Consider the following 70756-nt stretch of genomic DNA (forward strand, 5'->3'; position numbering starts at 1 on the left):
TTTTCTCTTTATGGGTCACCACAACGAATCAGCTTTCACTGATTTGCACAGGCAGAGAGTTTTAGGCCAGATGCCCCTCATGACACAACCCTGTATTTTGGAGGCGCATGGAGACCCAGATAGGCAGTACGAAGGGTCTCACACTGGATTTTTGGCTCATTGCACACTCTGGATATCAAAGGTTTCCTGCACGAGCCCATCAGTCCTACAGTCAGACAACTGAGCTATTACCTCTCTAAACATTGCATTTCTTGATATTTTCATTGTTTTTTTTTATTATTTATGAATTTCCTTTCTGGGCAATAACAACATGTTTGCACTTTTGCAATAAAGTGAAGTTCATCAAGGATTGCAGCATGAACACAGAAGGAGATGCATGAGCTGAATGTGTTAGACAGCAGTAATCGGAGACACCTAGTGGTTTGCTGAGTGCTGAGACAGTGATGTTAACATTTAAAGAGATCCTGTATTTCTCCTTTTTTTCCTCCAAGTTTATTTTGACAGATTTTTGTTCATATTAGCCCATAAGATCATCATTAGAATTGACAATTGGTTAATTATAAAAATTCAGGTTTAATTGTTCTCCTGGCAACCCTTTCTTCTTCTCCAGTCAGACACAAAAATGGCATCAGTCATCAAATGCTTCCATGCATCAGTGTTAGGTCTATTTCTGAGGATGCCAATAGTCCAGCAGCACAAATCCAGAAAGAATTTACTGAAGAAACTGAGCTGGGTGAATGTGGCTTCTTCTTCTCTCTGACTGAGGTCTGTTTGCTGCTTGGCGTCTGCCCTCAGCGGGAGCCCCGCCAGTGTGCTGGATGCTGGAAGTGGTTTCGGTGCTCAGTCACACAGTGGCTTGGACATCACTTGTGCACCTGTACAAACATGCAGGCGGGGAGAACACAACTTTCCAAATCTACAGTCATTCTTTATTTAACTGGAAAGCACAGAAGTGCTGTGCAGCATGGACGTGTGTTTGGACAAAACACTAGACTCATTACAGCAGCTATAGGAGAAGTAATTAGCTTCTGCTTTACTGATTTAAAGCTTTGCTCTACATCAAAGATGAAACCGCTGTGACAATATATTCTACTGCCTTGTTTGCATCCAACAGATTTTGCTGCCAGCTATAGCTCATAGCAGCTCCTTCTATACTTTCCTGGGATTCAGCTGTGTGAGGACTCGTTCAGATGAATGCAGGCAGGCCTGCCAAATGGCTGCTGCGGTTTCAGGAGTGTGTGTTTAGCTGTGCTTGGTGGGACCGGGCTGTAGTTTTATGTCAAAGGTCTCACAGAAGCAAAAAAAGAAAATCTGTTCAGTGCCAGGGGTTGAGCGTTTTATTTCTGCTGCTTGACCAATAAGAAGAAAAAAAGGAAAGTTGTGGGAAAAATGTGACATTTGCAAGAAATCTCAAACATGTGTGAGGGAGTTACCTACGAGGCTGTGTGCCATGTTTGTAAAATCTTACCAACATTTGTTCACGTCACAGTGAACTCCTAAAGAAAGTGTGGTCCATGAGGGACCGGGACAACGTTTGATGGCTTCCAGACTTCTGAAGGAAATATAGCTAATGGTGCACAGCAGTGTGGGTGTCACTGTCAAGTCTGTGCGCCTGGAATGGATCAAAAGAAGGTCACCTCCATATCTCAGGTCAGGAGGATGGATGCGGCAAGCTTTGATCAATGCTGTTGATTATCTGTGAATCAGAAGTTTAGGACTATAAACAACCACAAACCTTCAGTCAATCAAAAATGAAGTTAAATTTCTTCCACCTTATCCCGTTTACCTGAAAATGGATAAAGCAAAATCCAGAAATGAATATACCAAACCATACAACGGAGCAAGTCTGCTTCTCTCTTCAACATTAAAGTCTAATTCCTGAGTTTGTTCGTTGGACTTCCAGCATCTGTCCATTTTTTTTTCTTCTGGACAAATGTTTTTTAATCTTATAAATTCTTGGAAGCTGATTTCTTTTACATAACCGCAACAGTGATTTCATATTTTAAAACCGCAAAAATGTCTCAATCAGCATAGCTGAGAAATAATTCTCAAATATTTGAAGAACCTCTCTCATGCTTTAAGTTTAACATTTTCCTGGGACATTTCATATATTAAGAAAACTAAGCTTAAAATTCAATTTAGAGTATTTATTTATTTAAATTATTGGGAATCAGGAGCGAATAAAAAAATGCTGTCTGAAAAGGCCTGTAGCTGTGACGTAGAAGCTACAATCAGCAGGTGACGAGCTCGGGCCTCCACTCTATTCTGATGAATCCACTTGTAGACTAAATAGATCCACGTGTGTCTTTGTTTTACTGATTTAAGCTGGCATCTGGATCAAAACTGGATGGCCCAATAGCTCCAAAATTGTTGGCTATTTTGATTCATGTTGCATGTTGGGTTGGGAGTTTGTGGTGGGAGATAAACAGATGGATGATGGGATGTGGGGAAGGGTTACCCTGCGCCAACAGTCAACTCAGAGGCAAATTCCAAATGAACTCCTGCCGCTTTACAGAAACTATGACCTATAAAACTGCAGTTTTTTTTTTTTTTACTTTTGGCTAAAAACAGCATCATCATAATAATAAGATCAGTGGGAATGCTTTTAATATAGATCAAAAGATAATTCGAGTGGGTCTTTAACCCCAGAACACTTTTGCTGTAACGGGTTACACAATCACTTTTGCTGGGTAATTTATAGAATATACCCAATAAAAAATATTGGTCATAAAAAATACATCAAAATACGAGAACGCATGATAAATTAGAGCAGTTTTATTTTATTTTCTACTGTGTTTTATGTAACAAATTTTAAAATAAAAACATAAGAAGATCTTAAAAACATGCTTGAAAATTATTACAATATTAAGAATAGCAATATTTGGTCATCTTTTGATGGGAGTTGCTACTGAATTTGTTATACTGTACGTACTGACTAAAACAAAAGTCTAATTTTCACATCTTCTCCTTCTTCAAACATTTTTGCTAAAAACTCTTAATGTAATTTCACTCCTTATTTCACAACTAAAGAACTAGCATTTTAATTTGCTTAAACTCGTGGACAAATACAGATTCATGAGATTTTCAAGTCCGTAGAGTCACAAGCACATAGCAGACTTTTCAAGACACACAAATTCCAACATTATTTATGAGGAATCTTGATAGAAGTCCAAATTTGTCCAAAGTTTTAACTCTTTGGTGCCTGACTTTATTAACAGCCATGAAAAACAAATTCATTGATGCTTGTGAAATTAAGATAATTTTAAGGCTAAAGTCATTTATTTAATATTTGCATAAATAGGAATGAAGGGGTTAAGAACATTTCTATAAATTTTCTTTTTTAGAGTTGACTCTATTCTAAGAAGTCAACTTGTACCGGGGTAAAATTACACCAGTGTCTTTGGGAAAATAATGTGAATTTATCTTAGTCCATGAATGTTTTTACAAGTATGCCCAAACTTCTTTGATCTGAATATGACAAGGTGGCCCTCCCTCCCCCATGTCTGTCTCTTTCCCCCCAGTTTGCCCCAAATGTCCTGCATGACCTCCAGTTAGCAGCCTCTTGAAAGTTTTTCTCTTCAATACATGAATAAATTGCTGCAGGCCTGTAAACTTTACCAGCTGTTTTGTTGCTCATTGTAGCTTCCTGTGTGTGGCTGGTGTGTAGGGTGGAAAATGTCCCTGACAGCTTGTCTGTTACAGCTTTTTCTCGTTAAATAATGCTTTATTTTTTTTATTTTTTTTCTTCCAGAGCGTAGACGAATAGGCCTGTCCCGACATTTCTTCTTGTGGAGGGAAGCTTGTAAAGTGAAACTCCTGTAAAGTGGTTAGTTAAAAGTGTTTATAACTGCTGGTTGATTAATTCAGAAATACAGTAAACGATGCAGCATGGAGAAATGACTGAAGAAACAATCTATAATGGTAAAAAATACACACATTTCTATTTTGATTAGAAGCGAAATGAATGTACCTGCAGCACAGACTGTAATTTTCTACATAAAGCTTGTTTTGTTTGTGCAGTTAATGGCAGCTTTTAAAGGCTTATAGCACCATGATAGTACAAATGGTCTACTGAGTGCACAGAAAAAAAGTTGATTAGAGCTTTTTCACCTGACTAAACAGCCACTGAACAAATAGGCTGGTGCTGGATTTCAGCTTTTCTTGCCCTGGTTGCAGAGTAAAGGTAAACACCCCACTTCATGCTGTTGGCAGCTTTGAGGCACTGCAGAACAGATACTCTTAAGTTTAGGACCTGTTCACAGCCATGTGAAATTTGCCAGAACTATAGACCAAAATACTCAAACTTTTTTTTTTTTTTGTGCACTCAAATCCTGATGCCTTCAAGCTGACAGTTGATCGATTTGCTTCGTGTGAGCGTTGCTGAAGCGTTTCCATTATGTTAATCGAAGATGGCTATAAAATGTGTGGGAACATTGTGCCCTGGTGAAACGTTGTTGTGCCTGCTGGCATTTGCAGCCCGTCATTTTGAGCGCAGTAATAAGCGCGTTTACCTGCAGTAATCATCAGCTGTGCTTCTGCATGGCTGCAGCAGATGTGCCTCCTCCGCCTCTGCTGCTTCAAAGGAGGAACGCTTTGAAAGAGGAAACATTTGTAAAGTCAAGAAATATCAACTGTAATTTTAAGACCAGCACAACTTATAGTAATAATTCGTTAGGTTTTAGTGATATGTCTTTGTCTGATGACTGGGATCAATTCCAAATGGTCTTTCTGACCCAACTCGGGGCGAAGTGGGTTTAGGTGATGGGTTTTACGGTATATTTTAGGATATATTATATCTTTAGATTGCTTTATGCTTTTAAGAATTCTTCTTTCCATAAAGTTTTTAACAAAATAAATATAAACAATAACTTTGACTTTTAAGTAAACCAAAGATGCCTCAATGTAGTGTGTTAACAGCCTATTTAAAGCTAAATTACTGCTGTTTTACTGTTGTCATCAGTGCCTTTCTTAAGCAATTTGAAGTGACTCTGCTGGACAGAAAAGTGTTTTTTGGCGAGCCAACTTTAGGCAAATGCTGCAACATTCTGTGAATAAAATCAAGGTGAGGAACAATTTTATTTTTGAATGATCATGGATACACTATTATGAATAAGAGCTCAATTTTATTTATATATTAAAAAACAATTGTCTCACTGGGCTTCATGCCGGTAAATGTACAAAAACAGAAAGCCGGTCATAAAGTATAAATGAAGCTGGTTAATTATCCATCCATCCATCCATTTTCTTGACTGCTTCTTCCCTTTCGGGGTCGCGGGAGCCTATCCCGGCTACTGATGGTCGAGGGCAGGGTACACCCTGGACAGGTCGCCAGTCTGTCGCAGGGCCTCAATCACACACACATTCACACCTAGGGGCAATTTAGAGTCACCAATTGACCTATGAAGCATGTTTTTGGACGGTGGGAGGAAGCCGGAGTCCCCGGTGAAAACCCACGCATGCACGGGGAGAGCATGCAGGCTCCGCACAGGAGGGTCCCAGCCCGGATTTGAGCCGGGGCCTTCTTGCTGTGAGGTGAGAGCGCTAACCACTGCGCCACCGTGCAGCCCCGCTGGTTAATTAACTAAGAAAAAACAGACTAAGCCAAGGAGAAACTCCTAAAAAAAACGGATTCCAAAAAAGAAGAAACCTTATGGATGCCCACATGAGGGAGGCATCTTCCCAGAATGGACCGACGATGTACCAGGACTGTTAAGGAAGAATCAGTTAATCTTACTCTACAACTAAATATCTGAATAGTTTTTATCCAGATAGAATTGGGGGACAGGTTGAGACGAGGTCCACAGTCAAGACGAGCCAGAGGTGAGGTCCACAGCCAAGAACAAGAGCACAGACGATCCACTTCTCCTTTCCTTCTCTCTTCTACTCTTTATTATTATGAATGCATGAGTATGCCATCATTCACAATTATCATTGTCAATCTCTAATGTCGAGGTGTACCTATTTGTTCTCTAATGTTTCAGAATATTCAACAAAATTTCACATTTTTTGTAAAAAAAAACTATAAAATGACTCCCAATTGATATGGAAAAAGGTTGCGCTTCTTGTTTCTTGCTACTTGTATTTTTTTAATGCATGCTTATTCCAGGCTTGTGAGTTGTTTGTAAGTTTGCATTATGAGGACAACAAGCCTTATGGGCTTCTTTTGCTGAAAGTATTTATATAAAATTGATAAAATTTTAAAGTGACTGAATTTATGGAGAATTGAGGCATCTCCATTGGGATCACAAACCTGTGCAAGGCTTTTAAAAAAAATGTTCATTTTACTGCTCGAGTCAAGTCAAACTGTTAAGTTTCTGCAAATTTAAGCATAAATGAAATGTTTTAGTGGCTCACAGTTTAATAAAAAAGTAACTAAACTGCTCATCACAAAGACTAATTGGTAAAATTAGAATTGAGTGCAGCTTTTTTTTAGCTGAAAAGGGAGAAAAAAACAAACAAACCATTTTTCTCACTAATTGACTGCTGCTCGAAAAACATTAGAAAATTCTTCAGTGGCCTCAGAAAATATTTGGACAAGGAGGAAGAAAGAGAGAACCCTAACGCATGAGCACGCTGGAATGGGAGGGCCGAAGGAAGAACAGTGTGCCAACAGGAGCTGTGGCTTCCAGGAATGTGCACAAACACACTAAACCGCTCCCTGCTGCCCTCAGTTTCATCTGCGCTCCAATTTTCTGTTTCGCTCTGTCTGCGCTTAAACCTTCAGACAAGAGGGAACAAAAATTCTGCAGAAAAAACAGGCTTTTTACTATAATTATGGCTTTTTACTGTATCTCACAGGACTCTCTTTTAGAGCAGACATTCCCTTTCGGTGCTGGTACAAAATAAGTCATAAAGTGAAAGATTTGGCATGGTTTCTTGACATGCTTTTGCATAAAATTTTGACTGAACGAAATGCTCATGTGGGAATTTTTCCTGAGCGCTTAATTGTTGCATGCTCAATCAGATTTGAATCTATGAAATAAATGTAATGGGATATCAGAAGGGGAATTGATCACATTAGTCCAGCAGGTGGACACACAACCCTTCAGCGTGCTTGAGGGGTTTTTTGTGGTTCTGTGCAGTAATGAATCAGAGCCAGTGGTAGAAAAAGACTCTTTTCATGGCTCTCTGTGAGGCACTGCTGCAGGGCTGTGAGTGTTTCAAGGCCATGTCCCAGTCTGAATGAAAATACAGCATGGAAAGAATTTCCTGAAATGAAACCAAATCACATTTGCCACTAAACAGCAGAATATGCTCTGAAGGAGAGTGCTTTAAAAAAATCACCCAATTAGAGTTTTTAGATAGAGTTTACAATTGGCTCAAAATCAAAACTAGACCAAAACAATGGAAACGATTTTAGCTATAATCAGCAATAACCTAAGGATAGAATCAGGAACATTTGAAAATCCTTCAATCTCAACATTTGATGACCTAGAAGAGGAGCTTGTTACTGAAGTGATGAAGTCTATAATCCATGGTTTTCTGTCTCTACTGACCTGTCACTTCCCTTCCAGCTGGTGTTGGGTTTCTGTTCACTGGTTGGGTAACGTATTCAAATATGTTAATTCCTTCTTTAAAAACAATAAGGAGTGTTGTCCCTCCTTTAAGAGCTAAAGGATCATCAGTCAGTTTTGCGTTCACACCTCCCTCAGCAACGACCGTTCAAGCGACCACTTCTAATGTAAATCCACATAAATGGGTGTTTCTGAAATTCCCGTGTTCACACATAACTAAGCTAGCTTTTTCGGGCTCTATGTAGAAAACATGCAGCCAGTGAACTTTGACCAATCAGAGACTCGGATTTGAGAGCAACGTATGGATGGCGCCCAACCATTTGAACATGGATGATGAAGAAGAAATTACTGGTAAGTCTTTAATATATCAGAAAAGAGCTGTTTTTCCAACTGTAGTTGGTGGACATGAACTAGTTAACTGTAGCAAAAGAAAAAGAAGCCCCTCCCTGCCTGTCCAGTGTGAACACCATGGGTTAAAAGCATGTTAATGAACCCTCACTTAGTGCTTTCCAGACTGCCTGTGTGCATAAGAGTCAGTGATATTCCAGGAAGAGTTTCAAATCAGCATAGAACCTGAAGAAAACATCCCTGCATGAGATTTGGACAGACATGAACCCAAGCAGTAAAACCGGATGTTATCCGTCTGAAGGAAATGTGTCTGACTGACATGGTGGGAAGAAATAAATGCCAGAAGTTTTTCTTCCATACTCGCTATATCCTGAACCAGCCTTGCTGCTCAGAGGAAGTTGGGATGAGGGGAAGTTTTTCATTTTCTTTCACAGAGAAAGTCTTCTCGCAGAGGGCTAATTAGGCCTTTCATCAGTTTGACTTATCTGGTGTTTACTGAAAGACCCGGGTAAATGGCTTCCTTGGCCACACAGAGTGTGGAAAAAAAGGCTCTGCAGTGGGCTTTGCTTGGCAAAGCAGCTCTGTTTTATTTGGAGTCTCACACAAAAGGATGAGTAGCCCAGCAGGACTGCAGTGGAGCTGAGGCGTTTGGAGTTCACCCAGACTCTGAGATCCACATGTGAGAGGAGGAAACAGCAGCATGTGTTTATTTGCAGCATTTATCTCATGCTTCACCACACATTCTGGAAAGATGAGCAAAAATAGAATTGATGTTTACCTGCTGAAAGCAGAAAACCAGATATTTGACCCCTAATGGTCACATTCTAATAAAAAAGTGATGTTGATCCATGGGGTTCAGCTGAGATTTCCAAAAGAAAATTACAATAAAGATTTTCATGTTAGTGAACACAAGACACCAACAATTTCTCCCCACATTTTCTCAATAATGACTGTTTTTGTCTTTCGGAGCTTTTACAGATTCAGCAAACTGGCTGGAATATGAAAGATACTGGTGGACTAGTTTTCCCTCGTGTCCATTTTTTTCACGTTTTGAGACTTGTTTACAGGTCAAAAAGCCCCGATATTTGTGTAAAGTTATTTTTACGCCTTTGTTCTCTTCTTTTTCTCAGGGGTAAGGCAGACTATAAGACTCACACATCAAAGATGGAGTGTGACCAAAACATTTACTCTCATTTCTGGACTTCTTAATTATGTGGGGACTAACAACTACCCTGTTTCCCCACGAATTGCTGTAATTTTGAACTTCCTCTTTTTAGGTAGACATGTACTGCTACTCAAACCATCTTCTTGAGCCAAACAAGCATTAAACATGCTTCGTTGTGTGTTGCTAAAATGTAACTTTTTACACTAGAACGAGTTCATAAACAATATCTAAATGGGCGACTTGTAGGAAACCTCACCAAAACAACCACTTTTGTCAACCTCAGAAAAAATACAAATGGTTTGAATGTTTTCTTTACATTTTTACACTCATCTATCTTTGATATTTTTTACAACTCAAATTCCATAAAAGTTAAAATCTATTCATCTGCTAAACCCACTGGGTTGATGGGATTTATTCCAGCTATCATTAATCAAAAACACCCCATTAAAAATGAACATTTATAGTGCTGGATTTTCCTCTAACTGAACTTTTTTAAAGTAATGCCACTTTTAACTAACATTTTTCTCCACTACCAACTGTCTTCCTAACCTGTTGCAGCAATCACCATTGAAACTGTCTTTTTAAGATGAATTATGTGTCAAACCCTCTCAGCTAAAACACTATAACATATTAAATATTTGCTTTCATGATTTGAAAGGTTCTTTTTTTATTCAAATACAAAATAATTCAGGATTTGGCTTATTCAAACACTTCCGAAATTTACTAGATACCGTCATTCTGGATTTTAGAAGCATCTGAAGTTTAGAAAAGTTACATTGCTAATCATTCACTTTTCTCAGATCCTTCCTTTGTTGTCTTACTTTGGTTTCAGAAGGAATAAAAATGGTTCAAGGAAATAAAGCAAGCAGAATATTCCTTTTTTGGGGGATCTTGACAACCAAATAAATGATTCCAGCTAAAAACAAGAAAAATCTGAGCAACGGTTTGTTGTGTGTCAGAAAAACTGTGGGGCTGTGAATTTAGCACTGCAGAGTCAGACTGACTGCTGAGGAGGTCGACTTCAGAGATCAGAGGACTTGGGATTTTCCACAAATCCAGAAAGTGCGCATGTGCTTGTCCTCTGCTGTTGGTTGAAGACTAAATCGTTATCATGTGAGCAAAGTCTAGTCAGCAAAAAAAAAAACAAAGGTTAGCACACGATCTTAGCAGTAAAGCTCGGATTTGTTCCTTTAGAGGTGCATGAGGATACAAATAAACCACTAACATTTGACGTTTTATTTTGTAAAAAAAAAAAAAAAGATAATGTTTTAAAATGTCTATTTATATCAACATTTTTAGCACATCGCTGTAATTTGACATTATTTCAGTTAACAGAAAATGCATTTCACCATGTTTTGTGAGTTAAAAAAGCAAACTAAAGTTAAATCTTACAAACGTTTTGACCAAATGTCACCTGATAAATGATGTTGGCATTAATGCTTTTGCAAGTATTAACAGATCGATTATTTCAAAGCTGTATTTAACACTTAACCCCTTCTGTCAATACAGATCAAAATATTCAAGTTCAATACAAAATCTCTGGTATTTTTTAGATAACAGGCACATTATTTGGCCATGTTTCATTAAATGAATTCCCTTCAATGCAAAGGCCTTTGAAAGAAAACAGCCAAAGCTAAAAGCAAGAACTCCCTTCCAGTGAGGCCTCAAGAATCTGATGCACTGAGCTGCAGCCACTTCAAAGTTCAGTTTCAGTGCTTCATTAGTTACTTGTAATTAAAGTGTCATTTTGGAACTGTAACAAGTGTCTGCTCTCCCTGGACTGTGTTTAAATAAATGTGTAAAATTCTGCAGAGAAAGCATGGTTTCCTGCAGCACAGCCTCATTACAGAATAAACAGAGACATCTTGGCAGAGGCTGTGTTAAACTCTGCAGGGCTGTCCATCAGAGCCTAAATGTAGCATTCTGGCTTCAACATGTGTTAGCTTTCTGTGGGTCAGGTAATATTGCCTCAAAATTTTTAAATAACTGTGTCAGTTTGGCTGATTGTTAATGTAATTGTATTTAATTAAAGTCATCGTTTAGTGTATAGAGCCCCTACATTTTTCAGTGACCCCTCTTAATGTTTGCCTGCTACCGGAAACTATACTGTACATTTTCTGTGAAAGACTGACAGCTAAATACTTCTAAGTCACTCAAGCAAGAGTTTCATTTTCCACCAAACAGAATGAGGATTTAATAATGTGATGTATGCTGAGAATCAAGTCTAATTATAATGAGCTGTCCAAAAAGGTACTGAGAAAACAGTTTTCCCTACGGACAAATGCTATTACAGTTTAAACGGTGCTGGAAACTAAAATAAAATAGTATAGACAGCGTTCATTCACAAAAAACAAAAAACTTTAAGTTGTTTAGAAAATTTACATTTCTAAGAGAATCAATGATATGAAGCACATTGAGAAAAATTAAGCTTCATAACCGGAGTCTAAAGTTTAATTGAGCATCTCCACAACACTATGAGAAGCAAAAAGAAATAAAAAAAAAGAATTTGTTAATGCCCCATTATAGCCTAAAAAAACTTCCTTTAGGTTTAAAAAAACATGTTTTTACTGGAGCTTAATTTAAAAAATAAAACATCCCTGCATAGTAATGTCAAAAAATGGTGATTAAGTAATAGAGAAATGGATATGACCAAGAAAAAAAAGAAAGATTTTACAGGCATGAGGTTGCAGAATGTCATTTATAGAACTTGTCCAGCATGGGGCGGGAGCATCATGTTTTGGGCAATTACCTATCAAATAGTTAAATGTTGGAAAAAATATATTTATTGTTAAAGTAAGCACCACAACATCTCTAAAAAAGCTGAAGATGAAAAGAAGAATTCAAAATAGGAGGAAACAAACGTTTAAACAAATAAAATTGTTAGCAGATTTCCTGATTTCAATGATCAATAAAAGTCTCATCTAGTATCTACTGACTAGCTCTATTGTTCACAGTAGCAGAAAGTTGGAGTCGGCTCCACGCTGTAATTGATACAACGACGAATGCTTTTCTGTAGGCAGACCACTAATAAAGAAGGTGGTGGAAAATTAAATGAGCTTTTTCTAAGTTTTAGAGGCATTTTTCTTGCCAACATCAGTATAATAACAGTATAAATATTACAACCTGAGAAGTGTTTGTGCTGGCCTCCAGTCAGAGCAGGGGCAGTGAAACAGCTCCATTTAAGACAGCGCCTACATAGCATGTGTGAGTCTACGACGTGGACCACTATCTGTTTGTAGTCCAGCAACGACACCATTGAGGCCCATTTCAGAATGGTATAAATTCATTTTTTAAAGTCTGTTATGTCTGCTAGGTGCCAGGAATTTGCAAGAAACGCTTAATGGGTCACTCTTATTGCTTTTCCACCATGGTGAAGTGTTTTATCTGTTTCCAACACTCTTACCACCGTCTGAATTCAATCACTCAGTGGTGAATTCATTCCTTTGTTCACATTATTTTATATATATATATACATAGAAACTTATATTTTGATCTAAAGAAAATATTGGGGGTGATTTCAGATTGTGAGAGTGTCTTTGGTTAATTGCTTTTTTCCCCTCCGATTTCTTTCTGGCTGTCCAAAAGTGAATCAAAATCACTAAAACTGAAGAAATGAAGAGAATTCAGTCCTTATATTCAAATCTTGGAAGGGAAATTCTGTGTCGCTTCAGAAAAAAAGAAGCTAAAGTAGTGCAGAATGATTCCATTTATCTTAAAAAATATTTTCCTCTTCTACATGGTAGACTTATTCTCAGGCCAGGAAAGGAAATGGGGTGTTTTTTTTGTTTTGAGTTTGTATCAGTTTACACAGTAGCTGTATCAGGAGTTACTCAAGCCAAGCTTCAGTTATTTTTTTTATGTCAGAAATAAAAAGGGCCTCTAATGTCCAGCCTCAGGAAGCTCCAAATGCATAAACTTAAAGTATAAACAATTTAAAAAAAGTTAAACTGTGTTTTTTTTTCTGGAACACGTAAATCGGGAAAGGCCCCGTCACTACTAGAGGTAGGTTAAGTATGAGAACAAAATGTTCACCTAAAGAAGATTTCCTTTTAAATGATGGTTAAAGTCATCAAACTAGACAAACAAATGACAAAACTCAAAAAAGTTACATTAACCTGCCCACCTCCAACCACTACAAACACATTTTTCTTGTACTTTGACATATCATTGCAATAAACTGAGTATGGTAAAAAAAAAAATTAAATTAACACGATTATTTAAAATACATGAACGTGTTTGCATTGAAAACTCACAGTGGCTACATACTATCAAACATGTAGCTAATGTTAACTTGGCTTTTTAATTTATTTTTTATTTCATCATTGAATATGTTGATAGATTTTCTATTCCTTTTTGTTCTTTAAATAAATATCACTCTAATTCTTTGCCGAATTCTAATTCCAACATGTAATGAGTGAATTAATATATGAGACTTTTTTGAAACATAGATTTAAAAGATGTATTGACCCTGGTTTTCACTTATTGTATAATGGAAAAAATACATTAAAAAAGAAGGCAATTTGTAGTGTAAAAATGTGCAAAAAGGGGTTCCTAACTCATTATGTCAAAGTAAAGTTTAACACTGCCATCTAGTGTCTGTCAGTGGTAAGCCTTCCCTTTATAATTTTTCCTTCAAAACTCTAACTTTTGCTTTGTTTTCTCTTTTTAAAACTTTCATTTTTTTCTTCTTTTTTTAAAGCTTAAGCTTATGAATATAAGGCCTACAAGTATTGCAATAATTATCTATAACCACTAGAGGGCAGAAATGCGTTATTGATAAGCACAGACGGCTTCTGTTGCCATGGTAATGACGCCGAACACAGCAAAAAAAAGGGCCGCACGCCCTTGTCAACTATTTCCACCCATTCCGGTCAGTAAAACTTTATTTGATCTAATTATTTTGTGATATCTAAGCTAAATGTGTGATTTTAATCCTGATCAAAAGCTATAACTCCAAATGTATAGCTGTTTTACAGTATATTGCATTCCTCTGATTTCCCAAGATGCATCGCTTTATTTTGTCTCGTAGCTCAGGGAGATGATAGCGAACTGACACCGCCACCCTCCGCTCTCAGCCATCCGAAGCGAACCCCTCTCAGCATCACCGATATGTCTCGACAGGTCTAGCTGGACTGGACCGAGCCGGTGGAGCTTCTTTATGAAGCAAAAATTGACAGCGCCCATTGTTTGCTAAGCCACGACCGTGAGTCATTAGCTTAAAAGGTAGGCATTCCTTTAAATACGGGTAAGGTGCAGCGCCGGTGGCTATTGAGCTATGCTACATCAATAAATAGCGTCGCAGAGTGCGCAGTCTACTACTAGCAACAGTCAGTATTTAAAATATTAAAAAATACATTTTTAGTAACATATTTCATTATCAAAATCAATGACCAGTCGAGCAAGTGGATTTCATTTATTTTAACTCGGTTATTTTGCTCTAAAAATAAAAATAAAAAAACCTGATGACAATATTGCGGTTCGATTTTGCGCATTTCTGCGAGATTTAATCTTGAAAACCAGGCTAAGCCTCGTTTGCGCGTCTATAATACTTACAACGTGTATATATTTTTGTCTTTATTTGTTGGAGGAATAATGTGTGTGAACCTTTAAGGAAGCGTCAGTGTCTGTGAGGATGAGCCTGTTTTTGTGAAATAAAAGCCCAACTGACTACAAGGACGCCCATTCTGTTGACCCCAAACAATGCAGGGACAGCATCCTTGAAGTCATCCACAGTGCAGTATTTGACATGATTTTATTTAACAAGGATGGAAAACAGAAGTCTGACTGTCTCATCTGAGGCTGTGGTTTATATCCGTATGGGGAGTTGAACCTCGCTTCCTGTCAGGACCCGCTTGGTTTTTATTTATGGATGCTGTCCGCAATGCAGGTGCTGAAGTTGGGGGTCTGTGCTGCCTTCCTGTCCTGTTTGGATGTCTTAAGTGAGGGGCTTGCCTCTCAGTATCATGTTGCTGCTGGTTCCTGAAAACCTTCTGTTGTGGTTTCTGGGTTGCAGACTTATTTTTTTATTTGCACATTTGATATTTTGGAGGGGACCTGTGGGGCTTGCATGCAAAAGGGGAGCTTCATTGCAGAAATTGCTGGTTGGGAGCTTCATTTCAAGCTTTTGTGCTGCTGCAGCTCATTGATTATTTATATTCTCTGAGCGTGTATGTTGTATTGGCATAAGGGGAATAATCAAAGGACCCCCCTCAGATGACAGCAGACTGACTGTCACTGTGGACCTTCACTTCCCTGAACTCCTCCCTTCCTCCTGTCCCTCATGAGTTGGTCCGAGCTGCGCTGCAGGAGCCAGGCTGATATGAAAGTTGGCTGAGGTCATCTCTTTGTAAGTGCAAAAGCTTCCTGAGCTATTCCAGGAAAGCGCTGGGATGGGAGATGTGCTCAGCGAGCAGGGTTTACCGGAAGGACTCCATGTTGCTCATCAAAAATAGATTATCTCCTTAGCCTTTATGACACACACAGTATGGATGATTACGTCTGTGTTTTGGTGGTGGAGGGTTTTACCTTTGCCCCTTTATGCAAACATTCAGAGATCTGCTGAAACTGGTTGGCGTGTCCAGTCAGGTGTCAGGTGATTTAATTATTCATGTTGGAGAGGTGATGATGTAAGAATGAGAAGCTGTGAGATGTTTTATTGAAGCACATTAGCATTAGCTCTGGCAAGTGTTCTCTGGAATCGATGCTCTGCCTCATGCTGCCGCGTGACAGGAAATAAATGTATTTATTTTCTAGCTTGTTAAAGAGGCTGGAAAACTGACTGAAGACGAGGAAGAGAGAGGAAAGCAAGAGCTTCTCTTGACTTGCCACACCCAATGTCAGAATATATTAACCTTTTAGGACTTAGCAAAATTATGTTTTTGACTTTTCGACATAGCATGACACTTCCATATTACTGAAATTTTCAAGATAAACAAAGTAATCTTTGTCAATGATAAATATCAGGAATCAGAATTGTTAAGGTTTGCAAAATCTGTGTATTTAGTTCGTTTTTAATGTTCTATCAAACATAAAACTGCAGTTATCAGGCTCATAGTTTCTGCTTGAATTCCCTCAGTATTTCCTTCACATCTAAATGAATGGTTTGCTGTTAGTAGCATTTCAGAACTCCTTGCAGGATATTGTGAACCCTCACGCAGAAGGATCTTTTCTGATTTGTTCATGACTGTGGCACATCAGTCAATGAATCTCAGGAGGTTAAAGAGTGTGAGTCTTCTTGGCAAATGAAGGATGTTGGTGTGAAGCAGGAGAAGGCATTCTATAACCCAGACGAATGTTTAATCACAAATGTGTATTTAAAAAAGCATTTATTTTTGACATGATAATTCAATTAAAAGTAGCATTTTTCTCATATTTTAAATTAAAACATTTTTATTTAGATTTACATCAGCCCCCTTATTCTTTCAACGGTTTTGATTTATTGTGGCATTTTTTTGTATTGCTTAGATTTAGTCACTACATTTTAGCTTCTTTAAAATGTTTCCTTTAGCATTCCAGTATTTTTATTATGGCTCATTTTCTTTTTAGATCATCCTTTGCACTAAAAGAGACATTTGTACTCGTTTCTCACTGACCAAAACCCAGCAAGAGTCGCCAAGTCCCACCTCACTGTCTAGAAAAACACACTTAAGCTATTCACGTATAAAATGTAGCTTTTAAACATTTATAATAATTGAATTATAACTTATCAGCATCGATTAGCTCTGCTTCAAGCAGAGGAACTTTAAAACTTTTCTCCAACTGAATGTTGTGAATGAAAGGTTGCTTTTATTTCATTGTCCTCTTCTTTGTCTGTCCTCTGTGTGAAGGTTGCTGTTGTGGCTTCACCTCTAAATCACCATGGCATCTGCAAATGTCACACTGGAAAACCAGCTGCAGAGTGCACAGAAAAACCTGCTCTTCCTCCAGCAGGACCATGCTAACACGCTGAAGGGGCTGCACGCAGAGATCCGGAGGCTCCAGCAGCAGTGCACAGGTGAGCGGCTGTACACCCTCGCTTCACAGTAACAGGAACTCTGCACTGAGAAACAGGAACAAATGGAAGACTAAAGTATGTGCTACGATCTTTAAGTTACGTTTAAGACCAAAAAAATGACAAAAAAAAGATCTAAGGTGAAAGCCTGTAGTGATACTAAAACTGTTAATTAGCTGTTTTATTTATTCTGAATAATAAAGAGCTCTCACTAACACGCTTCTGTTTGTTGTTTTATCTGTTTCTTCAGACCTGACCTACGAACTAACTGTGAGAAGCTCTGATCCCTCAAGTAAGTAATGGCCATGTTGTGGCACACCTGTCTGCCTGCTTTTATGTGCATATCTGAATCATTTTTGCTGTGAATTAGTGAGAGGCTAAGAACCTCATAATATTTCTGGATGTAAAAGCAGGGAAAACAGGAAAGTGGCCCTCATTACCTCCTTCTGCACCGAGAGGTTTCTTTTGTTTGAATGCTGTATTTTCAGCTGCAGTTATTCCTCCTGCAGTTGAGACTCCTCGAATGTTTTTACCCTAAGATTGTAACATATGTATATTTATGTAAGTTTCAGTTGTATTTGATGTTGAACAGAGCGTGTTTTCCTGGATTGACTTGGTTAAAGCCTCATATCTCATGTCTGAGGCTCTTTCACGTTAGCGTGGGATGGGACATCTCAGAGATTGGAGTGCAGGAAATGAGATTAGCAGTCACAGCACTAATGCACGGCCTCCAACCTGCTCGGTGCAGCTGCTCTGACTGCACTGGAAATGCACCAGCCCTGCCCTGTGGAAATAAATGAAGTGACACCCATCTTTCCAATCATCCATACGCTCCAATAATAATAATAATAATAATAATAATATTACATGCTTTGGGGCTGAAGGCTGCATTGGGGTGTGGCTCTGGTGGAGGAGGGGATAGCAGTGATGAGAGCTGGGCTCTTGTTGTCTTCTGGAGCTGTAATTTGAGTCTGGAGCTATCTGAGCTGCAGATGAGTCTCTAAAGGTTCATGTTGTCTGTGCCAGCTGTCTGCGGCTAACGTACTAATGGTGTTTTATTTAAAGACCCACTCCAAAGAAAACTGTGTTTTTTAGTGTTTTTAACATGTTCTTGTGATATTTTCGTCATAATGGAGGACACAGATAAAGCAAATTAAATCTAAAATGGAATTTCTGAGTATTTCTTTATTTAAATAATTGTGAATAAAGAGCATATGAAAAAAATGCAGTTGGAAAAAGCGTGTAGCAGTATCGCGGATGCTACACTCGGCGGGCGACAATCTTCCTCTCTGCTCTATTCCGATGCATCCACTTATACGCATATAGATCCATTAAGGTCTTTGTTTTCGTTTTAAGTGTCTCAAAACTGTGCAGCTGGATAACTGTGATATTGCTCGCTATTTTTGTCGCACCTGTAATGTTAGGTTAAGGGTTGTGAGGGGCTGTAAGCTAGCAGGAGAGTGTAAACAAAGACTATGGAAAATGAAGGCAGGCCACAACTCAGAGCTGGATTTCTAATGAACTCTTGCCGCTCTGCAGGAACTATGTTTGAGAAAACAACACAGTTTCGTCATAATCATAGCTGAAAGACCACTGAGAATGATTTTACAATAGATCAACAAATGATCAGAGTGGGACTTAAAGTGTTTTTTTTGCAGTAAACATTCTTTTCATCTTAACTGTTTTTTTGCATTTTGTTTTTCTGTGAACAGACGACAGTGAGATCAGATGCCTTGAACTCCAAAGGAGATGTGAGGAGCTCGAGGCGCAGCTCAAGAAGAAAGAGGAGGAGAACACGGAGCTACTCAGGGACCTTGAGCAAAAGAACGCCATGATTTCCGTCCTGGAAAACACCATCAAGGAGAGGGAGAAGAAATACTTGGAAGAGCTGAAGATGAAGAGTCACAAGCTAGCCGTTCTGTCTGGAGAGCTGGAGCAGAGAGCGAGCACCATCGCTTACCTCACCTCGCAGCTCCACGCCACCAAGAAAAAGCTTTTAGCAGGTAGCTCCTCTGAGGCCAGTCCTAATGTGAGTCCTGTGTCCTCGTACAAGCCCACCCCTCCTCCTTCCAAAGACAGGCAGCCTGAAACCCCCCGTCGGCGCATGAAGAAGAGCCTCTCCCAACCCCTCCACCCAGAGCTGACTGAAGTGTACCGCCTCGGCTCGGACGGCCGGCGAGTGGTTCTTCGGGAGACGGTCGACGCCATGCCCGACCCCACGCCCTTCCTTCAGGCGGGGAGGGACTCTCCCGAACCGCAGGTGGTGCGCGAGCGGCCGGCTGTCATCCCGCCCATCGCCTCTGACCGCTCCCCCGTCCCCCCACTCGGTGCCTCAGCCAGTCCCCGCCACAGCCCGGCTCGGGACCGTCAGCACAGGGCTCATGTGGGCGTGGCTCACCGCATCCCACACGGCACTCCTCCCTTGGCCCCGATGCACACAGAGCTGGAGACCCTGGCCGTGGACCAGGTCAGCGAGGAAAAGGTCGTGCGGAAGCGCTCCGGAGCCGACAGGACAGTCTGACACTGCAGAGCTGAAGTGCACACTGGAGGTGTGCTAACACAGTCCACGTCCAAACAGGGAGGAGCCTGACCCACTGTGTAGCCCGCTTTTCACTGCAATATAATCAAATGCAAAATTATTATTTTGATGTATTCCATAAGGAATTTTTGTCTTTTTACATTTGCAGTAAAAAAAGAGTTTCTGTAAAGCATGCCAAATCTTTCCTATTTATCGCCCACTGAGACTTATCAAAAATATCCTTATTTTTCTTTCTTACACCTTCTTTTGATCATTCTTATATAGTTAACACAACAGATTATCAGCCAAATACCTGCATCAGTGCCTGCTTAGCCAGTTCTGTCACAGAAGCTGTGAAACGTAGTCACGGTTAGTGTTTATCTACACACTTTGATCCATCTTCTTCAATCACAGGCTGGGCTTATCGACAAGCTATATAACAATCTGCATAGAATAGTACTACTCCCCAAATGTCGTACTCTGTGATACCTGTATAATCTCGCCCCTGTAGGTAAGAGCATCATGACGTACGTGCAGCAGAAATTTGCCGGTTTGCAAAGGATTTTTATTTCTTTGTCGACCAAAAGAGCAAAGCAGCAGAGTGGACATATTTCCATGTAAAGCACGACAGGACACACACGGAATCATTTTCAGTTTACACAATGTTTCATCGATGCTATTTGTGATACAAGGGCATTTCTAAAGCACTGCTGTGATAGGACTTTGTGATATTAACTGTACTTTATAAATGCTATCGATTTATATGATTTTATTTCTTTTTTTTCATTTATGGTTGAATATCAAGCAAGAACAGGTAATCACTGTAGTTTCTGCACCACCGATTTCCAATTTCTTAGTAGCCTGCTTTTCACAATAAGAGCACTTGTCATTAAAATATAAAAATTAATATAATAAAGCATTGCTATTTGGGTTTGGTTATTTGTTTATATGTGAGAGAAACCACAGAACAATTCCAGATTGTTTTAACATAAACACTAAATCATACATTTCTTGACAGCATCTTAAAATATTAAAATTGTGCAGCGAGCAAATTTTGTAAATTATATTTAGCAGTTTGTACCATTCATTATCAGTTTCCTGATTCTTTAAAATCACCAGCACTTTTGTTTTCTTTATAGATGATTTAACAGTAGATACCAGGTGATCAATAACCTAATAATACCTTTCTGCAAATACCGAATGACCTCAGCTGCCTCAAAGTCTCCACTGTTTCTCTTTCTGAACAGCCTCAGAGCTGCAGTTGAGTTTACTGTGCAGCTGGACGCCCACACCTGCACTTCTCCACCTCTTCTTCAGGATAAATCAATACCTGCTGCTGCTAAAAATAGGGAAGACCAGCACGTGGCACAGCCTGAACACATGCAGTACCACCAAGCGGACACTAGGTGTCCTCAGAGCACGCATTGTTTGGCATAAAAAAAATATATATATATATATATATATATATATATATTAGCTTCACTGCCCATTTGAATCAACCAAAATAACGTTTTCTTCTAACAATAAAATAAATCAATTTTTTTTAGAAACTTTTCATTTCAGAATAGTGTGCTCCAATCATTTTTTGACATGTTTTTTAACCATCAATTACATAAAAATTGATTTAGTAAAACTTCGAAGAGTTTATTGTTATAATTAGAATTCTCAAGTGTGTCTCATACAAATACCACACACAAAAAAAAAAAAAATCATGAAAATAAATTTTATTTGACAAACACACTGTGTTGAAAGTAAACTTGAGATGGTTCCGATTCTGATTACTCATGTTTACGGTTAAGAAGGACACTTAAACACACTTTACAGAACACGCACGTCACTCAAACCAACAATGCAATATTTGGTGAATTTAAAAACAACCTTAAGTAATGAAGGGCTGAAATCAAAAGAAAAAAATGACCACAGAGCCTTTAGATTTTCAGGGAAGAACTGAGTTCACTCGTTTTAAAGGCCTCAAACTATATATAGATCCGTTTTTTTACAATAAAGATTGAGATTTTATTTTGGCGTTTAAGTCAAACCCTGACGTTATTAAGAGATTAAGTGCATTTTTAAACTTTTCACAATGAACAGCTTCGATGAGAGCTCTGATCCGATGAAGACAGGCAGAAGTCTCACTGCGCTGGCTCTGATGTTTTGCCTTCTGATGCTGATTTCTTCTGTCGAGAGTCTGAACACAGTAGAAGCTTGCGTTATTCCCAAAAAATTCAATTTGCTCCTAAAAAGGATAACTCTAAAGCTGCAAACCTTTATCTGACAGCGTTAACTGCTCCAGCTTTGCCTCCAACACATCAGGGACGACGTTCAGGGGACCGCGAGGAACATCCGGTAGAGAGCTGAAGATCTGCTCGCTGGGGGCTCTAACACCGCCTGCTGGAACTGGGGCGGTGTCTGGATTTGCCTCATCCATCAAAGACTTCAGTTCTTCCTCCAAAGCATCCATGTCTTCATCTGCAGAAGAAAAAGAAATGCTGTGGTTTCTGCAGAACGTTAAAGATCAGAGGGGTGGAGGGATGCCTTACCTGCAGCAGTCACACCACTGGAGATGGTTCGATTGACTTCATCTTGTGTGTCACACAGCTGTTTTCGGGACAAAAAAAATAAAACAGGAACAGGATGAGAAATAAATTAATAACACAACTAACTGCCTACAAAAGAACTAAGTACCTCCTGGATTTGATCCACCAGACTCTCGGCACGCTCCACAGAAACATCCTTTAGAGACAGCCTTAAGGCAGCCACTCCCGTCTGATAGGCCTGCATCACCTAAAGACCAGCGTGTTTAACGTGGAGGTTTGAACACAACACTGTAAACGCAGCTCTTACCATCTTATCTGTCTGTGACATAGCTATTCGGTCCAGGATTCCCCTGATGCTCTCCATTTTGGCAAACAAGTTGTCTGCCCTCTTTTCGACCCTTTTCCGGCTTCTCAAACACCTGAGAGCCTAAAACACAGAGAGTAAAGCTAAGAGAACTTAATGCAAATAAACCTGAGGGTCCACACGGGAGCATGATGACTACCTGGGACTTTTTTCCTTCTCGAAGCAGATTTCTTGCTTCTTCCTTGCACCTGTGAGCAGACAGTAATTTGATTCCAAACACAACCACAACAATCCCACAATATGAACAATCTAGTGAGGCTCTGGAGCCACATGAGCTATCTGGCTGAAGCAGAAGCCTGAAGCCTGATTTAGGCTCTGTTTCAAGAAGATCTACACAACTTATTACCTGGCAGCTTCCTGGCCCAGCTTTTCCACTCGCTCTCCCAGCAGCTTCTCACTGCGCTGCAGCTGGTAGATCCCAATGTCGACGTCATTCAGGGGAGACACGCGCTCCTGTCCAGCCTGACAAAACTTCACAATCTTTGAAGATGATAAAATACATTAGCTGGACAAGAAAGCTTCTAAACACAACTATGAGTTGTATTTAACATTATGAATTACCTTCTCTCCCTCATGCAAACAAACTATCACTTGCTTATCCTTCTGCAGCTGTAAGAGAGCCATGCACAGGGTGCTCTCATCTGCACAGATGTCAGAGGAGAGCCCACAGAGCTCCTGAAAAGAGACAATGGAGCAGTTGGATAAATCACTGCTCCGATACAGCTGAAGGAGTTCTGCTGCTTTCTCCTAAAAGAGGAAAAAAAAACAGAATATTAGACTGCATCTGATTGAAAACTTTCTCCACTGAAGGACAATCAGAGCTGCACAAACCTTCACTATTTCAATCACAACAAACGAGTCCTCCAGAGGAACCCCTCCACCTCCCAGCAGGGTGGAGAAGGTCCACTTCAGGGGCTTCACCAGCAGGAGGCCGACGCTCCAGGACACCCAGCCACAGTCCACGCTGGCGGCGAACTCCGACTCCCTCTGGATCTTACCGCCTCTGCCGGAGGGGAAAGCAACACACGGTGAGGCGGGGTGACAGCGGACAGTGCCGGGGCTCGATCCACCGCCGTTACCTGGCCATGGACTGAATGACGGTCGGCAGCCCCAGCGGGGACCTGTCTTCCCTCCTGAAGGTCTCGTTCAGGTCCTTCAGGTTGATGCACACCGACCCCCGCTGCCTGCAGCTCCTCATGATCAGAGACGTCCAGAAGTCCATCTTGCTGTCCCAGTCCGTTACGTTCACATCTCGGTTCTCCTTAAATTCGGAGAACATAAAATTCATGCGCTCGTCGTCCTTCCATTCTGGGGGTAGAGTCATTTTAGACCGCGGAGGAGTTTGTTGTAGCTGATGAGAAGAGAAATCCGTTTTTGTTGGTCAGTTAGCTAAACAAGCAGTCGGCTAAAGTGGGCTAAACAATCACCTCCAACTATCGAAAAGTCTCAAATGTCAAGTTAAAGAGTCCAGACGTTCAGACTTGGTCTCCAGGCGGAAAATCATCGACTGTCGCTCTCATTTTTGCTGTTAAAAAACAGATTTCAGCCAACAACAACACTGCTAACAGAAGCTAATACATCAACAGCAGGGGTTGGTTTGGGTATATTTTCACGCCCGCGCAGAGAGGCGGAGCTAAATTTCCTACCGCTTTGTTTCTATGTATCATTTCCGCCCACACGGGAACTTTGAAAATGGAAATCAAGCACCTTCTTAGTCTCAAGAATATTGTTTGCGTCAATAATGCGCATTAAAAAATATAGAAATGTTTTACTTATGTAGACATTTTTTTTAACCACAAGTTAATTTTTTTTGTTTTCTTTTGGCTTTGTCTAAATACAATTTAAAGTAAATAATTTGAAAACAATTTAACTTAAAATGTTTTAATACGTTTTAAAACGTATAAATAAAATAATAATAATTTTTTACCTTTTTTGTAAAATTCCCCCATCCTTTTTTTTCTTAATTATTTTGGGGCTCAGAATAACTTGTTTCAATGGTTTAGCCTAAGTGAAAAATAAAATAAATAAATAAAATAAAAAGTTTATTGACCCGTATAAAGATATACACTAAGCAGTATTCCTCCTTTTTTATTTGGTGGATTCACGTTTATTTCTTCTCATGCCATCTTTGATTTTTTTTGCTGAATAAATATAACAATCCAAAACAAATCCAAAACTCATAGAACTCATAACATATTTAAAGAAAAATAAATATTAAAGCATGTGAGCTTGTTACAATTATCATGCAACAAAATTCCCTGTTCACTGAATAACAGAAACATTTAGACTGTTTTACTCTGATGATTCATCATTTTGTTATTGTACATGCTCCTCACTCACATGTCAGTTCTGTACAAAAAACAATAACCAAAGATTCCCTTTCTGTGGCTGAGCAAAAACAGTGATGCGACATCTGTTAAAATGGGATTTTTTTTTCCAGAAGTTAACGGACAGTGCAATATTTAGTCACATGGCTTAAACACTTTGCAGTCTTATTTGGCACATTTAATATCTGTAATGACACACTTCCGGTTCTCATTTGGCACTGAGATCCACCACCAGGTGCTGGTAAGCCAGAGTATTTCCTTTGAAGCTGGCAGACAGAAGGAAGTCCTTGTCGTCCACGGATACCAGGTTGAACCCTCTGGGCGCTCTCATGTTGAGCTCCTGGAAGGGCTGAAAGCGCTGGGTGAGATCATCCCACAAGTACACCCTGGAGAAGGAGAAATCACTCCCCAGGATGAGGTACTGGCGGAGGCCCACAGTGAAGGGATAGACTGCCATGGAACCTCGAGACGGGAGAGTCTGGATCTCCACAAACCGCTGGCCTTCCCAGCGGAGGATCTTGGAGTCACCGATGAAGCGGGTGAGGCAAAGGTAGAGAGCTCTCCTCACCCAGAAGTGCTTGACCATCTGCACGTCAGCCACCTCTGTGATTTGGGAATGGAGGGCAAACTGCTTTTGGCTCCGGTTCCATTGGTAAACCACTGGTGCCTGGGACGCACTCGAAAGGATGAGATGAGGCTTTCCCCCCACGTCCAGGAACTCCACATGGGTGTCCCGATGCCAGGGATGGAGGGACTGATGGGAGTAGAAGCCGTTGCTGTTCCAGCGGTAAATGCTGGTGGAGCCGGCCTTGGAGCTGTCAGCCACCACAAAGTACCACTCTCCATCCAACTGGAAGGTCTCCACGAAGTTGGGTTTCCTCACACGGCTGGTGTCGATGTCCTGGATCTTTATGAAGCGCTGGGGATCCTCTTCCCACCTGAACTCATAAAAAGACTGTCAGTGGAAGCTCAAAGCCTTTCAAAATAATACAATACCCAAATGTTTCATCTACTGAAGACGTTTAGGAACACAAAAGTATAGAAAAAATTAATTGATACAAATTTAGGACATTAATGAATCTAAAATAGATTTAATACTATTTAAGCTATTTAATGCATAATTTGAATATTAATTAAGATAAAAGGACGTATTGGAATTTCATTTCATTGGTAAAAATAATTTAAAAGATCTTATTGAAGTTTGTTTAATATGGCTGACAAATAGCCACAAATTGGTAAATTTATTTATTCTTGGTATTTTAATTATTGTATTACATATTATTTGTTTTGAAAATCATTTCCACCACTAGGAATAAAAGTTAAGAAAACGTCTGGATTATATCAAATTTCAATAAATATTTAAGGAAAAAATATTCTGATTTTAGAGAATTTTCCTTTGAAATTAAATGAAAAAACAAAACCATGACTCAGTGTTTAGTAAGTAAGGTATGATATTTTCTAACAATGCTCTGCTAATATTGCATATTTGACTTGATGAGTGCATGTTTTGATTTAGAAACACTCAGCAAAAAGAATTCTAAAAGTCAAACGGCCCATGTTTAACTGCAAATGTTATAAAATATTGCTAAAAAAAGAAAAGTGACAACAATTCTAAAACTACAACAGTAAAAAAAGTAGTTTTTGTTTTGGAAAAAAATCAATAAAAAAACACTTTGTTAGAACCAGTAAAATGTCAAGACTTGTTTTTATTTATTTTTGTGTGTGTGTGTTGTAAAATGAAAAGAACAAATATTTTAGCAAAAAATTTAGAAAATGTTTAAAAGAGATTTATTTTTAAGGACTTAAAGTAAAAAGGGATTTTATACAAAGAAAGTGAGCCAAAAGGAAAAAAAAAACAATCCATCACGTTTTATGGCTTGAAATTAAACAGAAAAAAGGAATAAAAGTAAAAAAAAATTTAAATAAAATTAATAAAATCAATGATCGTAACCAAACAATATTGTTCCATTGACAAAATGTTGATTAAAAAAAAAAACTTTCAAATTGTCAAATTATTTGATTTTTTAAGCAACATAATCTCAGCATTTATTTGTCTTTGTTTCTTTTATATATATAACGTGTTGACATGTTACAGTAGATCTTGTCTGAAAGTTATATTTTTTACTTTAAACCATCAAAACTCAGACCCAATTTTCCCAATAGGGAAAATAATGTCACCATGGGTTATTATGGGTTAAATTAAACAAAGAATTGATCAGCAGTGTTTCATCATACAGTAAGTAGGATGTGTTCATGCACTACAGAAAGTCTTACTTGTATATGTGAGATCCTCCAAAAAGCTGAGCCACCACCATGTAGAGAGTGTTGTTGATCACAACAGGTTTGCAGTACACGGCAGAGCGAGCTTCAACAGACACAAACGCATCAGGTTTCTGTTCTGTGCAACAGCTACGCATTCAAAGTCCTCCACTCACATGTGATGTTGTGGAAGCTCCTGAAGACCATCTCCACATGATCCCAAACGTACAGGGTACAAAACCCTGAGTCAGGCTGAGCAAAAACCACAAACTGATCCTCACTGAAGTCGTAGGACTCCACTGACACAGAATGGAAGGGGAAGGTTTCATAGACAGCAAAATCTGCAGGAAGAGGAACCACAGTGATGGGGGTCAGAACGACACATCATTGAGCGGCGCTCATGAATGGCGAGCTGAAACCTGCGCTGATGCAGTTGAAGTCTCTGGGTGTGAGGTCGTGGATCCTGCGACCCTGGAACTCAAAGGGGCTGGCGCAGTAGATGGCAGGAACGGACGTGTTGGTCTTCTCCATCCAGTCCACCAACCACTTGATCTTACAGTCACAGCGGAACGAGTTTCCTCGCAGGTCTCTGAGAGACAGGCGGGAGCAGAAACATCCATTTAAATTGATTTGAAATCCAAGTTTACGGGAGAAAGTAAAATGTTCCAAAAGCACACTTACAGGTCTGTGAGGATGTCTAAGTGTTTGAAGAGATCTCTGGGCAGATGCTGTAGGTTGTTGTTTGACAGAGACCTGCAAGTTAGCAGAAAAGCATCACAAATTACTATCTGCTGTTGGCTTTTCTCCATAATTTACTAGTTAGTACCAGTTCTTTTCAATCAAAATGATACTTACAGATGAGTTAAGGATTTGAGTCCTCTAAAGGTGTGCTTGGACAAACTCTGGATATCATTGTTCTCAATGAACCTGAGGAGAAGTTAAAACAGTCTTATGACACATGGCAGCCTCTGAAATCTATTCTCCATCTCTGCTGAATTTGATTTCTGTCATCCCTGATTAGAGTCTAAATGTTGAGCTAGAATACCAGGTTTGGCTAGAATTGTATTTTAAATCCAAAATGTTCAAAATCTTTGCATTGTTCAGTCATTAGATTTACGATGCAAACGGTTCTGCAGCCAATACCTCACAACACAAGGCTGCAATGCAAACTGTTTGATTTAAAATCTTGTTTTAAGACATTTCAGACATTCTACCTGGTTTCGATCATTGTTTCTCTATAACTTTCTAAGCTTCTCTCAGAATCAGTATAGATTGTTTGTCTCATTAAAAGTTAGGATGAAGAAATAATGAAAATATTATTAAAGAGTTCCAAACTCTTGACGATAGAAATATTAAATTAAGAAACTTGCAAAAGTCTTACAAAACTTAGAAAGCTTACAGAACACAAAAGAGTTGCAAAACTCAAATTTTTGGTTCAATTTTAAGTTCAGTAAATGTTAACAAGTTAGATGGCATTTATTGTGATTATATTGGAAACAAAATACTATGAATAAGTTCTGGTTTTAAATTTTATGAAGATTTAATAAGATGGACCAAACTGTACTAAGAAAATATTCTCATTTTGTTCATGTTTTGTTGTAAAATGAGTCATTTCCATCTATTCCACCAGTAATTTGTTACTGTAATGAACATGAGCTACATTTAGGTACATAAGAAACTCAAAAAATACAAACTATTTGCCTGCTAAATACTTTTTATTAAGTAGGGATGTAAAAGATATTTGATATGTCTCAAAGAATCAATTGGGAAGTGGAAGATAGATATGTATCGCAAATTGATTGAGCAACTGCAGTATTGTTTGAAAACCACAGATATGAACAAGATTATGTTGGTTAAAAGATAAATAAAATCAAGAAGTAAATAATCAATTTCTGTCAAACTGCAGTTTCGCTTTCTAGTTTTTTTCTGCCATTTTTCTCTTTTTATGATCATGTGACGCAAACAAAAAGACATCCAATCATAAGCTTGCTTTTTCCAAGTCAATACCTGAAAACATGTATCTGTTAAATGCCATGCATTATTATTTATAGCTTTAAATGCCACATAAATAAGAAATATCTAGAATTTACCATTTTTAGTAAAAAAAAAATTGGACTGTATTGTATCACCAAAACGTTAGTTGAACCTTTTATGTATCGATTTGTGGACCATGTATAGAGATGTATATCGAATTGTGTGAGAGACAATTAGGCTGTATAACCTTCAATTTGAAGTAACATTGACATAAGCTTTATTAACCTATTTTTTTCATTTTCTAATGTTTATATGCAACTCATGGTTTCTACATTTTGATGTCTTATTGTTGAGTAAAAATTACTTTCCGCATTAACAGCTTTCTAGTGATTTTCTAGTGTTTTTCCCTATTTTAGACTCCCTCTTTTTACAGTGTGCACTCTACTGTGCTGTAAGCAAACTTTTCAGTGCACATCAATTCGCCTGATGGCATTCAGCCCTCTTCCAATTACTAAAGCAAAGTGTTCGCTGACAGACGACGATTCATTTCCACTGCAGAGTTCCTGCTTGTTCAAATCTCACCCTCCTGCACCGTTTGAGAACAGACTCAGGTTCCATAAGAACTCAATATTTTCACATAACAGTGACAATGTCTGTTTATTTGTGGAAACTCACAAGTATTGGAGGTGGGACAGACCAGCAAAAGCATCGTCAGCAATCGTGGTGAAAGTGTTGGAGTTCAGGAGCCTAGAGAAGGAAAATGAAAGCATTCCATCAAGAAAGTTAAAGATTTTTGATGGTGTTATGAAGTAAAATAAGAAGGAAGATATTTTTTAAGGGTGTGAGTTTGTAGAAACTATGGCAGACACAGACAGAAACCCTCACCATGACTGCAGCAGAGACAAACAAACCGTTGTGTTTCCACACTGAACTGAGACGAGTCCGTCATTAGCAATGAGACTGATACTGAGCCACTTATAACTGCTATGTCATCACTGCTTTCAATCACCATTCATCTGCAGGAGGCCAGCTCAAACCCTTCCTTTGTCCCAGTAAAATGAAGATGCTCCCTCCTGTGTGCTTTTAGCTGCTTTGCATATTTACTTAGGAGGCAGCAGTGAGTGAGAAAATGAAGTGATGGCGTCTTGAGCAGCACTCACAGGAACTGCAGCAGGTGGAGGTGTGAGAAAGCCCCCTCTGGGATGGTCGTAAAGGCTGCGTTCACCATCGTCCTGCATGGACAAAAGCACAGCAGAAGTGTCCTGTCATCTCAATATGGAAACATTTCTGACTACCTGTATTTCTGATTTAAACGTACAAACATGTTTTTAAAAAAACGAGGACACAGAACTTTGATCTTTTATTGGGTCACAGTGCTGCTGCTCTGATCTACAACTCCTTGTCAGCTTTTCCTCCATCAATGTTCCCATTTCATTTTGAGTGCGCCATTTATTGACTGAGAGATCTCTCAGAGGAGAAGCAGATCTCCTGCACAGAGCAGGAATCTATTGTTAGTACTCATCTCTGGGGCTTGACAGAAACAAGAATATTCTCTGGAAACTAAATTTAGCGTGTGCTGCAGTGTAGGAAAGATCATTGCTGCTAAAGAGAAAACGTGTTGCACCTGCAGAACGAAACACTTCTGAATTCACCTATAAATAATGAAAGCAGAGGCAGGGATTTCATGCATCATTACATAACCGTGGGTGACATCAGTGTTGTGAAGAGCCTGCATGCTGCGATCACTTCACAAGAGGGTCTTGGTTGCACAGAGAACAGACTCACAGAGAGATGATCCCAGGAGGAAAGCTTTTGGGGATGGTCTTGGTGTCCACGCAGAAGGCACTGTCTTTGGTGCAGGAGCAGGTTGCAGGGCAGCGGGGTACCTTGGGGGCTCTCCTGGCGAAGGATTCCCTCGGCAGGCAGAGGCACAGACATAGCAGGGAAAAGCAGACCAGCTTCATCCATCTCTCCTCAAGTCTCGGCATTGTCACTGGATGGGGAAAAAAACCCACAGAAGCTGCTGGAAAGTGGCTCGGCGATGTGCGATGGAACGCCTGCCTGCCAGCAAGTGCAAAACTGACGGAGGCAGCAAAGGAGGGGAAGGAGGGAGGGGGAGTCAGGGTAGTCCTGTGTATTCTCAGTGGGTGTGGGTGCTCTGCAGCCCCCCCGTGGGTTTTATCTGTTGTCTGCTCCTGCCAGCATCCACACGGCAGGGATGATGAACAGCCAGGCTTCTGCTGCTGGAATCAATTATTTATCATTGCACATGCAGAAAACCTAAGAGCAGCAGCAGGGAGGGAACAGTGGGGGCGTTTTCACATCAGCGTTTCACAGATTTGTCTGCAGAAGACAGAGCATAGTTCTGTTGACGTCTTATTAGGTGTCAGACGATAACTTCTGCCAGCATGCAAACTCTGTTCAGGTTTAATTTATGCATTGAAGTGCAAATAAAACAAAATATATGCAATATGCATACAGGGATTTCATTTATAACCGTCACTTATGAAAAGTAATTTAAATTCTGTTCAGTTTATTGTTGCAATTTTCTAATTTGCACAATAATATTGCTGCAAAAAGTCATAACTTTTATTTAAAAAAAAATTATTTTGTGAGGGTTTTTTGTTTAATCAATTACTTATAATGTGGAAATTAAGAGAGCAATTTTAGTACATTTTGAAAAAAAACCCACAAATTTTGACTCCTAGTTTGATATGTTATCTTACCATAAAAGTGAAAAGATTTGTAACTATTTAAAAATAAATGTGAAAGTAAAACATTACAATTAAAATTGGTTTTAAAACAAATATTCCTGATAGACCAGCCATCTGATAAAGAAAAAAAACTGAAACGGTGGGAAACAGGGTACTACAATCAGTACTAATCTTTACCAGCAGAGGGCGCTGTTGTCTCTTAAATGAAGTCAGTCTGGCACTCAGTCGTGCAATGAGAAAATACGTAATAAGTGCCAGGCATCACCAGTTTTTCTTGCACAACGCCTCTGTTGTCAGGAGCAAAGAGACCATGCAGTGTCTCTGCTGCTCTTAGAGACACAACAAGTGGCCTGAAGCATTTGATCCACCACATCACTGTTTTGTTCCGATGTGTAGACACATGTTTACCTCACAAACATTTGATTTCCTTTCTAAAACTAAATTTTAATGTCTCGGGAGGGCACAAAATGGAAAAAAAGGCAGTTTTGCTTAATTTTAATTTGGGAATACATATAGGTTATTAGAAAATGACATTTTTTCTGATAAGAGCTGAATGTGTTTTTGTGAAAATATGTTTTTTACAATTACAAGATGATTTGAATAACTATTCAAATTATAATTTAGGATTTGTTATGTTTCTGAGATTTCATGCAAGAAAAGAAAGCGTAACACACGGATCAGAGCACAAAAGATAATTTGATCTTTATCCGGTCTTAGATAACTGGCACCTCAGATTGTTCTAAAAACAACAGTTTTGTTGTGTTTGCTGTCAGGTCAAAGCAGCAAATTACTCTCTCTGCACCACCTTCCTTTACAACTTAAGAGTGTTTTGGGTTTTCTGCTAATATGGCACTATGTATTATGGTCAAACAGCTTTATATGTTTTTTTTCTGTCCGAAATTACAGGGTTGGAGATGTTTGGTTGTTAGGGGGAAACACGACTTCTGCATTCCTGCTCATTTTGTGTTTAGTAAATAGTGCTAATTGAAGCATGCCTATCATTCATTCAAAAGTAAAAAAATACAATATTTTTAGATTTGTACATTCACAGCATGTATAAGCCAAATATGAGTTTTTTGATGGGAAGAATCCTCTAAAAAATGTCACTTTTCAGAAGGTTTCAGGCTTTTAATGAAATAAAGGAAAGTTTGTTTTTTGTAAATCTTCCAGAAAAAAGATTCAAATGCAAACCAGTTCCTTTGTTTTTGGGTGCTGTCGCCTTTTGTCTCATTTAGCTATCAGTTTCCTGTCGTGATTCTATTTTAATGTTTTCTTTTGTGTTTGCCGTTGCACGTCTGTGCACGTCTAAGCTCTTTTTTGTGCCAACTGTATGCGTGGATTTATGCAAGTTATGCTCAGAGAAGAGTTGTTAATGCCTGAGATTACCTCTTGTAAAGCTCCACCCAATCCAAACCAGTGGGAACCAGTATAATTGCATGGCACGGGGAGAGGGGAGCATGAAGCAGCAGCTGGAAACCGGACGTGCTCCATGAGAAGCTGAGGAATCTGCAATGCAGCTGAGATTAGTCCAGTAAATTCTCTCCATACAAGTGGGCTTCCCAAATAACAGGTCTCACGTTTAAACACTGTTATGGAAAATCTTATGAGTGACAGAAATCGGTTATGACACCAAAGCGTGAATGATGTCATTATGTGAGACGACTGCTTTGCAGATTTGAGTTCTGAACCCTCAAAGCAAGTTGGCTTCAAAACTGCTTCCCAGATGATGAAGAAGTTTCTGAAATATGATCAGCAACCTGTTGGTGTCTCAGAGTTAAAGCTGTAAATCTTTGTGCTGAAGTAAGATAACCTTATGAAAGATAAAATTTAAACCAAAGCACGAAAAGAGTAAATTAAATGACAGGAAGCAACACCTCTGGGCTCCATGTTTTTCTGCTGCCAGAGGAAACACCAGGTTCTGAGCTGCAGAGTGATGAGGTATTTGTGTTTGCTGCTCACTGAACTGTACATGCTGTGTGAAGGCTTTCTGATCATTTGCTTCTTGAAAACAGCCATGTTTGCTGTTTCTGAAAACAGGGTTCTAGACAACAAGATTCATTCGTTAGAGTCCTCAAGAATTTACAGGCTGCACAACTGTTATGAACAGAGATGGCACCCCTCAAGGCCATGATGTAGAGTTAGGAGGAAAATTCATTCTTAAATTTAAACATTTTCCATGTTCAATTATAAACCTTTCAAGCTTGAATTAGGTTGGATAAAAACTGAATTTGATCTTCACTTAAGGAACTTTTAATGTGTATACAACAAAAAAGTCTCCTACTTTTATTGTCCAGCAGCAAAAAAAGAAATCATTTTAACATAACCTTTATTGTCATTGGACAGAATAACAAACCAATCTCATCATGTTTATTTTATTTTATTTTATGAAGAATATGGCAGAAAAATTATCAACAGATTCAAATTTCATTACTTTTCCAATTAAATACCTGCTTCAATGAAATTCTCGTTTTTAACATGTTCTTGTAGCATTTTTTTATCATTACGGAGGACGTATATAAAAATATGAAGCTTAATATTGAGTTTCTGAGTATTTCTTTATTTATATGATGTGAACCAGGAGTAGACATATAAATGTAGTTGGGAAAAGCTTGTAGGTGTAACACAGAAAATACTATCTGCAGCCACAAGCTCCCTTCTCCATTACAATGGATCTGCTTGTAGATGACTAGATCCATGGTTTACTCATTTTCCACAACTGCTGCTCTGCAGAAACTACGTCTTTTGAGGCTTTGTGATTTTGGAATGTGATTTGGTATTTTGAAAATAGATCAATAGATGAGTCTTTAAGTGTACACCAACAGAACAATTTATGTTCACTCATTCATTTTAAACACAATTTCCTCACTAAAGAAAACCTTGATATTCCAAAACACAACAATTCACATTTTGCACAAGTTTGATTTCTCTTAAAGTGTTAGCTTTGTCTGTGTTTCAGTCTGCTCTAAATTAGAGGCCGTGGCTCATGTTTTTTTTTTTCTCTCTTTTTTCTATCACTGTAACATTCCTTCAAGTAATAAAAGAAGGTTCAGCCAAGTTACCACTCAATCTAAGAGCTCAGTGTTGGAAATGGCGCCCGGCCACGCTTAGCTTGGCAAAAATTAGTCATCAGATATTAGAAGTGTTCCCGTCAGCTTGTTCCAACATCCTCTGCTCTCTGGAAGACACAGTATGAAAGCTGAATATTTCCCCTTCTTGCCACAGCTGCTCACCCCCCCAGTTTCAAACCCCTCTCTGATTGGGATTAAGGAGCCTGAAACGACCCCTCCGTTCATCTGTTTGCACTTCTGTTTACTTTGGACGACTTGGTCTTTTCGCCACACAGGATGCAGGAAAGTAAAGTAAGAAGAGGGATGATGTTTCTTTCACTCAAGGCCTCGACTGGGAAATTCCCAGGTGCTTCCAAGCAACAGTGTAGACGCTTCAGTCAGGCATGTGCACACACGTTAAGCTGTGGCTATAATTTTTGCCAAAGCACCGGAGACGCGGCAGCAGTTTGTCTGCTCACAGAGCGGCTAACAGAGTCGAACGCCATCAAAAACATGGACGAGTGATTCAGAGGCAGTGAGTCTACAGCTACATTTTTAGGAGCACACTTGATCCTGCCGTCAATTGGCCAAGTCTGACGTCAGAGCTGGTGAGTCAGGGGCATCCAACGCACTCACGCGTGACCATCGATTCAATCAGGTGTTGCTCACAACTCCCTTTGCCCTGCGTGCTTTTATCTCTTTAGAAAAGGGGCCTGCAGGACAAGCAGTTTGTCTCTGACAATAATCTCTATTTAAAGGAGAGACTTTCTGGATGTCAATACATCAGAAGATAAAAACGGTTATCTCTAATTTCTTTCCTCAATCACCAAAGTGTGTTTCAGTCAGGAGGAGGCATGTCCGCCAATCCCATCCCCAGCTCAATTCAATTAAAGAGAGTACAAAGACATATGGCTTAGAGGGAAATGATATGATTAGAATCGTCCGTGCGTGGATGTGGCTACTTGGACTCACTCATAGATGAGCTGGGAACAGGAAGGCTCTTTTAGTTGAGATGCTGTTTCCTGGGGGTTGGGGGGGACATAAACAGCTTCCTAGACAACATTGTTGTTGTGAAAACACACAAGAAATCCAACATTTCCAGCATCTTCCGATAAAGCAGTCACGGCAGCGTCTTAGTTTCATTAAACACAATGCAGAGGAGCAACTGTACCCCAGCCACCCCCCCACCATCGATCTGAGCTGTCATAAAAGACAAACGATACGCCTCCTGGGACGGGATGTGCCGCAGGAATGCGTGCGCAGGTATCCTGCTGCCTGTGGGGACACCGGAGAAAGACTTTGCACACCAGTTGATCCTGTTTGATAAAGGCCTTGACATCCCCAGATTATATGTCTCAGCCTGGAGGAGGTGTTTGTGTCTCATTCCTGTGCTGAAGAAAGTCGATCTGGTGGGAAAAAGGCGGGGTCGTGCCTGCAGGCGTCCGTTTTTGTGTGGACGCCAACACAAGCCTTGTCAGGTAGACAGCACTTCCACAAGGCCTGCGCCGCCACCCCCCAGCTAGTTTAACACGAGCAAACACCCAGGACCATCTCGCTTACCCAACCACACCCACACTTCCTGGTGCCATAAATAATCTTTCCACAGGTGAATTGAGGTTTGTGAAAACGTACACCTCCACCACACGGAGCACTGCACTTCTGCACCCACCCATCCAAAGAAAACATAACCGGATTTGTTCAGGAGTCTAAAAACTCCAATTAAGACACATTTTTACTGGTGAATTTTAAAATATTACTATTAAAAAGCATTTTGATCCATAACTTACATTTTATGAATGACATTTATCAGCTCTAACTTTCGATTTTGATATTTATTTGAAACATCAGCACCATGACACTTCCACCACCGTGCTTCATATATGAAAAAAAAGTTTTTGTCTTTTTACAAAATGTTCCAGCATCTCTTTAAATCTCTAACACCTCAACCAAGACAGAAATGAATGAAAACATGTTTTCTTTATTGCTTTTGGTTGTTAACACACACTAAACATTTTTAGAAACATAATTTTCAAAGTTTCCATCTGGCTGTGGAGGCAGCTAAAGGGTTAAAAAGACTGGAATGTGCAGTAAAACACAGAGGCGTTTCGTGATACTTTCATTTGAGCCGATACACATGTTTTTTATTTATCAGTTTGAAATGCACACCACCAACCTCATTCACTACTTTTGTCCTCTAGATAGTTTGAACACATTTACATTTAGGGCAAAACACATGACTGTATAAGAGAACTGGATTGAGTGGCCCCTCCACTCTCGCTTTCCAAATAGGAAGTACCTGCTGGCTCCAAGAAACCATAGACATCTATGGAGAAATAAACAGCTATTACTCAGTCATTCTGTTTGTCAGAATAACCTTTCTTGTTCTGATACTTTTTCTTAAATATATTCTTGATAATTCTAATTTTTCTAATGTAATTTTTCTGTGGGGTAAATTATTCAATCTATAAAGTTGCAAATTAAACGCTTCGATGAAAGTACGTTCAAAACGTTTGGAGCCTGCTTTCAAGTGGTAGGGGTGTGGCCTTCCAACAAGCTCACTCGTGATTGGTTGCCATAGAATCGTTCATTTTCAAGTGAACCGAGACCCTTGTTGTCAGGCAGACCAGAACTCTCATAAGCTTTCCAATTTGCTGTGTACCAAACAGCACAGTGTGAAAGTGTTTATTTATTTATAGAAACTCCAACATTTGAACTTATTAGTTAAAAATGAAAGTCTTTCAAAGACAGTGTTGTCAATCACTGCAGGGTGTTAACATTGTAAGCTCTGGCTTCCCTCATACTTATTTATGTTTTTGGTGAAATGGAGAAAATGGGAAAGGGAGGAGGGAGTGAGTGACAGGGCGCGCCCCAGACTCACCCCTCCTGTCACGCCTGTCCCATAGAGCAGTGAGGGCACCAAGGAGCTGTCACACAGGCAGTCCTCTCATCAACAGGAGCCCAGACCCCCCGTGGAGACATGAACATCAATAACCAAAGAGCAAAGATAAGACAGAACTGTCTTCCACTCACATATTTTCTTTAACGAATGTTTGGCTCCAAGACCGCAAGATTCCTAAACCGACATAGTGCAACCTTCGACAGAATTAGACGCTTAGTGCTACAGTGAAACAACAAACTACAACCAAAACCACATAAATCAAAACAGCTTTTCATCACTGAGCTATAGTTATGAAGGGTGGGGAATCTGTCAGAGCGAGCAGACAAAAGAAAATTAAAATTCCTCCTCTGTTCTCAAATCAACAAACTGGGTGCACTCCTCCATCTTGGCCTGTCTGCAGCGCCTTCCCACAAAATGAATGCTTGAAGCGTCTGAGCTTCTTTTTATGCACTTGGCACTCAAGTAACAAGAGGCAGAATGTCTCCTTCACCTTGCAGATGGACGCCGGCCAGGAGGATATTCATGAATTTAAGTGTGCGCCGACAAACCCCCTCAGCCCTTTTGTGTGCACTGAAAGACCCCCTGCTCCAACTTCTCCTCCTTTTCTTCCATAAATTTTGTGGTCATTTGTTGGGAGACACACAAACGCAGGCTGATGTCACCGCGCCTCCACAGCGAGTGCCGTCACCACGATTGCTGTCATCCTCCCAGGAGCGTCTCTGCAATCTGCATGGAGCGAAGAAGGGATTCCTGATTGGTGCCCCAGAGTTGAAGGGCAGGTCACCTGTCAGCACTGACAGGAAACAGTGGAGATTCATTGAAAGAGGACAGTGCTTTTATCCAGACCTGCATATGATAATCAGACTGAAATAAATCAAACCTGGTAAACAAAAACACAAAGCAATTCATCTAACAGGTCTCTCGGGAAAAACACACAAGCCTCATCTGGGTTAGCTTTTACAAACGCAGATTACTTTCTTTTTTGTTTTTTTAATACATAAAGTGACCTCATATGATCTGTTCTAATGCATTTGTGTCAAACTATGTAAATTAAATCAAAACGGAAATAAATATTGCCCCATCAGAAAAATCTCTGCAATTAACCATCAATCCCAGAATGAATGTTGTATATGAACCTCAGATGATTGCACACGTCATATAATTCGGGTTATTTCTGTCTGTGAATTAATTTAACTAGATGTGGACATCTGGCTGCTGACAATGCAGCGAAGCTGTTGGCACACTGGGGACGTGGAGGCGAGGACTTTGTCTAAGTTTCATTAGGAGACTGTGTTAATCTAAGTTATTGCTGGTAAAAGTTTATAAAATGGCACATTGAGAAGCGAGGCGGCGCGCTCGCAGGAATCTACAACTGTGCACGCACTCCCTCCTGAGTGCTGGTAGGTGTGCAAGCAACATTTTTTCAACTGCAGCATTCAGGAAAAGATAACACAATAAAATGTAGATCCAATAAGTTCAAGAACAGTTTTTATCTAAAATCTTGGTTTTATTGTGTGAATGCTTTGTAAGCATTCACACAATAGTGATCCTGTTCCTCTTTTTAATAATCTTTTATTTTTTTACCTTTTGAAATATTTGTTTTTCTGCTTTTAACTTGTAAAGCACCTTGTGACTTTTGTCTGCAACAGGTGTTATATAAATAAAAATTACTTACTTATCAGTACTCATTTATGTTTTTTGATTAGTAAAATCAATCACACTTTCAGCAATTTCTGTAATCTTGATGTCAAAATGTTCAGCTCGTTAAGGACATTACTGCTTGTACTCTTAGTATTTGTACGTTTTACAGTTTTTAAGATTTTACGCAATTTAGCAATTTTTCAGCCTTATTGAAAATTAATTGGAATTTTTTCAAAGTTCTGCAAATTCTGCAATCAAGACATTCAGCTTGTTCTGGGCATTGATGTTTGTACTATTACTTAGGAATTTATTGAAATTTTATGCAATTTTTTGAAATTTTTTTCACATAATTCTTTAAATATTTGTGCACTTTATGCAAATTATGCAAGTTTGGTATCAAAACATTCAGCACGTTCGGGACATTCATGCTTGTACTTTTGGCATTTGTACCTTTTTGACATTTTACTTTTTTTGCAATCTTTTTCTGAAAATTATTCCAAGTCTTTGTTCACTTTGAAACCAGTGCAATATTGGTATCAATACGTTCAGCACATTTAGGACATTCCTTCTATTTCTTTTGGTATTTATACATTTAATGTAAATTTTGACATTTTTTGAAATTTTCTCATTGATTCAAGAAAATATTCAAGAAATTTTTCAAATTTTTGTGCACTTTCAGCAAATTATGCAAGTTTGGCATCAAAACCGAGGAAAGACAGCATTTGAGATCATACAGAAGAAAAAGATCAAGTAGATCTATTAGAGTCTGACATCCTCAGATTTAACAAATACAAGTTTATCTTAGACTTTTCCAGTTACTAAATTTCAGATTTTTTCAGTCTGCATGACCCTGTTGTCTAAGAAAAACTTAAAAAAAAAAAAGAAAAAACTAATCAAAATATTTCTTGTTGCAGGCCTGCAAATACAGAGAATGCACAGGTGCTGCAAAACCTAAACCAGAAGGTCCTGCAGCAACGTTTACTAACCACCTTTGGGTTGGATTTTGTTTAGTTTTTCTACATGAAAAAATCTTGGACAAATAAAAAAATAATATATGATATAAATGCAATTAAAGACTCTAAAAATCACAGCGCCTTTAAATGTACTGCAAACAACTTGAAACCAAGATGTTTACTTTTTTATTTTTCAGGAACATAACAAATGTATTTGAAAGTTCTCCAAGTCTCTTTAAATGTATATATATTTTTAATTTGGTTTAAATGTATATATATTTTTAATTTGGTTTAAATGTATATATTTTTTAATTTGGTTTTGCTCAACAAAGCAGCCGCCTTCGTTTGATGCCTGAAATTGAGAATTATAAGAAAAACTTGAGAAGCGTTACCTTACTTTATGGTCCCTTTTTTATTGGACTTCAGTTAAGATTAAGTTAAGTTTAAGTTATTAAGTCAAGAAACTTTGTCATAAAAAACATTCATTGAGAATAATCTTGACAGGAATTTTTGGAGCTGCATCTGGAATATCAACATCATGTAAACTGGATTACCATCAACCTAAAATGTTACCTTTCTGGAGCTGCAGCAAAACTCTGAGGAGATAACTAGAATTCTGGTGTTAGCATGCGTTAGGATTTCTCTGATATTAGATGCTTTAAAAAAAAAAAAAAAAATCAAGTAGATGGCATTCCCCTCTTCTTTCAGAATTGGATTCTGCAAACATCTCTGGTCGTAAAGCATTTTTCTCTTTGCACAGGCCAACAGTTGATATTCTCAAGCGCAGACAATGAACTTTGTTCCGTCAAACTCTTCCTGTGCCATCTGTCAGAAGTGATAATACCCTCCAACTAATGGCACCTCTGCACCATTAGGAGGTTATAAAGCGTGGCCTCGCATGTCCTTTCTATTCTCGAACAATCAAAACACGCAGACGATACTTTATTGCACCTCGTTTCCAGGGCTGTATGACATTTTCACCCCCCCAAAAAAACAATAATTTGAAGATCTCCAATTAGACTGGATAAAGAAATCCATGGAACATATTTTGATTTATAGATTAACAGTTTAAAAGGATGTTAGCGTTAATCTGTCATAGTTTTATTGCAATCCAGGTAACTGCTTTGAAGGCAGCAAGACGGTAAGAGGAGCTTCTCATTTAAAGGCTGAGGAGCTGATTTTAGCCTGTTGCGTGGAGACTGCAATCCACGTGATGTATCCGCAGGTGGCAGAAAGCCAGAATGGAGACTGGCATCAAGGTTGGTGGAACTGATGGATGAGAGTGTCGCAGCAGCAATCGCCAAGCTATTCATACAACCATAAATTACATGTTAACAGCCGGTTGTGGCTCGGCGCACTCGCCAACTTTTCTTCTGATGTCAGCAGCACATTATCATATCTAATCAGATTCCTGCAACCCCGTGTTAAGAAGAAGTGGCCATCTCTATAAAAATAATGTACATCACCGGCATGGAAATGTTTATATTTATAGAGTTCAAATTCAGAAAGCTTTAGTTGCTTGTTTATCAGTATTTTATTGAATGTAATCCTTTTTACAATGACATACGTGTGCTGCAACCCTCCATCTGAAGTCACACGGCTTAAAAGTAACTCCCGTCCAAACATTTACAGTGGAAGTTTAGTCCTATGAAGGTCACACAGATGTGATATTAACTGAAGCAGATTACAGCTGGTTTTACCTGCAGTATTTACAGTCGAGCCCATCGGTGAGGTTAAAACCCGTCGTCTGGAAGGCTGCTCTCACAGCATACAAACAGCGCCATCATTTCCAAAAATTGGTCCTCTGCATGAAATGCTGCGCCGTGATTTTTTTAAATTGGAAAGAAAATATGTATACATATATATATATAATCCATTATACATTTATTCGTGATACTGAAATTAAATTTGGGGAGTCAAAGCTGTGATCCAGACAAAAAATACTGGCCATATCAACCACAGCATCTTCAGAATACCCTCTTGTAACAACCACCCCTAAGAATTAGATTAGAAAAAGGTGAAACCATGGCATCCTTGTACAAAACAGAAACAAATTCATTATGTTAATAAAAATAAGAGTATTGGAAATATATAGTAATATTTATATATATTTTTAAACTGTATTTACACTAAGAAAGGTGTGCATGAACGTGGTGCTGCACATCTGCTGGGAGTGTGTTGGGATTTGGATCAAATCTCAACAGGTGATGAAGAGGATCATGTATGCACACAAACATTACAAAAACTGACATGATGTTGGTCAGCTCTCATGACCAAACACTGGAATGATCGAGGTATAGAGAAAAGTGAATCTACTCCTGCTAATACAAAGTGCCCCGTAAACATCGTCCACATCTGCCGCCTGCAGTCTCGTGCGACTCGAGTCCCGCCGCAAAGCTCCTCTCTCACAGAGCACCAGTGTACTTTAGCTTCATCTCTGGGAACGTGGGGAGAACCCCGTGAGGCAGGGAGCAGAGGAAACGTTTGAAGGAAGATGAGGTATCAGCGTTTTTTGATGGCTGCCCCATTGGAGTGAGGGGGGAACTTTGGCAGACAGGGCTCCTCTGCTCCAGCATCGTGAGAGAACACAGAGTCTTCACCAGAGGAGCATGTGGAGCTCCGGGTGTCAGGATAGCTGGGGGAATATTGGTCCAGAGGGACAGAGAGCTCCAAATACTCCTGCAAGTACACAAAGGGGTCAGAAACCTTTTATTTCAGAGAGCGCTTAGACTCTTTAGGGGGACTGACCTGGTTGGACGTCATAGCTAGACAACGATCCAGGTCTTCAACCAGCTGTTTGAAGGTGGGTCTATGAGAGGGAACTGCATGCCAGCAGTCCCTCATCATCATGTACCTGCAGACAAGTCACAGACTTCAAAATCACACCAAACTGTTTCCTCTCCTCCATCATCTCCTAAGCTCTAAGGGTAAAAGAATTCATATTTTCATCAAAGTTAAAAACTCAACTTTGAGGGACAAAAAATGGTTGGTTAAAGTAATATTTTAACCAAGTGTAATATTTATGACTAAGGGTTTATCCAGACTGGAAAAGTTCGATTCGGATCGAGTCCTGAACCTTGTGTTTGATCTTTGGTGTCTACCAGAAATTTCTGTTTTGAACTTAAGCCTGTAAAAAAAAACATATGACTAAAGATCTCTTCAGTCATTGGTCAGGAATTATGAGGGCGGGGCAAAGCAACAAGAGAGAAAATAAAGGAAATCCTCTGCTTTGCAATCCTTGTCGGGGTAGTTCACTTATTCAAACTTTATATTTCCATTTTGAATGTCTGCTTCCTACTGCTGACATGCTGTAAGACAATTACTGAGGAGGCGGCGACTAAGAAAGTACGCTAATAAGTGTTTATGACTCATAGATTGTTGAAAAAACCATGTGAGAAGCAATGTATATCGTTGTTAAAAGTTGTTTTATTATCCTGCATAAATCTAACCAAATTTCAATGAGTTGCTGCGTTTCATTGTTGCTTCTTGTTGCTCTCTGTTTACCGGCTACGGTGGCCGACGTGGTCCAAGTTGATCTGCCAGAGCACGGAGCCTATTCAGACTGAGGAAACCGAAGCTCAGTCCGATTGGAAACGAACCAAGATCACTTCAAAAGATGGTTCCTGGTCCCAATTTTCAGTCTGTATTCAGACTGAAAATTACTGATTTACAGAACTCTGGTTTCTTTAAGAGAACCAAATGTGTCCACTCTGAATACAACCTAAGTTCTCAACATGACTACGTTTTTAACAGACTAGCGATGCTGAAAACTGAACCAATTGGCAAAATCAGTTAAGTTTTATGATGAAAATGACAATTTATGACTTAAGATTGGGGAAAAAACAGAAACAGCTGTGTTTGGAAGACAGAGACGGGGTGGGAGTGAAGCTGGACTCCTGAGAGACGGTGATGTAGTGAAGGATGCTTCAAAAACTGCAAAGCATCCTGGATAAGTCCCCCCATCCCCTCCACCAGCTCCAGGACTAACACAGGAGCACATGGACAGCTAGACACAGATGGTCTTTCTTTCCTATGGTAATAAAATTGTACAACTTTTCCAAGAAGACCAGCTTACTTCATAAAACCACCAGGAAGCCTTTTTATTATTCATTGACACACGGCTAATTTGCACTGTCTTGTATTTGGTAAGAGCTTTTCTGTGTTTGAATTGGTGATTGTAACTAAAAAAATGTATTTACCCCTGGGATAAATAAAGTATTTTGGCTCTGAAACTGTACGAGTTCATAAAGTACAAAGGCTCCTTACAGCTCATGAGTGCACGTTGAAGGCTTGTCCATGCGGTGACCTTCCTTCAGCAGCTTGAACAGCTCCTCCACTGGCACACCCGGGTATGGAGAGCCTCCGAGGGTAAAGATCTCCCAAAGCAGCACTCCGAATGACCATCTGAACCAAGAAAGGGAGAGGAGCATCAGCATGAGCTGCAGAGGAGATTGATTTTTCCGTGTTACATAACAGTTTTAAAGGGTAGTGGAACGTGATACTCACACGTCACTTTGATGTGTGTATATTCGATCGAATAGAGCCTCAGGCGCCATCCACTTGACTGGTAAACGACCCTAAAACAAAAATAAACATGTCATTAAATACATTCCCAGGAGTTTATTATGAATCACTTTTCTGCCCAATTGATTGATCGAATCAAATACTCACATTGGTAGTTTTCTTATAATAATCAATGTGGTGGATGTCTCTGGCGAGGCCAAAGTCAGCTATTTTCATCACATTGTCTTCAGTTACCAAAACATTGCGGGCAGCGAGATCCCTGTGAATGCACTGACGGAACAAAAAAAGGTCCGATTAAATGTCTCAGTCCTAAGATTTAAATAGAGTTGAGTTTCAGTGGGTTTTTACTTTTTTAGAGGACAAGTACTCCATGCCTCGAGCCACCTGGTAAGCACAGGACACCAGGTCTTTGGTGGACATGGTCTCCACCGGGACCTGGTCTGGGTTGTAGCAATACTCCATACCAGGGGGGCGGCGAGCACGCAGGTATTCCCTCAAGTTTCCCTTGGATGCATATTCTACTATCACATATAAAGGACCTGGAAAAACATGGAAATGAAAACCTTAATCAATAACCCAGATTTGAAGTTCACTCTGTTTAAAGTATCAAAGCCCAGAACAGTAAACAACATGTTGGACAATGGGAGCTCTTTTAAATAACTTTTAACAATTTAAAAGTTGCTTCATTAAAAGCCGGTTCTCTTTATGAAGAGTGAAAGCATGCATGTCTGGTTTGAGTTTCAAGCTCAGACTAAAGTTGAAATATTTTGTTCATCATTTTTTCAGTTCTGTCTATGATGGTCTGATCACAGCAGAAAAGGTCTGAAGGAGGACAATCTCCAGCTGGTCTTACCATCCTGTGTGCAGGCTCCCAGCAGGTTGATGATGTTCTTGTGTTTTCCGATGATCTTCATCATCTCCATCTCAGAAATCAGGTCGGACAGGTCCTTTTCTGTGGCGTCAGCTGGATGAGAATGAAAATAAGTCACTACAGGCTGATTGTACGGCTCCAGATCCACATGTGGCTCTTTAATCTCTCCATTGGGGCTCCTTGGCCAAACATAAAATAAGTCATGGAGACTGCTGACCCAGCCATGTCGACCGTCTGAGTCAGCAGCTCCTGCTAATGGCTGCCTAACAAAACTATCTAAAGAAAACAAATAAACAAAGCCAGCAAACTAAGACTATCATGGTCCAACCTCAAACTAAAATAACAAAACCCAGCAGTGTAAGACTGTTGAGGACAAAGAGGGGAAAAAGAACAAAAAAACATAGCAATTTTTTAAAGTAAGGATTAATGAGGGAAATCAGGTTTTTTTGAGTTTTTAACATCTATATGTGGCATTGTTCTTATGAAATAGAACAAATGTAATAAGAAATCATTAACTTTTGCTTTTCCGAGTTTTGCTCTTTTCAAATCGCTGTCAATTAAACTGTCGCAGAAACCTTCTGTTTCAATTAATGAACCGTTAATAACGTCATGATTACTCAGCTGCACATGAGCTAAACCCCTCATCTGGTCCGGCTAGCATGTCTAGTTCAGGTGCTGGAGAAGAGAAGATAGTATCTTCACATTGACTGAAGTCAAATGAGTCGCCGTTCACATTTCTGTGGTCAAATCAGCATCACTGGATCATTACTACTGAGAACATTCTTTTTAAATAAAAAAAACGTAAAAGGGGGACGTTAATTAGCATTTATTTAATGCAATTTTGATTAGTTAAATTTATAAATTGATGGCTGAAGTGCACATAGATGATAAACTACGGAGGCTTTTACATTCCTGTTGAGCTGAAGACGTCTTGTTTGCTCAACGCTACCTTCAGAATGAACAGATTTTATACGCAAAGCAAAAGTTTGATCTTTTATGAGTTAAAAGCACACATTATCAGCACAGAATTGGTTACTAGTTGCCCAGAGCTGCACTGAGATGATCCTATTTGGCACAGATCATCTTTTATGTTGAGTAGAACTTATTTGAGCTTCTGTCGAACTTAATAGAAAAATTTTTTTTTTTTTTTTTTCTTGGAGAGATACAAGGTCCTTTTTGCATTTTTGCTTTTGTTCCAGCCTAAAAAAATAGACATAACTCATATTTATCATTAAAAAAAGAAGGTGATGAATGCAAATCTAAATTTATTGAAGGCTATAGTCAGACTATACGGCTCCTTTCAGGTTTTGAGCAGAAGAAAATGAGCCCAAATGGCTCTTTTACTGTTAAAGGTTGTCGACCCCTGTCCTAGGTGGAAGTTTTGCTGCACTGAGGTTTAAAGCCAAACTCATTTCTGGAAAATGAAAGACAATCTGTGTTGTACAAGTCCAACTTTCCTGTTCTTCATTTGAGGAATGTCAACTTACACTTCAACATTTTCACTGCAACCTTGGTCACCCGGTTTGGCTTCTCTTTGTCCAGACCCAGCACCTCCCCCATCATCACCTGACCAAAGCAGCCTTCACCCAGCGGCTTTCCAAGAACCAGTCTGCAAGGAGAGAAGAAGAAGACATTTTAATTCAAAATCAAAACCTCAATTTTTTTTTAGCTTGTGTTTGCCACTCCTACAATCATAAATGACAATACAGATGCAAGCAATACAGTCCCAGCAGCCCTCTGCTGCTCAGACATCCTCTCAAGGTTTTTTCTTAAAAACGTACTTGTCCCTCGGGACCTCCCAGCGTGGATCCTGAGGCAGTTCATATTCAGACACTCCCGATAGCATGGGAGAGGCGCTGGAGGAGAGGCGGGAGGGACGGACCAGCATTACTCCAGAATGGTTTGAGGAGCTCGAGTCCACAGACACCTGATGTAAGAAACAGTGACATTAATCTTCTCATAGTGGAACACAAGTCGTGTTTAAAGCACTGCAGGTTGGGAGTCTCTGAGCAGCTTCAATACTTACTTGCTACACAAGAGCATCAGCAACAACAAACCTGCAAGTTCTGAATGCTTTTATTTACAAACTTCATCAAAAGAAGGCATTAAAATGTGCAAATAGGGCAAATATACTGAAAGTTTGGAGTTTCTCAAAATCTGAATAAATATCAAGAGGGGAAAGGGGATAAAAGTGTTCCAAACCCCCTATCTACTTTCTGTTACCTGTCTGCGCAGAGGGATGCTTTTAGCCAGCTTGTGAACTGCCAGCTGACTGTTGAAGTCGCTCTTCTTCGACGACGAGCGAATCTTGATGATGACGGCAATGGCAACCATGACGGCGATGAAAAAGAAGCCAGCACAGTAAATGCCTACTTCCAGGTAGGTATGGCTGGTGGGGGGGTACTGAGTGACAGCTACAAGAGGTACAGGACAGGCATCAATCAACAGTGTAGACTCTCATGCAAAAGCACAAACCATACATGAAACCTAAACTGTTTGTGAGAATTTCTTCAGCTTTAGAAACATTTTTTTAATTACCAGTAATAAAGGTTTGCATGGGTAGATATTGGGCCAGATTATTTGGAACACATATCTATAATTATAGGCTACAACTATCAACATTTAGGATTCTAGTCCAAATAAACTGACTAATACTTACAATTTTACTGCATTATATATATTTTTTACTTTTATTTTAATAATCCATCTTAACTTTAAGGTCAGAGTGAAGCAAAAATATTCAGAATTTGTGCAATTTTATGAGAAGTAATTTAAAAATCCCAAACAAATATGTATGATTTAAAAATACATGGTGAACATTTTAAAGATAAGAGAGCAGCTATTTTTTTTAAAAAAGTGTTGAGCCATCACAAAAAGACAAATATTATAAATTAGAACAATTGATGTATAATATTTTTGTCACTATTTGACTTTGAGCGACATTTTAGAACTGTGAATTCTAAATTATTTTTAAACAGCGCTTTGAGAACTCCAAGGTCACAAGACAAGGATCTCCTTTAAACCAAAATCAAAGTTCACTTTTTAGTATTTTATTTTCAGTCTATCCATCCAAGTTCACACATAATCAACACACGTGAACTAAACAAAGGTCTCACAATTCAAAAGGCATCCTTTTGCTGTTTAAAAGTATACCCATAATGTAACTTTAAAGAACAAACTGATGGAGTTTCTTCTGAACATCAGGCGTGATCAGAACTGAAGAAGCAAAGCAACAAAGGTACCCCAGAATTGAGTAAAAACATGATTATAAATGGATTTTTTTTGTTTTTTTTAATTCTCAATTAGGCATGTGACATCAACGTGTCAAAAATAATGTCTTTTTACATGGTTGCAGTAACTCCAGGTGCTGTGGTCAACCACATGGTCACAAACTATAAATTAATAAAATAGAGCATTTGCAGTTAATGTATTCAATGCACCTTTGGACAAACCAATCAACATTCTCCAAAGATTGCAGTCTTCTATTGCAAACAATAAACTAAAAGAATGAATCCCCATTTTTAAAAGTGATCAGTCTTGTGCACATGCATTATTTTGATATGGTGAGGTCCGTGATCTGGTCTTTGAGTCTAAAAACCATTCCTCATTCAGTAATAAACCTTTTCATTTACATGTCATATTTAAACATCATTGTAAAATAAATTATTTAAGTATTTTAAGTATTTTCTAATGTTATATAGGCAAATAAAAGCTTAGAAAATTCTGATTTTTTTTTTCCTTTTTTTTATTAGGAAAGTTGGCCAATAACTATGCCTGGTTTAAGTGGCGCAGAGTGGAGTGCACGCTCCGCTCTTTCCTGCAGTTCACACCAGACGTGAATATTTTCGACAGGCGCTTCTGCTAAAGGTTTTTTTTTCGTTTTTTTCATCGTGGGTAAATTACTGACCTAAAAATATTACCCCATGTTTCTGCTAAGAAGAACTGCTCTCTGACTTTAGTATTTTGTTTACACTCAAAACCCAGCCCCAAGTCCCGCTCGGGAGTCGGCCCACTACATCGTTCTGATGCGTTTTGCATGTTGGTGAGGACGAAACGCTCTTAAAATCCTGCATTAAAAATAGTTTCTAATCAGATCCAAAACAGCAGAAATCAAATGTTTATTTTTTATTCACTTTAAAAGTCAGAACAAATTAGTTTCTGGTATTGATGTGTTTTAACCAGCTGCAGTCTTTTTAATACAAATCTGAGATTTTTGCTATACTCCGACTTTAATGTTTAGCAGAAGAAAAACAGAGTAAACCACATGAGTTTAATGCTTTAACTGCATCCTAAAATGCATCAAATTTAGTCTGAAAAGTTGTATGTCTCTATTCTTTTAGAGACATTTTTGTGCTGTTGTAAAAAAAATAAAAATTGGGAAATGAGATTCAGATTGTGTTTTTTTCCTCCCACTCAATGAAAACACCAACATTTATTCATATCAGTGATTAGGGTGTAATGGGTTTCTTTCAGTTAAAATGCTTTGGAAATACACGGCAGTGTGTACTTAATTCAGTTTATTTACCAACAGGTCTAGAAAAAAATGTAAATCTATTCACATACAGCCAGTTATTCCTAAGGATGTGCATTGATTAAATGGTCACATATGCTGCAAGTGCACATTTATGCCAATTATTGATCATCCTATGCAACCAGTTTCTGATGAAAAATGAGTTGTGCTGGAAGCATAGATACCCCTCGAATTAAAAAGCACCAACTGAAATGCACCAGTACACCCTTAAACCGATGTTAGAACCACAAGCAAGTTACACTTGTGTAAAAGAAATAAATAAATTAAAAAAGGCTTATAAAACAAGCAGTTTGATAATTGAAGTAATGCTCATTCCAGTGTCTCTGGAATGAGACATGCACTACATGCGAGACAATTATCAAAAGGCAACCACTGTGCTCACAGCAGGAAATGACATCGTGTCATTTCTGCTGCTCGTCAAAGAGAAAAGACGAGTAGAATCCAAACATAAATTACTAGAGCGGAAAGGAAGAGAGTTCAAAGTGAAATTTTGATCTGAGCAGCCAAACAAATTCACAAGGTTTTTGCTGGTTGACTCAAATAATTGCTCCAAACAACTCCTGGGTTGTTTGTCATTTTGCAGATGTAACTGAAGAAGCAGAAGAGCATGCTACTGCTCTCCTCCATCTAGAGTTCAGATGGAGCAGGAATAATGGGAGGGGTTTAGTAAACCATGTTGCCCAGGCTTCCACTCACATTTATCTGCAGAATGCAGCACCACAAATGCTTTCTGGAAAATGTCAATCTGGAGAGCCTGGCTTGCGGTCGGAAAGGATATAAGGAAAAAAGTAAGAAAGAGAGAGAACCACTGATACCTTCCAAAACGGTCAACCATGCAGAGTGATGAGAGAACCCGATAGAATTGCCTGCCAAGCAGGTATATTGCCCAGCGTCATCAAAAGACACATTTCTCAGTTGCAGGACTTCCATTTCCTTGTCCGTGGTGTTAAGGCCAGCGGTCTAGAAAATAACAGAGGAAACAGACCCAACAAAAGGCCCAAGAGGGAAAGGGGACCGTAAGTAAAAGACTCTGAAAGAGAAGGAGCTCAGAGGAGCGTTCTCCTCCTTAACGAGACAGCATCTGGACAAGTATCACCAAGAGCCCCAACAGAGGACTCCGTCAGGGAGAGCCCTCCAGCATCTGTTAGTGGAAGAGAGGGTTAAGTCGAGTCTGTGCTGCTTAACCTCACGTTGAGTGCCACCATCACCACATGAAATACCTCAGCCTCATTTGTACATGCAAAGGACTTGCATGGAAAACTCCACAGCAGAACAGGGAACCCTAACTCACTCAAAAACATTAGACCAAAAACAGAAGGGATGGAAAGGATGACAACAGGAGGGAGAAGTACACAAAACTTTGAAAGGCAAGAGAGGAAGAGTAATTGAGGATGGAGAGAAAGGCCCTTATTAGGAGGGCACAGTAGAGACATGTGGCAGAAACGAGAAGCTCCAACATAAACCTGGCACTAAAGACTCTCAACTGTTCTGCTGGGAATTTTCCATAGCATCATTTACTTTCAAGGAGCACTGAAGAGGGAGGAACTGAAAAACAGAGGGAGGGAGGAGAGAAACAGCTGAGGTTGTCTCCAGCTATAAGCTTCAAGTTTTCCCAGCTGGCCCCGAAGCGCCTCCATTGTGTCGTCCTTGCACTGCTGCGTGGTGGTTACCTGCAGGGTCATATTTGGTGACGGTCAACCAAGCTGACTGATTGGCCTCCCCTATATAATTGGACACTTTACATATATACTCTCCGCTTTCCTCCTCAGTCACATTGTAGAGGGTAAGCACCTGAGCATCCGAGCTATTGACCCCTGAATGCTAGAAATGAGAACAAGCCATCAAAGGACACACACAACAGGTAACACAAGGCACTTGAAATGGTCGGAAGAGGTTCACTCACAAGTAAATGGTCCAATAACAATCAAAAGACTTATTGATCTTTATAAGCGTCAATTAAAGTTTGAAAAATGAACAAATATAATGCGTTTGTACTTCTGAAACATTTTATGAATTATAAAAAGCTTGAATACCTTAAGAATTTTGACATGCGGTAAACCGTCAGGTCCGACGCGGCTCCCATTGACCTCAATATGCTTCAACCACTGAATGTGAGGCTGTGGATCACTGAAAACCTTGCAATGGAATTCCACATCGCTGCCCACCACTGCTGTGCGATTGGCTGGCAAGCCAGCCTGCAGTATTGGCCTGTGGGGAGAGCGCTCTGCAAAACCACAGATGTACAAAAATGTTTAATTCAAACAATTAGAAGATCATAGACAGAGGTCAGAAACATTACAAGCAAACCAGTTTTGAATCATGCTCGACTTTTTTTTTTTCAAAGGAAAGACATGTATAAAGTTCTTTTTCTTAATGATAATCGTTAAAGAACCGCTCAGTTGAAAATTGTGTTATTAACATGTTCTTGTGGCATTTTTCTGATGATGGGGGGACAAATATTGAGAAAATTAAGCTCAAAATTGCATTTCTGAGTATTTTTATTCAAACTGTTGTGAATCAGGAGCAGACAAATAAATAAGATTGGAAAAAACTAATTTGTGACGTAGAAAATACGCTGGGTGGGCCGCAAGCTTTCTGCTCCGCTCAGCATGGGAGAGGGTTTGCTTTGCACCAATGGTGCTGCCCACAACTCAGAGGTGAATTTCTGATTAACTACTTCGCAGGAACTATGTCCTAGAAAACAATAAAGGTTTTTAGATTTTGGCCAAAAAAAAAATGCATAATCATAATTCATTCCACTGGGAATGTTTTTACAATAGGTCAAAAGATGAGTAGGAATTAAAACAGTACTTTTGTAATGTCAAAAAGAACAAATTATAAAAACTTTTTAGCATTTAAAGGGTCTCAATAAATAGCCAACCTAACATTAAGAATGAAAAGTGCTCGTTAGGCTCTAAATATCCACTGATGCAAGGAAAACCCAAAGGAGCGCCGCCAGTAGAGGAAGTTGTACTCTGATTTATAAGACCAATGGTGCGAGAGTAAATCACAAAGCAGACCAAGCAAAGAAATCCAGTCTTTTACAAGGATCCATGTCTTGACTCAGAACCACAGATGTAGTTTTCAAATTCCTTTCATAGCAGAGGTACACAACTTTGCGCTTTGAGGTACACACATGATTTCTTTCACATGAACACTGATCTGCAATAACACTTAGGTCTTCATAGTTATTTAACAAATAACACCTTTTCTAGAAGGAAAAGTTGTTTTTCTTACCAACTACATCCAGCTGATAAGTGTGATTGATGCTTCCATGTTGGTTTTCCACAACGCAGGTGTAGTTCCCCTTATCAGATGGGACTACAGACTCCATGATGATGGCCCACATATGTTCGCGGACCTAAAAAGGTCCACAAGATTAACATGAGTCAACAAAATAAATTTGAAACTTGCACAAGCGTTCACATAAAAACACAAGCAAAAGCAAAAAGAAATCTTCTGTTTGGGGTTATGTTTATAGAAAAATAGTCTTGGTAACAACTTTGAGGCAGTTGAGAAACTTTTGCAAAATAGGAGCCAGACATGGAAAAAAAAAAAAAAAAAAAAAAAAAAAAAAAACAATTTATTTGAGTTTCAGACAAAGCTGACCACCCAACTGTAGTATCAAGTCTGGGATGCAATAGTTGTAGTTACAAATCTCAGTATTCAACTGTAGTGGGTTTTAGTGCAAGCATATAAACGGTAGGAAATTACAGTCACCCAAAACTGGAAGGAAAAAAGGTCTTTCATCTTTAACCTAATTTTGTTCATTTTAAAAGAAACAGCCACCATGGTAAACCTTTTTTACTACATGAGATAAATCCTTTGCAGCTGTGACAGTGAGCAGACTTAAACACCATATCCTGGCCTAAAAAGCCGACTCCAGGCACACAGTTGCATATGACCGTGTCTTATTAGCATGGATTTAAGTCTGGCTTTTTTTCCTTCCTTTGTTCAAACACACTTTATAATTTTTTTTTTCTATAAATCTGCTAAGCCTGGCTGTGTGTGATTAGCAAACCGACCTCTAAGGCAGCAGCAGCAGTAACATCAAACATCCATATACACACTGAACCATACAGTCTTCCTCATTTAGCCAAAAAATGTGATGAGAGTCCAGTTGCCTGCTGCCAGATGTGTGCTGCCTGCCTTCATATACATGTGTTCTACATTATCCTCAGCCTCCCGCCTGTCTCCTTGCTGGTAATACGAACAATAGAATCCATGCTATTAAAGCAGGAGGGGTGGGAGGACTGATAGAAGGTCCCTGCCACTGATGCAGACCTTTACATTTTTACTGGGATAACTTTTTTTTAAATTTTTTTTAAAGAGTCGCCAGGTGGTAAAAGTGTGCTGCCTGGCTGGGTGAGTGGCTTTAGGAGGCCAAGGAAGCCGGCAGTTGAGAGGAAACTCCTTAATGTGTCCCAGCTGAGGAGGGAGATGACTGAGGGAACATAGAACAGGACTGGGTAAGCCCACATGATGAGAAGAGCAGATGTGGGATTGTTTTATTGACATCCACACCTGTGGGCAAACCACCAATGGATGCACCTCTTCACATTTATGTAGTTTGACAAGTTTGTTTAAAAAACAGAATGTTTAAATATTTAAAAAAAAATGTGTGTGAACATCTGTAAAGATCATGCTAAAACCTCACCTGTTACATCTCTTAATAAAAAGAGTTGGGTTTTCAAGATTTTAAGGAAACTGTAACTTTAATGCTAATTTCACACCAGGCTTGAGCAACCACTTTTAATGAAAAGTCTATGCAAATGCATGAATATCCACGCTGTGAGCTTCTGCGTTTAAAACTATTGCATTAACGAGTCATTATTAATTTTTTAAGTCAACTTTCGGGCTCTGCGTAAAACTACAAAACATGTGCCAACTGTGCGACCATCAAAAGTTAAACTAGTGTTAGTAACTTTGACCAGTTAGGGACACATGGCTAGCATACTTTTCAAAAAACGCAAGCGTCAACCGGTTGAAAAGTGATCATGAAGAAAATAAATAGTGCTCCCCCGCTTATTCGCGTTTCTTTATTGGTGGTTTTACGTATTCACAGATTTTAATTTTCTTCAGTCACGCTACTTCTCTGGTTCGTCACAAAAACTCTGACTACTCAAGACACTTGTATGAAACCTTTGCTTCCATAGGTGCTGTGGGAATTTCCCTGGAGGGGAGCGCAGCTGAAGAGCACGCCAGCCTGTGAACTACGCACACACAGGCATACGCGCACACACTCACAGCAAGCCTGCATGGAGAAATGGCATCAGCTGACTCAGAAACGGCTAGAAAATATCCTGATAATTGGGAAGGATAATTATCCAGAGCAGGTGTTTATTATAGATGAAACCAGCAAATTTGGGATGGAAATAACCTCTCGCACTTAACTGATGAAGAAGGGGTGACGGTCCTCATGTAAAGTAAACAGTCTGTTCTGAATTAAAAAAAAAACTCTTTATGTTGAGCAATCCTCCTATGTTCTTACATGTTTACAAAGCATGATCAGAAGTGTTTTTGATGAGTATGGCTCGGTAACGTACATTCTTCGGGGCAGGCACACTGTAATTGTAACTTGTGCCCAGACAGACTTATTTGACACGACAGACTTATATGACACCAAGTCAAGTCATTATCAGAATGTCGTTTCGGCTTATCGCTTGTTTATGCAGCTTTCACTGATACACACAGGTGGTTTTTGCAGAGATTTTATTGCCGGAAGAAACATATTCTATTCCATGTCACTACATTTCAAGTGATGAAATCGTATCAATAAAAAGCCCAAAAGAGAAGATTTTAAAGTATTTTCATTACCTTAAATCCTCCAATGCGATGGTCTTTCTTAAACTCTCTCCCGTTCTTGTACCATTTCAGAGTCGGGGTGGGGTTGCCACTGGCCTGGCATCGAAACTTCACCGTCTTACTTGCTGGAACGGCATGAAGCTTCTTTTCCATTTTTTCTGGATCAATCCACTGTGGCGCCATTGCTGAAAAAGAAAAAAAAAAGAAAATGTAATTTGCAACCAACAGCTTTTCTTGCACTCTTGGAGAAATGCCTAATATCTCAGAGTTTATGAGTAAAACCCACATCTGAAGAACAAATAAAAAGTTTGATCAAAAGTTTCTCTAACCCACAATTTTAAAGTAAACACTTGATTATTTGAACATATTACATTTATTTTGACTTAAATACAATTTAACTGATTTTTCCATTTTAGAATAAACAAACAGTTATGTACGTCTTTTTTTCATTTATTAACACTTTTAGTATTCCATTACTAATCTTAATATCTTTGAAGAGGTTTGACTTTTTAAGGTTGTCTTTTATTTTTTAAAATTGAACAAGATATTATTTATCTTGTTATTCTTCTAGAATTTGGATCAGTGAAGCTCCATGAGTAAATGGTGAACACTTTGTAACACATTTCTAAACATGTTAGCACAATTGAGGAAAGTTATTAGAGAACAGTCTTCCTATTGTCTAAAAACATTTTTTGTAAATTATTGACCCACTTTGTTTTTTAAGACTGTACTAAGCATTAACACACATTTATTGGAGAAAAAAAACATTCTGCTCTTCCCCTAAAATCTATAAAACAATGCATCAAGGATTTGGCAAAAAATTTAAATATCTAAATGGATGCTCCAAGTGTTTATTCATTAAGACATAAATTTATGTCAACATGTAACCATGGATTGCCATTACTGGAATCTTTGTGGGCAGCCTAAACAGAAAAAAAATCAAACGTGAATAAAAATGTGTTCAAACAGTAAATAAAAAGTAAATATAAAAACTAGGGAAGGTGTATGTGTATTCATGACCAGTCACCATGGGGACATTCGTCATGAATAACCTCTCTGTATAGACTCTCTGGTTCAGAGTGAAACAAGTTACGACACACAGCAGGCCAACAACTGCACTACACAACCATGAAATTACAACCCAAACATGACTAATGAACATTTGCTGCAGGAACTCAAACATATCTGAACACTTACGCATCAGTTTCTGACTGCCCAACAGTTTCGCTTCCTCTGATGAAGACTCTTCCTCGTCATCGTCGTCTTCAGAGGAGGCCAAGTTGTAGACTAATGAGAGGAAAACAAACAAACTAATCTCACTTCTCAAAAAGTGTTTGATCACACAAAAAAATAGGATTATGCATTACATGTCTAAGTAAACAATAGTTGTACAAATGATTTGAGTACCACCTTAATTTGTTAAAATGTATAAACAAACAGAAATAAATATTATTTTAAACATTAAAAGGGCCATACCATGATTTTCATAAGCCTTTCAGAGTAAACTTTGTCCATATATATGATCATATATTACATTGGGAACACTAAAAAACAAATTTGTGAAATACAAGCTATTTGTGTGGATCGTTTTAATACCAGTAAGTAAAACGACTCGATCTCTGAGGCACCGCCTTTCGCTTCTTGTTGATCCCACCCATTTCACAACATCCTCCTTGAGCCTGCCTCCCTGAGCCTCCTCAGCATGACTAAAGTTTGTAAACAAAACCACGTGACTAAAGATCTCCTCGGTCATTGGCCAGTAGCTACAGGGACAGGTCAAAGCAGAAGAGAAAGATGGATGTGCTGCGGTCTGGAAATGCTTGCCAGGATTTTTCACTTATTCAAGCTTTTTATTTGGCTGATGGATTATGAGCATCTGTATGAAGGCTAGGTTCAACACGTTTTACTGCTGCTTTGGTACAGTGGAGGAATCCTGCATGACGGTTACTGGGGACGCTACAGCTACAGGTACGCACGCCAACAATCAATGTGGATCACATTAAAAGTTGTTTTATTGAGCCCAAATTTATCCGACCACATTTTAATGAGTTTCAGTGTCACATCGTGGTGGTGTTATGGCGTTGTTTTTAAGAGAATTCTGTTGAAACTGCAATAGAGCTTATAAGATGACGTCATGGCAGCACCCCGCACGCGTGCCACGTAACGAGACGCAGAAAAGCGAGTAATACGTTTTTCAGTGGTGTTAAAATAAACGTTCTAACAAGTAAACAGCTGAATTAACTATTTCCTTTTGGCTAATAAGACAATTCATGCTTTACATTTGTCAGCAGCTCACCGATCGCCTAATTTCTAATGCGTTTATATCACGTGACGGTCGGGTACGGTGGCCGTTTTTGTTCAGTTGTTCCGCTCCTGGTTCGTTTCGTATTCAGACTGAGGAATCTCAGAGTGAACAGAAGTTCAGTCCGATTGGAAACGAACCCAGACAACCTTGAAAGATGGGTCAAAGAGCGGTTCCTGGTACAGGAAGGTAGTCATCCCCTGCTAGGAGACAGGTTCTGGCGGCAGGGGGGAACTACATCGGCACCACAACTCCACAGAGAAGGTGGGTGTGATTTAATTGTAGTCTGGGGGCGGAGCTTGCAGCACAGACTCTTCCTGGAGGGGACAGTTGGTATCGTGCTTATGTCAACACGTTTGGACCTGCTCGTTTTTTGAGGTTATTGGAGGGGCTGCTGCAAATAGTTCAGGTTTTTAGAGTATTACTCTTGAATGCATGAACGGATCAAAATATTGCTTTGAGGTTCTTTATAGTGAGAAATGGACAGTAAAACGCACTGAAAACCTCAAAAAGTAGAATTTTCATGGTAGGGCCCCTTTAAGATAACCATAGTTTTTTTTTTTTAAATAAACTATATTTTTATTTTAGAATAAATAGAAGCCCATAAAAAGACTTCAGACAAAAATGACCAAAAAACAATTCTTGCATGTTGCCATTAGGAGATATGTCATTTTTTGGCAATGGAAACTGACTGGTTGGTGGTTTCTGTGGTTCAAAGATTCTCTGTATAAAAACGGAAGCACTTACAGTAGATTTGTGGGGAAAAAAATAAATAAAAAATATCTTTCCTCTTAAATGGTTTCTGATTACCTGTAACGTTGAAGTAGAGGCTGTGGTTGCCAAAAGTGGTGCACATGTAAAGGCCCGAGTCGCTTAGCTCCACAGTCTCGATTTCCAGCTGACCATTGTTAATCCGCATGTGCTCCCCGTTCACAACAGCTATTTGGTCTTTGGTCCAGTTGACAGCATGGAGAGAGTCCTTCACAGAGCAACTGAGATCCAAACGACTCCCCTGGTGAAGCGTGAACAGCTCTGGTTGAGCATCCACGGAGGCTATTAAGGAAAGAGGATATTGTTGTTATTCACTTCATGATGTCCATCACACTAAAGACGTTGTCAGCAGTTTTAAACCACCGGCTTTGTTAACTCACTGGTACAACAAAATTGTAGAGGTAAACATGAGTGAGAAAAAGAGCTTGTGAAAATCTTGAACTTGTACCAAGGTCCAGGACCGAGACAAGAGTCTAAACTCTAAAGCAAGTCATTCTACATTAGATTTAAATAGATTTTAACGTTTAAATTAACCAAACAAAATGATTTACATTCTTGTAAAAAATATTTACACCCACATAGTATATACCATCCCATAAAGTTATGATAAAAGTCCTTGACTTGAAGTTTTTCTTCAGTCAATAACAAACATTTAAAAGTAGAACATGGAGAACCAAACTACTATTCATCAAGCACAATATTTTTGAAATTCTGAAGAACCATTAAATTCATCCAAATAACAGATAAAGCAAAATATCTGAGGTCACATGACGGGAACTGAACCTGATTTTGATGTTTGGAAGTATCCAGTGTCAGCTATCAGCCAAAAATAGGAAACTTTCAAAATAAAAGTACAATTTGTAATCTTGAGGTCTGTGTAACATTTCATATAAAGTGAATATTACAACACTGGATACATTTACAGCAGAATGAATATTTCAACTCTAGATAGCCATTTATAAAGCCAACGGGATTGAACACCATCATGTTAGGCAACTCAAATTATTTACCTAACCAAGTGCTTCCAAGTAGCTAGGCCTTGTGTCGGTGCTCCAAACTGTGCAAATGGTCATTCAGTACAAACAAGTACAACGGCACACCTGCTTTCTAAAAGCCAATAGTGTCAAAGGACTGCAAAATGCCAGTTAAATTTAAAGGATACCTGGATGAAAACTTAAGCAGCAATAAAATAATAAAAAAAAAACATCCTTTTAATCATTGTGGAGAACCAGAAGCAAATCTCATACACTGTATACTAAAATGCTCCATGAAGAGCCTGCCTACTTCATCTTTTTTATGGCTTATAGTCACCATTAAACAGCGATGACCAGAGCACATCCTACATTTTTAATGATATTATCCAATATAGGAGAGCAATGTGAAATATAATGTGTAAATGAAAGCAAAGAAGATGCATTTCTATTGAAAGCCAAACCTGCAGAGTTTTCATGACAGACATGCTGAAATCTCTATACCCAAGTAATTTGTGTCTTACATTATTTCTAGAATTCTCATATAGGCTGCATAGCTTTATGTTTTGCTTCTTGGATCAATATAACTTTTTTCACCAAGCTTAAACTTCTGTTCTGTTAAGTTTTTGTGCTTAGCATGATACAGCGGCGTTAGCTTTGGTCTAAAACAGCATATCCTTTCATGTGGCAGCTTTAATCTGCAGTCAGTGGGCTTGTGTATGCTTTTCTGCACGTTTGTCCCTTTTTTGCTAAATGGATTTGCTGCAGCTAAGACTGTGTCACAGTCTCTGCTGCTGTACGAGTTTCTTAAACTAAATTAGGGCTGGCAAATTGGGAGTTTGTCACATGCTTGGTGCACGTGTAGAGAAAACAAAGCAGGAAAAAGTTTTTTGGACGCCTGCATATGCACTCCTGCAGTTGCAACAAACAAAACACAATTATGAGAGGTACATGGACTAAATGCTATAGGTTAAATGAAATATTTTTTATGTCCTAGCATATTTTTTATTCATATTTTGGGTAAAAATACTCAAGACAGAATGATAAAATCAAACAAAAGTCAAATCATTACAGACGATTTGAACTTGTGATGCTTTCTCAAGTTAGAATTAACAGCCATAAAATTAGTGACTTGAGAAAAAGTGACTTTGAAGAGTCATATAGTTTATTTAGTAACATGGTGTCAAATTTACCTCAAGTATACCAAGACTGGGATCTGATAAAGCACAGAGAACAACACCAGAGAACATGGCTCCCTAAACATTGTAGACCACAGAATTTTTACGCTGGACATTGAAGTCTCACTCTAACTATATTTTTATCTATTGTAAAATCATTCCCACTGGTCTATTAATTATGATTTTGCAGTTTTTAGCCACGATCAATAGGCCTGTGTCATTTTTAAGACATTTCCTACAGCGCAGCAGGAGCTCATTCGAAATTTGCCTCTGGTTGGTGAGCAAGCCTGTTGGCGCAAAAGTACGCGTTCTTCGATATCCCAGCATTCCTTTGTTTACATTCTCTCCTGCTAGCTTACAGATCTTCACAACTCCACGGGAACATTGGTGACCACTGGTTTTGGTCTGCTTCTAATCAATCATAATTCTAATAAAGAAATATTCAGAGACACAGATTTAATCATAAATTATTTTATATATGTCCTCCATCACGATAAAAAAGCTACAAGAACATGTTAAAAAAAAAAAAAAAACGCAATTTTCATTTAACACTTAAGTTCGTGTGCACTTTTCTCCTTCCTTTAGACTCTGAGTTTGATTTCCAAAATAAATTTACATTAATCTCAGAAATCCTGAACTACTAAGCAACAATCCAGTTTTGTTTGATTCATGTGATGCTTTTATTAGTTTAATTTTCATTCAGCTTTTCTATGTTGTTGAATACTGCACTATGTAAACAACCAGCTTCTTTAATAATGGTCAGTTGTGTTTTGTGTAAACATTTCTCTGTAATTGTGTGGCCAAAGGATTCAGACCAACAGACCATGTAATGGATCAGGAAACATCAGTAGATGTTGTGAATTAATTATCTAAAGTGATAAGTCTCTAATCCTCTATGCTAACCATACAATCTAGATACATATCTAGCTAGCTAGATATTACAACTTTTACAGTCTCAACAGAAATCAAATTGACACATTTTTGAATTAACTGTAATTTATAGAATAGAATATCTTTATTTCTATGGCACTTTTCACAGGAAGAATCACAAAGTGCTTTGCAAAAATATTGCATAAATTAAAACCAAACATAGAAGTGGTATTTTCCAATATCAAAAAGGCCTCCTCAAAGTGATAACAAGATTTAAAATCATAGTAAAACAAGGACTAAAAGCACTTCTGAATGAAAATGTCTTTACGCAGATTTATAAACAAAAATTTGCTCTGCAGCCCATGGAGAACTGCAGTCGACTCCCTACTAGATGTAATAAACACGTGCAGGAGAATGACAAATTTCCCTATTTGCTATGTCCGTACTGTAAATAGAATTTTTTCCCATCTTAATATTTCAAAAATACAACAAAATATCACTTTCCTTTTATTACTCAATGCCTGCACAATTTTCTACAGAATTAAACTGCCTGAAAATTAGTTAGCGCTCAATATTCTGGAAACCAATAAGCTACTAGGGAAAGGAAGACAAAATTAAATTAGAGGAATGAAAATAGAGGAGGTGTCACAAGGAGAGACACCTGAGCCCCCATTCTAAATGACTACATAGTTGGCTAAGAGGAGAGAGTAATGCAATTATCCTGACACATTGTCCATCATGTGCTGTTTGCTTGGTTACAAAGGTAAAAATTTTCACTGTCCATCCAGGGTTTCTGTATGTCATTCTTGTTTCAGATTTGCAATTTTTTGGAAAAGCCATCTTTAAACCTTAACTGCAAAAATAAATTGAACAGTAATCACTTTTTCACACTAAATAGCAACAATCAACAGTTGGAAGAACATTTAGACTCCTTAAAACTCTAAACATGAACAGAAAAAAAACATGTGTAATTAGCTGAAAATCAGTGCATCTTTACATCTGATATTATTCCTTTATATGAAGAGCCTCCCTGGAGCTTCTATGAACAGTGCTTTAAAGTAAAATCTCATTTTTTTCATTTTTCTACAACAACCACAGCCCCTCGGCAAGAGAACAAAAACAGGTTTAGATAATCCGATTTCACCCTGGTAAACAACACTTCGATAAAAGCTTTTTTTAAACCATTCTCAAAGAACATTTATGAATCCACTTCCTCCTTATCACAACATTAGAAGCACGTCTACATAGAATGACCTCAGGACAACATCAGCAAAACCTGACTAATCCCTCCCACCATAACAAAGGGCTTCAAACAATACAGGGGCAGGGAGAAAAAAAGAAAACAAGCCAGTGAGCATGTGCACAGGAGCGAGTAAGGAGCGGGCCAGCAGTGGCAGGTTCTAGTGCCAGTTGCTATGGTGACCCCACTTGGGCCTAGTAAAGGTATTTCCTGGATCACATATGTCTGACAGGCCTTTAATCCTAGCAGGAAAAGGGGCCAGGGGCGAGGATCAACTTTCTCCTCAAAAACAAAACTAAAGCTGGAAGGCAAAGAGACATTTAGACTCTTGCCATTAAGACGTGGAAATCAGAGTATTTTCTGACATGAGCCTGGTGTACAGAACATGACAAACTGCATCTAAGCCAACTTTAGGTAAAAGAAAGAAAAGGGTGCTGCTTGAGTAAACAAGCACACATAGTTGACAGATTGCTACTGTCCTACATAAAGTAAAGTTATGTATACCAACTGTGCTGTGTAAATAGGCATTTTTAGAAAAGAAATACAATGTTTAGATTAGTTACAAATTAAACATTAAATAAAAAGCACAAGATGATTTTTAATTCAGCAACTAATTAACGAATGTATGCATTATATTGCAAAGAGTTTTGTTGTTCCAAATTTTAAATTGTATTTAAAAGAGTAATTAATTTCTCTTTTCTAATTAGTTATTGATTGTTCATGTATGAAAATGCATTTTGTATTAGGATTTTTTTTAAACAAGTAATTGTTAATGTGATAAGAAAGCTGTTCTCATTTTATAGATTTGCAAAGGCAATTGCTTTTTTATTTACCTAGCTGCTTTTTCAAATCCTTTTAACAACTAGATTAGCTAAACTGCTTAGCGACATAATTTAGTTTAGCAGGACACATCTGATCAATGAAAAGAGAAATAGAAAACTGTTGCTTGGTGGTAACTAATGCTTATTGGCTAGAGAGCATTTTTAAGGGATGATGTGGTAGTTATCTCTCAACTGTACAGGTATTACATAGTTTATGTGTGTGTTATGTAATATCCATGAAAACATCAGCAGGTAGACAGAACTAAGATAAAATATCAGCACAGCTGGAGAAGGTAACGGTATGGTCAAAAACATATGTTCTTTTTTTCTTTGACACTTTTTGGGTTTCAAAGCAAACATCTAAATGAAAAAAGTAAACAATTTATGAATCAAATTGCAAACAGATTGGAAAACGCAGCAGAGAAAATAAATGTGAATACTAAAAAAGTAATTACCTACATCAATTTTTCTAATTAGATTTATGGATTAGGCGACTTAGTCAGTGATGTTCAAGATAGTTCCAAACTGCAATACGTTACAGATTATCTAGTGTTTAAGTAAGTGATATCTTACCTTATAATATTACTGTTTCGTAATTGTAATGATTACATTACTTTTCTATAATTTTTGTTTATTTTTTGCAAAAACCTGCAGAAGACGAAAATAAGTGACAAATGTGTTTCACTTTTAAATGAAGGGTGATATTATTATACCCTTCTAGTAAAGTGAAAGCAGCAGACAAACAATTTGACTAAATAATTTGTCAGTTTAGGCCATACAATTGGAAATATAGTGAATCTTCTTTGGAAAATAAGAAAACAGAATAAATTAAGAAAACCCGGGCCTTGACAAGAAAGATAAAGACAAATACTTGTAAATGTATGTAATCCATCTTATGTACAAGAAGAAAAGATAGCTAAAGGCTCAGTGAGTAAAAAATACTGAATCTACTTCTTAGTAACACAAAAGTGAAAACTGTAAATTACATATAATGTATTTATTTGTAAATTAAGCACTGAATACATTTTGTGCTCTTTTACTTTAGTATATTTAACCCCCATTGTTTTCTGACGTTTTTCTGATGAGCTCTCCACAGTTTAAAGTGTTGTACCAGAAACATCAAATGAAGAGAAAAGACCACCAAACATTCCTTAGGCTACATCTAAGATTTTATACAGAATTAAAAACCACCACTGTTAATCATTTAGGTCTATCACTATTTACTGAACAATTTTTAGCCTAAAATTATTGAATACGTGTCTTAATTTCAATGAATGTCACATTAATGATAAATATCATACACAGACACCTGGCTTTTGTAATGCAACTATGAAAAGTATGTTTATAAATTGACCCGTGTCGGCAGGAAAGGTTCAAACCGACTAAAAAAGCCATGGTTGAGCAAAACTTGGCACTAAACAAATGAAGCTGTAAATCAAATTGTATAGTGGTACTCAATCCAATTTATGCAGATGTAATTATTCCTTTAACAAATCTCTGTAGCATAACATAAATGTAGAAAAGGTTATTTAATGTTACAGTTATAAAATGTGGTTCATTCTTGAAATTAAGGTCAGTATGCTTTTGTGTCATTCAGGGTCTGGTCAGTATATTTGTTCTTTTTATGATAAACGGTAAACGATAACACTGTGTCAATATCTTTGTTGCCAATTCGACACTAGCATCATAAAACCATAAAAAATAAAAATGTACTTGCCGTTTGGTTTTCAAGTCACAGACAGGAAGACTATTTGTAATTGCATTACATCACTTGTGCTTACACACAAAAAGTTGCACCAAATTTAAAATATATTTTTTTCATTTATTAACTTTATACAAATCATTTTTATAAATGGTCTGGACATGTATCACAAAGCACTTATTTTAAATCCTTCCCTGAGAGGTGCTAGATATTTCCTGTGGGTTGAGCATGTTTAGTTTATCCTGCTGCAATTATAATTGGATAAAAGAAGAACAAAGGCTTGATCACAAATCAGTCCACCTGGAATGCTCTAACACAGCTTCAGTCAAGCGTCTTCAAAAATTGAGTGGCATAATTTATAATCAGCCTAATTACAAACACTGTGAGAGGAATTTGGGAGCATATTGTAGTGAGGGGTTTTAAAATGAAGGGGTTTAGAAAGGACCACCAGTTAGTCTGTAGATGCAACAACAATTAAAAGGAAGAGTTGGCGCCAGTCTACGGAACTTTCTTTGACGACAAGCTAGGAAGCAATACACTGCGTGAATGACTTCTGGGATTTCCTGCCCTCTGTGGATGTGAGAATGTCAGACTAGTTGATGTTTTGTGGCGGTACATAACAGAAATAAATTATTCTAAGTTTCCTTAACGAATGATCCATTAAATAATTTCTGCTCTACTAAAGTAAAACAAAACACAGAATGCCAGGAAGTAAAAAGAGAGAAGAATAAATTACAAAACAAGCTTTTAATATTTTAATCTTTTTTAGCATGTAGTTTAAATAGTTTAACATAGTTGCATGCTTACAGTTCTTATTTTTCATAGTAGACTTCTGTTCTACTGTAGGCCCACACACAGAAGTGAAGGCACAACAACAAACTTCTTCACCTTTCGGCTTATCCCATTTTGGGGTCACCACAGCGAAATAGGACCCACTGTTTTGCATCAAAAAAAAAAAAAAACTCAAAAAATATTTTGCTGATCATCAGCTTTCAAAAGTAAGCTTCATCCCCATTGGTCTACTAAAACTCTAGTTCGCATTAAAACAAGCAGCTCAGTGCAGATTCTTACCGTCACTAATGATGAATTGAAAAAATTAGTCTGATTATTTTTTATTCAAAGAGGTACAGCGACAAAAATCATGATTGGTGCCTACATATATATGAAATCAATGTTATCTTCTGACAAATTATTTGTTTTTACAAAAAGAAAATGTCTTTGTAAAAAAAGTAAACTGATTTTCTGCTATTTTTCCTAATTCCAATCAAGACCTTTTTACTAGTTTATGTAACTAGCTGTCTGAAAACAGTTTAGCTAAGCAAAAATGTTAAGTCAAATGTAGAAAACAAAATATATTTTTAGACAAATTGTATTTAGTTGTAAATGTAAGCAAATTGGAAAGTGTCTTTGCAGTAATACCTTGCCAAAATCTGGTTTCTAAAAAGTTCTGCTCTTCATAAAGAAGAGCAAGAATAAAAAATCCACAGCCAGTTTACGTCCAGAAAAAAAATGAAAAAAAAATTACATCCACTGAAGTGCAGTTTAAAAAATGACTGGCGCCATGCATGGCCAAAAACATCCATCACCAAGTTTTACTGATTGAATGTTAAGGGTGATTCCACACTAGGATAATACTGAGGGGAAAAGGTGACAGTTTTCACACCAGTTAATAATCACTTGCAGTTCTATGCCATGTTTATCCCTTTGTGGCATTCCCACATATTTTGATTGGGTTGGCTATTTCTTCTTCTCTATGCATGTAAAATCCTCAAAGCTAAAATCCTCGACTCCCTTTGGTACACTTATGCTGTTTGGTCTCAGAATTTTTGTCTGGATTTACACTAAAATTAAGCACACCTGTCTATTTACAAGTAAATAGAGGTTTTGGTTCTCAAGAAGACCAGAGTACACTTGTCTGAGAAACGCCAAAGTTCACATAAACTGTCATAATTGCCACATGAAGCCAACTATCTGAGTAAACAAACCCAGGGATGAGTAAAACCTGCCACAGTGGTGTGCTGAAACTATAGCAACCCTGTTAGCTACCCCTTAAACCCAGCATTCCCAGCATTTGTAACCAGTTTGACCTATTACACTTTAAATACCACAGTACTGGTTGTTTAGGAGGGAGAAATATGCAACTTCCAAAATAAAAATCATGGCAATGGTGAGAGAACAATTACTTCAACATAAAACAGGAACGCAGAGATTATGGATGCATGATAGTATAATAGCAACACATTTGACCAAAATCAGGGGTCTGCAACCTTTAACGTTAAAAGAGCCATTTGGTCCAGATTCTTATGGACCGAAACTCAGCAAGAGCCGCAAAGTTTCACCTAAAAGTTGAAAAAAAAAATACACTTCATGTTTTGGTGGCAATTAATCCATTTATTTATAGAATATAGCTTTGAAATGTTCTCTTAAACTGGGTTTTTCTATATATAACAAAATTAACTTTGTTCCCGTTTGACAACAACACATTCAAGTTCCTTTCAAAATAAAACATCCTGTTTAATCAGATCCTCCAACTGCAGCAGATTTACTCTAATTAAAAATGCAAGAAACATGATATTTTGCTTTGACTGTTGTGTTACGTCATCCTTTTTTTACTAGTAAATAAAAACAACATTAGTGTAGAATCCAAATAATTTTAAAATCTATACATGTAAATGCAATACGATAATGTTGCTCTGACAGTAGATTAAACTTTTTACCATTATTTTAATCAGTTAAGCCTATCTGACAAGTCAAAAATCTAAACATAAATTAATTAATTAGTTAAGTTTGGAGCTTTCCTCATAGCCAAAGAGCCATAATGGAGGAATAAAAGAGCTGCATGTGGCTCAAGAGCCTCAGGTTGCAAACTCAACCTAAATAAACAAAAAATATTTATGGCCCGCAGCAACAGTCTACTGACTGCAAGGACCATATTGGTTTTTTTTTATAGATCTTTAAAATTCAACAAGTGGTGAAACAGCTGAAGACATGTTTCTAAACCTGATCTCCCTGTAACCCTTGTGCTATCCTATGCATGTTTACAATAAAATTGGGGTCATCTGGACCTCACAAGACAGCATGCTGATTTTTTTTAAGGATTTTTCACAGGTGTCTGTGGCAGACCTAAAATCCTGTCGATCTTTGTCATGGGAGGGATCACACATCCATATAGGATGGGGTCATCTGGACTCAATAAGATAGGAGAAGGGTTAATAGCAATTTATTCTAACACTGGTCCTAAAGTACCCCTGTTCTATATATTCTACTGTTTAACATATAATTTGTCACACAATCAAGTCTTTGAAGAGCTGATAAGCTGAATCAAGTATGAAGCAGGAAAAGTAAAACATTCATGGTGGGAGTACTTCAACACCAGGGTTTAGAGTCACTGCTTTAAAACAATTGTAAGTGTCAAGTTCAGGAACCATTTGGTTTAAAAGTGGGGTAGTTTAGCTAGCAGACATGCCTAACCAGCAACCCTTGGGCTTTTGGATTGACACATATTTTAAAAGTTTTCAAACGGTTTTCCTTCTGCAGCATGATCTTTTGATTGACAGAAGACCATTAAATCCTCAGCACTACAATGCCCTGACTTGTCGTTTTCTGACAGCTGCAAGGATAGTTTATTCTATTCATGTACCAGTTTTTGAAAGGCCAGCAAGAAAAATAAATAGATTCCTTTCTATGTGCTTTAAAAATATGCCTTAAATGGCTTCGTTAGGGAGCCACAAAAACACGTTTTGTGCGATTCTACCCAAAAAAAACAGAAATAACATTTTAATTTGCTTTATTTAAAAACAGTTGAACTCACAAAGATTGGTAAAAGCCAATAAAACATTGTAAAGATATGTGATTACAATTTAGACAGACATAGGAAGAAGTCATATTTGTCCTGCAATGTCATCGCTTGGTAAATCTGCAGAATAACAACATGTCTCAGTGCTGCACAAAACACTGTTTACACAGTGAGCTCACACATCAAATCAGAACTGGATTGTAGAGTTTTAACGTTCAAGCCAAATAGTTTTGAAAGTCTTTCCTTGAATGGAAATGTGTTCTGCTTTAAAACTATCCCTACCCCCATATTACCAAATATCCTCTTCTTTAGCTGAAGTTCCTCGGCACACCACTTTTTTTCACATGCTGCTTACATATCCACACTATTTCTCCATCATACAACTTAGGGGTAACTGTTATGATAACACATTTTGTCTAGATAATCAAAAATGTCTATCATTATAAATGAAGCTCTGTTGTTTGCAACAAGTTTAGGCACTTTACAGTACTATTTTACACAGACTGGTTTCAGAGAACAATACTTGATGATGACCAGTCATCCTAAACAAGGGGTCTACAACCTGCGGCTCCAGAACCACATGTGGCTCCTTTATCTCTCCATGGTGGCTCCTTGGCCAAACCTAAAATAAGTCCGGGAGACTGCTGACCCAGCCATGTCAACCATTTGAGTCAGCAGCTCCCTGCTAATGGCTGCCTAACCAAAACTACTAAAAGAAAACAAAGCCTGCAAACTAAGACTACCAAGGTCCAACCCCAAACTAAAATAACAAAACCCAGCAATGTAAGACTGCTGAGGACAAAAAGGGAAAACAATACAAAAAATAAATAAAATATAACGCATAAAAGAAAATTTAGATAGGAATTCTTTAAAGTAAACATTACTTAATTAGCATTTATTTAATTTAGATTTTATTGATGGCTGAGGTGCACTTAGATGATAAACTATGTAGGTTTTTACATTCCTCTTGACCTGAAGACATCCTGATAAGCTACCTCCAGAATGAACAGATTTTATATGCAAAGCAAAACCTTGGTAAAAAGTTTGATCTTTTTCTAGTTAAAAGTATACTATCTTGTGCTGCACATTACTAGCTGCCCAGAATTGGACTGAGGGGACCCTGT

General features: G+C 38.5%; 4 protein-coding genes across 10 annotated transcripts in view; 1 reads left to right on the forward strand and 3 right to left on the reverse strand.

The window, feature by feature from the left end:
* The first annotated feature begins 13562 nt into the window (after nucleotides 1-13562).
* ccdc92 (coiled-coil domain containing 92) lies at nucleotides 13563-20474 on the forward strand. 3 transcript variants are annotated; one of them, XM_024276231.2, is made up of 5 exons: nucleotides 13566-13897; nucleotides 14057-14250; nucleotides 16854-17020; nucleotides 17268-17309; nucleotides 18730-20474. In XM_024276231.2, the coding sequence occupies exons 3-5, from the start codon at nucleotides 16885-16887 to the stop codon at nucleotides 19536-19538; spliced, it is 987 nt and encodes a 328-aa protein (XP_024131999.1). In that variant the 5' UTR covers nucleotides 13566-13897; nucleotides 14057-14250; nucleotides 16854-16884; the 3' UTR covers nucleotides 19539-20474. The 3 variants fall into 3 exon arrangements, with proteins under 3 accessions (XP_024132001.1, XP_024131999.1, XP_024132000.1); XM_024276232.2 differs by having other exon boundaries at nucleotides 14149-14250; XM_024276233.2 differs by lacking the exon at nucleotides 14057-14250 and having other exon boundaries at nucleotides 13563-13897.
* Nucleotides 20475-21244: 770 nt separating this feature from the next.
* chmp7 (charged multivesicular body protein 7) lies at nucleotides 21245-24071 on the reverse strand. Its single transcript, XM_024276234.2, has 11 exons — nucleotides 23864-24071; nucleotides 23516-23787; nucleotides 23268-23439; nucleotides 22998-23183; nucleotides 22783-22916; nucleotides 22576-22624; nucleotides 22380-22499; nucleotides 22221-22319; nucleotides 22076-22133; nucleotides 21801-22004; nucleotides 21245-21723 (listed from the first exon to the last, which is right to left on the reverse strand). The coding sequence occupies exons 2-11, from the start codon at nucleotides 23758-23760 to the stop codon at nucleotides 21668-21670; spliced, it is 1323 nt and encodes a 440-aa protein (XP_024132002.1). The 5' UTR covers nucleotides 23761-23787; nucleotides 23864-24071; the 3' UTR covers nucleotides 21245-21667.
* A 394-nt stretch (nucleotides 24072-24465) lies between these two features.
* Nucleotides 24466-31250, reverse strand: lgi3 (leucine-rich repeat LGI family, member 3). Its single transcript, XM_024276275.2, has 9 exons — nucleotides 30782-31250; nucleotides 30157-30228; nucleotides 29672-29743; nucleotides 27878-27949; nucleotides 27704-27775; nucleotides 27442-27611; nucleotides 27199-27363; nucleotides 27038-27128; nucleotides 24466-25701 (listed from the first exon to the last, which is right to left on the reverse strand). The coding sequence occupies exons 1-9, from the start codon at nucleotides 30982-30984 to the stop codon at nucleotides 24972-24974; spliced, it is 1647 nt and encodes a 548-aa protein (XP_024132043.1). The 5' UTR covers nucleotides 30985-31250; the 3' UTR covers nucleotides 24466-24971.
* Nucleotides 31251-41765: 10515 nt separating this feature from the next.
* fgfr1a (fibroblast growth factor receptor 1a) overlaps nucleotides 41766-70756 on the reverse strand; it is a 37932-nt gene continuing 8941 nt past the window's right edge. The window contains exons 3-18 of one of the 5 annotated variants that reach the window (XM_024275243.2): nucleotides 59094-59336; nucleotides 57179-57268; nucleotides 55994-56166; nucleotides 53414-53537; nucleotides 52210-52400; nucleotides 51847-51997; nucleotides 47863-48059; nucleotides 47427-47572; nucleotides 47133-47254; nucleotides 45628-45738; nucleotides 45123-45313; nucleotides 44922-45044; nucleotides 44757-44827; nucleotides 44517-44654; nucleotides 42999-43104; nucleotides 41766-42929 (exon numbers count right to left, since the gene is read on the reverse strand). In XM_024275243.2, the coding sequence (XP_024131011.1) occupies nucleotides 42753-42929; nucleotides 42999-43104; nucleotides 44517-44654; nucleotides 44757-44827; nucleotides 44922-45044; nucleotides 45123-45313; nucleotides 45628-45738; nucleotides 47133-47254; nucleotides 47427-47572; nucleotides 47863-48059; nucleotides 51847-51997; nucleotides 52210-52400; nucleotides 53414-53537; nucleotides 55994-56166; nucleotides 57179-57268; nucleotides 59094-59336 (2354 nt within the window). In that variant the 3' untranslated portion in view covers nucleotides 41766-42752. Of the gene's footprint in view, nucleotides 42930-42998; nucleotides 43105-44516; nucleotides 44655-44756; nucleotides 44828-44921; nucleotides 45045-45122; nucleotides 45314-45627; nucleotides 45739-47132; nucleotides 47255-47426; nucleotides 47573-47862; nucleotides 48060-50991; nucleotides 51137-51846; nucleotides 51998-52209; nucleotides 52401-53413; nucleotides 53538-55993; nucleotides 56167-57178; nucleotides 57269-59093; nucleotides 59337-70756 lie in introns of all 5 variants that reach the window. The other 4 variants (XM_024275242.2, XM_024275246.2, XM_024275247.2 and 1 more) reach the window with 4 other exon arrangements.

Source organism: Oryzias melastigma, linkage group LG9 (genome assembly GCF_002922805.2).
Source record: "Oryzias melastigma strain HK-1 linkage group LG9, ASM292280v2, whole genome shotgun sequence".
NCBI lineage: Eukaryota > Metazoa > Chordata > Actinopteri > Beloniformes > Adrianichthyidae > Oryzias > Oryzias melastigma.

Bases quoted from the DNA above. Each gene is read 5' to 3' on its own strand.
- ccdc92 (XM_024276233.2), top strand. From the start codon at position 16,885: ATGGCATCTGCAAATGTCACACTGGAAAACCAGCTGCAGAGTGCACAG. The intron at 17,021-17,267 runs GTGAGCGGCTGT...CTGTTTCTTCAG, and splicing joins GCTCCAGCAGCAGTGCACAG to ACCTGACCTACGAACTAACT. The intron at 17,310-18,729 runs GTAAGTAATGGC...TTCTGTGAACAG, and splicing joins GAGAAGCTCTGATCCCTCAA to ACGACAGTGAGATCAGATGC.
- chmp7 (XM_024276234.2), bottom strand. From the start codon at position 23,760: ATGACTCTACCCCCAGAATGGAAGGACGACGAGCGCATGAATTTTATG. The intron at 22,625-22,782 runs GTAATAAGTTGT...GTCTGCTCACAG, and splicing joins CTGGGCCAGGAAGCTGCCAG to GTGCAAGGAAGAAGCAAGAA. The intron at 22,134-22,220 runs GTACTTAGTTCT...TCCCGAAAACAG, and splicing joins TGGTGGATCAAATCCAGGAG to CTGTGTGACACACAAGATGA.
- lgi3 (XM_024276275.2), bottom strand. From the start codon at position 30,984: ATGCCGAGACTTGAGGAGAGATGGATGAAGCTGGTCTGCTTTTCCCTG. The intron at 27,612-27,703 runs GTAAGTGTGCTT...CCTGTCTCTCAG, and splicing joins TTAGACATCCTCACAGACCT to AGACCTGCGAGGAAACTCGT. The intron at 25,702-27,037 runs GTAAGACTTTCT...TTATGAGTTCAG, and splicing joins GGAGGATCTCACATATACAA to GTGGGAAGAGGATCCCCAGC.